This window comes from Erpetoichthys calabaricus, chromosome 8 (assembly GCF_900747795.2).
Source record: "Erpetoichthys calabaricus chromosome 8, fErpCal1.3, whole genome shotgun sequence".
Taxonomy (NCBI): Eukaryota; Metazoa; Chordata; class Cladistia; order Polypteriformes; family Polypteridae; genus Erpetoichthys; species Erpetoichthys calabaricus.
In genome coordinates this window covers 31874492-31946580 of record NC_041401.2, presented here as the reverse complement: position 1 = coordinate 31946580, position 72089 = coordinate 31874492, and the positions used below count along the sequence as shown (strand labels likewise).

At 38.6% G+C, this 72089-nt stretch overlaps 1 protein-coding gene across 1 annotated transcript; it reads left to right on the top strand.

Moving 5' to 3' along the window:
• The first annotated feature begins 28992 nt into the window (after window positions 1–28992).
• On the top strand, window positions 28993–71450 carry marchf7 (membrane-associated ring finger (C3HC4) 7). The gene is made up of 11 exons (XM_028806415.2): window positions 28993–29132; window positions 48603–48789; window positions 51314–51463; window positions 52951–53104; window positions 55430–55594; window positions 55712–56861; window positions 56958–57127; window positions 60823–60932; window positions 62327–62440; window positions 65264–65312; window positions 70385–71450. The coding sequence occupies exons 2-11, from the start codon at window positions 48613–48615 to the stop codon at window positions 70465–70467; spliced, it is 2322 nt and encodes a 773-aa protein (XP_028662248.1). The 5' UTR covers window positions 28993–29132; window positions 48603–48612; the 3' UTR covers window positions 70468–71450.
• Window positions 71451–72089: the final 639 nt, after the last annotated feature.

Sequence of the window (72089 nt, the reverse complement as noted above, 5' to 3'; positions counted from 1 at the left end):
TAGTGGAAGCTAGGTTAAGAAGTGAGGTGATGATTAGTGAGCAGCAGTATGGTTTCATGCCAAGAAAGAGCACCACAGATGCAATGCTTGCTCTGAGGGTGTTGATGGAGAAGTAAAGAGAAGGCCAGGTGAGTTGCATTGCATCTTTGTGGACCTGGAGAAAGCATATGATAGGGTGCCTCGAGAGGAGTTGTGGTATTGTATGAGGAAGTCGGGAGTGGCAGAGAAGTACGTAAGAGTTGTACAGGATATATACAAGGGAAGTGTAACAGTGGTGAGGTCTGCGGTAGGAGTGACGGATGCATTCAAGGTGGAGGTGGGATTACATCAGGGATCAGCTCTGAGCCCTTTTTTATTTGCAATGGTGATGTACAGGTTGACAGACGAGATTAGACAGGAGTCCCTGTGGACTATGATGTTTGCTGATGACATTGTGATCTGTAGCGATAGAAGGGAGTAGGTTGAGTAGACCCTGGAGAGATGGAGCTATGCTCTAGAGAGGAGAGGAATGAAGGTCAGTAGGAACAAGACAGAGTACATGTGTGTAAATGAGAGGGAGGTCAGTGGAATGGTGAGGATGCAGGGAGTAGAGTTGGTGAAGGTGAATGAGTTTAAATACTTAGGATCAACAGTACAGAGTAATGGGGATTGTGGAAGAGAGGTGGAAAAGAGAGTGCAGGCAGGGTGGAATGGGTGGAGAAGAGTGTCAGGAGTAATTTGTGACAGATGGGTATTAGCAAGAGTGAAAGGGAAGGTCTATAGGACGGTAGTGAGTGCAGCTATGTTATATGGGTTGGAGACGGTGGCACTGACCAGAAAGCAGGCGGTAGAGCTGGAGGTGACAGAGTTAAAGATGCTAAGATTTGCACTGGGTGTGATGATGATGGACAGGATTAGAAATGAGGACATTAGAGGGTCAGCTCAAGTTGGACGGTTGGGAGACAAAGTCAGAGAGGCTTGATTGCGTTGGTTTGGACAAGTGCAGAGGAGAGATGCTGGGTATATTGGGAGAAGGATGTTAAGGATAGAGCTGCTAGGGAAGAGGAAAAGAGGAAGGCCTAAGAGAAGGTTTATGGATGTGGTGAAAGAGGACATGCAGGTGATGGGTGTAACAGAGCAAGATGCAGAGGACAGAAAGATATGGAAGAAGATAATCCGCTGTGGCAACCCCTAACCGGAGCAGCCGAAAGAAGAAGACAGTTAATCTCTTTAGGATCTTCTCCTTTAAAAGTTGAAATGCAGCCCCAGTGCTGACAAGGCCAAAAGGCAAGACAAGGAGTTGGAAAAGACTACTGGGGTACCCATTGTCTTCTGCACATTGCCTTCTCCCATATACACCTATCAAAATCCCAAGCACAGGTCAAGCATTGAAAACTCTCAAATCATGAAGACACTTAAGAATGTTATAAACCAGATGCATGGAGAAGATGTCCAGCAGCATCTTGGCATTCTAAACTTAAAAGTCCACCCCTATGCAAACCAACAGGCTTGAAAATGAAGTTTACAGGAGAGGCTGAAGGAAAAGATGTAGGGTTGAATATGTCCAACTAGAGCAACTTGAACATCTTTTGCCTAAAGATGTTAATCTTCACTGATGACTCCCTATGAGAATGATGTTTTATAGTTAGTTCGTTGGTGGTATACATACAGTATTATGCATAACTACTTACAGGCTTATCAGTCCACACTAATGGCCACCAACACAACAAAAGCCACATCACTTCAAGCTGTCCACAGATTTTAGCTTCTGTGCAGTATGGTTGCTTTTGATTTCTTGTATAGCTAAAAAGGTCTGCTCCATTTCCAAGCACACATTTGCATTGATATCCTCATTGCATATCTGGAATTTAATTCATACATTAAGGGCCCGGCAAGGCAAACACCATTCAGAACGTAGCATCTTTCTTCCATTGAGTCCGGTAGAGCTGGCATGAGGGAAGAAAATGAATCCTTAAACATAAAACTATGTAATGTTTGTCATCTCCCAGGTCAAATTTGACAGAACTGGTTCAACCAATTCTTCATTTGAACAATTCCTGAACTGTTATCAAATTCTGGAAAGTTTTGAAGTTCTGTTTGTTACTTGTTGACCTCATGGTATGGAATTCTTGGCTACATGAGGTGAATGCTTGGAGCAGCATGCATGAGACAAATCCACCCAGGTGAAGAACAAGAGATAGATACAGGAGCCAAAGTGGAGCAGATGAGAAGACAGAAGTTGAGAGCACTGAGGATTCACATGCATGACAGAGGATTACAACAAGATGGCCTAAGATCAGCTGGGGCACTATAGAGTACAGCCTACAAGCATCACTAGAGTGCATGAAAAGGGGACAAGACGAGGTGAGGCGCAACTTGTCCTGGCGTTTATGTGCATATTTGTTGGTTTGGTGGTCCATAATAATAGGAAATTTGGTTAGGCATGCCAGTTTGCTTGGTGTGTATACTGTGGAGTACCGGGGCACTCCAGCTGCCCTAACCCAACATAGACAGGCAGATACACAAGTGCAGCACACAACATACTTTATTTCTGTGGTGAAACACTTTTCCTTGCTCCTCACAGTAGCACAATACAAATAAGCAAAACCAACAAAGCGCAGTCCTTTTCTTCTCTCTGTCTTCCTCTGCTTCCACTCCTCTCCCAGCAAGCTTCATCATCCTCATCCCAACTCTGGTGTTACCTGGAATCATTCCCAATTGTGATGGAACTTTAAGGTAAGGCTCTGCAGCCCCCCCTGGTGGCTCGCACGGAACCCAATAGGGTTGCACCAAACTTTATCTCCCAGCGTGCCCTGCGGGAATCTGTGGTGCCTCAGCTGCCCAGGAGGGCTGCCCTCTAGTGTCTCAGGGGAGGCAGTGCTTTGCAGATGCTCTTTCCACCGGTCATTCCATCCTGCTGGTGACTCGGCTGGGTAATGGCTGTGGCCACCTTTCACAATAGTAAAATAATAAATATGACTGACTAGCTGCGTGTGGTCTTTGGGACAAAAAACAACCCGAAGACACCCTAGCAATTTTACTATATTCAAGAACTTGGAGAGGCATCAGCTAACTCTTAAAAATTACCATGTGCAGAGCATGTGGACCCACTTGTGCTTGCTGCCCCACAGGCTTTCATAAGACACTGGCGATACCATATCGTAGGCGTATCACCAGCATATGAGTCCTATTAATCTTTGTCTCTAGAAAATACCTTCAGATAGACAGTGTTTTTTGTGAAAACTTTAAGCCTTGCCCTCCGTTGCTGAGGAGTTTCATTTGAACGTTGTTGAGCTGTGGCAATTGCTTTGCTTTGACGTTGTGCCTCTTCATCTGTGTCATTAGCATGACTTTCTTAGCAAGCGCTGAAAAACATTTAAAACTGCATGCATGTGCCATCTAGTGGCTGTGGTTGAGCATGAGCCGAGTGGATCGCTCCATACGCACACACAGACACACACACCCCCACACCCACACACAGACACACCTACTCACACACACACGCACACACAGGTCTTCTGTTTATATATGTCTAATTGTCATAGTCTGTCCTGTCTTGGTGAGTCTTGCAATCATGAGAAATGCATATTAAAAAGCTTTAACAAAAACATTTATTTCTATAGCACATTTTCATATAGTAGTGTAGCCCAAAGTGCTTTACAAGATGACACAAAGTTATAAGAAGAGAAAACAATTAAAAATAACAAATAATATTAAATAATAAAATAACAACAGAACAAGGTGAGGTCAAATGATCAGGAGGACATAAAAAGTAAAAAAAAAAAACGTTAGGCTGGAGAGAAAAAATAAAATCTGCAGGGGTTCCAAGGCCAATAGTCCACCCATTCCACACTTGGCATTCTACCTAACATAATTATTCCTAAATCAAACCTCGAAGATTTCATGATTCATATGATGGTATTTGATGGAGTTGGTCTCATGGGCAACTGAGACACCCACCTTCATTCCATCATCTCAGGGGGCTGCATGGTGCCTTGATCTGGAGGTGGTGTCACAGATCTTCACCACAGACGAACCAGAGAAAATAACAGAGAATAATGGTAATTAGTACAGACTGCAGATCCCTGAAGAATAAAATTCTATGGCCATATATTCTATTAGGAATACAACTAAAATGTAGATATGGAAAATCTGTATTAAAATAATGCATCTTTAGCAGTTTTCAAAAATGCTCCACAAAGTTAGCTTGTCGAATTTCTGTAAAGTATTCCAGATTTTAGGTGCATAACAGCAAAAGGCTGCCTCCCATCTCGTTTAAGCCTGACTCTAGGAATAATAAGCAGACCACCATTTAAGGATCTGAGGTTACGACTTAGAGTGTAGGGAGAGACAGGCATTCCAAAATATAGGACAAAGCAAAGTTATTTAAGGTTTTATAAACCTTATAAACCTTATAAATCATAGTATTCAAATTCAGTTCTGAATGATACAGGCAACCAATGCAACGATGCTAAAACTGGTGCGATGTGCTCAAATTTTAATTTTCTGATTAAGATTCTTGCTGCTGCATTCTGCACTAATTGCAACTAATTAATGCCTTTCTTAAGTAATCCTTTTAGGAGAGCATTACTGTACAGTAATCTAGTCGACTAAAAACAAAAGCATGAACTAATTTTTCAGCGTCTTGTGAAGTTATTAGAAGTCAAACTTTTGCTATAGTCTTTAAGAAGAAAACAGTCTATGTAATCTGGTAAATGTGTGATTTAAAGTTTAGGTCAGAGTCGATGATTAACCCTAAATTCTTTATTTCTGACTTAATTTTTAAGTTTAAGGGATCAAGTGTATTCCAATATCCTCACTGTATCCATGTTTGTCAATCACTAAGATTTTTTGTTTTATTATCTTTTTGAGAAATTTACTACTCATCCAATTGGAAATACTGCTAAGACATTGAATCAGAAAGCCAAGAGCATCAAGGTCACGAGGCGCTAGCGAAAAATAAAGCTGTGTGTCCGTATTATCTTTAGATGCAGAAAAGGCATTTTATATGGTTGAATGGGATTATGTATTCACCAAATTGCACAAATTTGGGTTCGCCCAAACATATGTGCATAGATCAAACTACTGCATACAAGTCCAGAAACCTTAGGTTGGTATTAACAACATTATTTCAGATAACTTCCAACTAGAACTACTCAACAAAGATGCCCCTTTCACTTTTGCTGTTTGCAATACCCATTGAACTGTTGGCTGTATACTTTCGAAACGCATCAGAGATAAAGGGGATTTTCAGAGAAGGACTTGAACAGAAAATATCACTATATGCAGATGATAAGGTACTGTATATATCAGACCCACAAAAGTCTCTGTCAGATTTTCAAAAGATATCTGGTCTTTTTCCAGTGAATTATCTAGCATGTAATATCAGACTGAACACCTTCCAATTTATCTTAGCAGATCAGTTTAAATATCTAGGGGTAAATATTACAAGTAAATATAAAGCTCTTTTTCAACAAAATTTTGCTGTCTGCATGGAAAAACATTAAACAAGACATGTCTAGATGGTCTGCCCTCCACCTTATGTTAGTTGGCAGGGCGAATCAACATTGTTAAGATGACCATCCTTCCCAAGCTGCGCTTCCTATTTCAAAGCATCTCCATTTACATTAACAAACATTTTTTAAGAAATTAGACTCAATCATAACTTAATTTATTTGGAATTTGAAACATCCACATATTCAAAGGGTGAGTCTACAACAACCTAAAGCAGAAGGGGGCATGGTACTACCCAGCTTTCAATTTTATTACTGGGAGGCAAATATACAAGCTATAAAGATCTGGACATCAATACAAATTGTTGAATATCCATAAGCCTGGTCTGCAATATAAATAAAATCTTGCAGTACTTCTTTATATTCTTTGCTCTACGCCCCAGTTAATACAAACTACCGTCATTACACTAAAAATCCAAGTACCCTTTATTCTCTCAGAATATGGAACCAATGTAGGAAGCACTTTAAAACAGAAAAGCTTTTATCTATTGCACCTTTACATAACAACCACCTTTTTCTGCCCTCTCAAACATATACACTATTCAATGTCTGGAAAATGTCTGGGATTAAAACACTTAAGAGACTTGTACATAGATAATGTCTTTGCATCCTACGAACAATTAAGCTTCAAATTCAACTTCTCATCAGCACAATTCCTCCACTACTTTGACGTTAGAAACTTTGTTAAACAGAACCTGCCCAATTTTCCTCACCTTCTACCTTGTTCTACTCCAGAATAATTATTGATCAGTCTTTAAGACTCAGATAGCATCTCTACAATTTATAAAAATATTTTAAAGTCTCTTCCTTTCAAAGACCCTACAATACACTGGGAAAAGGATCTGTCACTTAATATTTCAGAAAAGGAGTGGAAGGCAGCCATGCACAGAATACACTCAAGCTCTATACAGTATGTGCAAAGCATTCAGTCATTCAGCTTCTCTCTTCAATCTTTTATCGAGCACATTTATCTTGTTTAAAATTGTCCAAAATTTTTCCAGGGTAAGATTCAACCTGTGAACGTTGAAATCGAGCTCCAGCCTCACTGGGCCACATGTACTGGGTGTGCACCAAATTAACAACATTTTGGACAAAAATCTTTGCATGCCTATCAGACAGCCTTGGTGTCACAATCACTCATTAATAGCTGTGTTTGGTGGACTCTCAAATGGCTTTAAACTGGAGAAGGACAAACAAACTGTACTTTACTACACTACTAGCACATAGACTTATCTTATTCAACTTGAAGATCAACTTGAAGAATCCCACCCCACCACTCTTAAGTCAGTGGGTAACTGATGTTCTATACTACTTGAAATTGGAAAAAATCTAATTCTGACTTAGAGGATCTGAACAAAACTTTTTTAAAAATATGGCAGGATCTAATGAATAACATTTTGGAATAAGCTTCCATTTCGAGGAAAAGTATACCCTTCTTTTTTTGCTCCTTTTATAGAGTAGTTTTGGCTGTTGGCTCCTCTCTTGGGTGGGGGGTCAAATTTTGCTTTGGTTTGTTAAATTTGTTTTGACTGTATGGAATGTTATCTGTTTCTAATTAAAATCAATAAAAATATAAAAAATAAATAAATAAATCTGTGTGTCATTAGTATAGCTGTGGTAGCTCACCTTGTGCTTTGTGATGATCTGACCTATTGGAATCATATAGACAGAAAAAAGCAGCAGACCCAGTGTAGATCTTTGTGGTACACCATATACAATATCATGTATCTCGGAAGCATAATCATCACAACTAACAAGGAATGTTCTACATTTTAAGTAAGACTGAAACCAATTTAAGACACTTCCAGATAGGCCTACCTATTGTCTAAGACTGCTGTGGTCTATGGTGTCAAATACTGCACTCAACGGCCTCTGTCCACATTAATTCACAAATCATTCACTACTTTAACTAGTGCAGTTTCTGTACTATGATTTATTCTAAATCCTGACTGAAACTTATCAAGAATAGAACGTTTATTGAGGTAATCATTGAGCTGCTTAATAACTGCCTTTTATAGAATTTTACTTAAGAAAGGCAGGTTAGAAATTGATCTAAAATTGTCAAAGACAGAGTAGTTGGGATTACATTTCTTGAGTAGAGGTTTAACAACTGTGATCTTTAGAAAGTCAGGAAAGACCCCCAGATCTAATGATGAGTTCACTATGTCAAGTACACTATCAATAAGAAGTTCGAAATGCAATCCCAGTAATCACCAACACGCATGGAGACGAAATCATTGACCATAAAAATATAATGCACACATTTAGAGACTACTATAAATCTTTATATTCTACTGAGTTCAAAGAAGACAACTCACAATCTAATGCATTTCTACATTACAGAAATAGATACTTTTAGTGCGGAGGAAATGGATAAACCTCTGGCGTTATCAGAATTACTAGATGCTATAAAGTCACTTTAAGGCGGGAAAGCAGCAGGCCCTGATGGCTACCCTGCAGAATTTTATAAGAAATTCTCCACTCAGCTAGCTCCCCTCCTATTAGCAACATTTACAGAAGCTAGAGACAATCAAATTCTACCTCAAACTTTTCACCAAGCATTAATCACCATCTTCCCTAAACAAAATAAGGACTTATTACAATGTGCATCATACAGACCAATTTCACTTCTGAATAATGATGTTAAGATACTCTCAAAAATCATATCTAGAAGGATGGATAAAGTGCTGCCTTCGGTAATATCACAAGATCAAACTGGATAAATCAAGAGTTGACACTTATCCTCCAATCTTCGATGCCTGTTTAATGTAATATACTCAACAACAAAGTCAAACACCCCAGAAATATTATTATCATTGGATGCAGAAAAAGCATTTGACATGATTGAATGGAAATACCTTTTAACTACATTACAGAAATTTGGGTTTGGCCCGAACATTTGTGCATGGATCAAACTACCGTATACCAATCCAGAAGCTTCAGTTTGTATTACCAACATTTGTTCAGACTACTTTAAATTAGAACGTGGCACCAGACAAGGATGCCCCTTGTCACCACTGCTATTTGCAATTGCCATTGAACCACTGGCGGTTCACTGTCGAAATGCTGATCAGATAAATGGGCTTATCAGAGAAGGACTGGAACAGAAAATTTCTCTATATGCAGATGATATGGTACTGTATATATCAGACCCACAAAATTCTGTGCCTGCAGTCTTAACAGTACTTACAGAATTTCAAAAGCAATTCTCAAGAATACAATATTAGATTGGACACATTCCCTTTTATCATTGCAGATCAGTTTAAATACCTAGGGTAAACATCACAAATAAACACAAAGCTCTTTATCTACAAAATTTCGCCGTCTGTATGGAAAAAATTAAGCAAGACTTGCATAGATGGTCAACCCTTCATCTCACTCTAGCTGGAAGAATTAACATTGCTAAGATGAATATTCTTCCTAAGCTTCTTTTTTTATTTCAAAACATTCCAATATACATCAATAAATAATTTTTAAGCAATTAGATTCAACAATAACCTCATTTATTTGGAACTCAAAACATCCACGTATCGAAAGAGTGATCCTACAAAGACCTAAGGCAGAAGGTGGCATGGCTCTACCTAACTTTCAGTTTTACTACTGGACAGCAAACATACAAGCTATAAAACCTGGACACAAATAGATGAACATACACAGGCCTGGTCCGCAATAGAAGTAAAATCCTGCAGTACTTCTTTATATTCCCTGCTTTGTGCCCCAATAAATGCAAGGTATCGGCAATATACTAATATCCCAATTGTGATTCACTCACTCAGAATATGGAACCAATGTAGAAAGCATTTTAAGGTGGAGAAGCTTTTATCTGTGGCACCTCTGCAAGAGAAACACCTCTTTCAACCCTCGCAAACATATGCAGTTTTTAATATCTGGAAAAGATTTGGGATTAAATCGCTCAGAGATCTTTATATAGACAACATCTTTGCATCCTACGAACAATTACATTCCAAATTTAACTTTCCAGCTACACGTTTCTTTCACTATCTTCAAATTAGGAACTTTGTTAAACAGAACCTGTCCAATTTTCCTCATCTTGCACCCTCGTCCATGCTGGAAAAAATATTGCTCAATTTCAAGGACAATGGGAAAAAAATCTCTTAATCAATATATCAGAAAAGGAGTGGAAAACAGCAATGCAGAGACTTCACTCGAGCTCCATATGCGCAAAGCATACAATTATTCAACTCAAAATTATATATCGAGCACATCTGTCTCGCCTAAAACTGTCCAAAATGTTTCCAGGGCAAGATCCAACCTGCAAACGCTGCAATTAAGTCCCAGCCTCACTGGGTCACATGTTTTGGGCCTGCACCAAATTAACATCATTTTGGGCTAAAATCTTTAAATGCCTTTCAGACAGCCTTGGTGTCACAATCCCTCCTAACCCATTAACAGCTGTGTTTGGTGTTCTTCCAGATGGGTTTAAAGTGGAGAAGGACAAACAAACTGTGATTGCATTCACTACACTTTTGGCACGTAGACTTATTTTGCTAAACTGGAAGAATCCTAACGCTCATCTTTAAAGTCAGTGGGTAACCGATGTTTTATACTATTTGAAATTGGAAAAAATCAAATACAGTATACAGTTAGAGGTTCTGCACAGAATTTTTTAAAAACCTGGCAGGATATAGTCAATAAAATTTTAGAATAAGTTCTTAAAGCACAGAGGAAGCAATTATCTCCGCATCTCTTTTAAGTTTTTTTTTTAAGTTTTTAAGCCTTAAGTTTTACTCTGTTGGTGTGCTCTCACTCAGGGGTGGGGGTTGACTTGTTTTTTTTTTCAGTCCTATTATTTGTAAAAATTGATTGATTTGTATGAATGATTACAATAAAATTAATTAAAAATAAATAAATAAATAAATAAGTTAAGCCAGTGATTAAGTTGGGTGGGCTTATGCCAACCCAGATCTGATATAAGTGCTGCCTCTGTTTGGAAGTGGGTAATACGAGGCTCTCAGTGGTTTCCTGTCCTTGCTATTATTTCTTTCTGGATTTTGTCATTTTTCCCATTACCTTCCGTTTGGTTCTACTATTACTGCAGTTACATGAGAGATGCATGTACAGTAGGATTCACCCTGCCACCTGCACCATGCAAGCCTCATCTACTGTATGCTCGTTTTGCCTGTCCCTGTTTTATTAATTGTGCAATTGAGTCCATTCTTGTGCCTTTGAGAGTTGTTTCAATGTGGGAATTTTCACCTTTTGGATTTTTATCAGAGTTAGTTATAATTTCCCTTTTTCTTTCTTACTGAAGGTTTTGGTTGGCACCCTCCATTATTTTCCTACTTTTTTGTTTCTTCTAGTTTTAGAGTTATTATTCTTTAGTTAATAAATTGAACTACTTTGTTTCTGTTTTGGAAAGTTATTTATTTTATTTTGTGTATTTAACTGTTTTAAGACTGTTAAATGTCTTACATTAATCTTTTCTTAAATTTCATGAATTAATAAATTAATGATTATTTCATGACTTTTTTAGGTTTTACAATTTTGGCTTTCCTGTTTAGGAATATATTATAACACCAAATTAGGCCCTACCAACAAACCGGAACCACAGAGTTGAACTTCAGTCTAAACTGTAGAGGCACATCTATTATTGTATAGAAAAAGATTGAAAGTATACAGTACATAGTGTCAACCCATTCGGGTTCTGCAAGGCAACTGCCAGCTGAGAACAGTTACCAGACATGGCCATAGGATCAACAAAATAGATTTATTAACAAAATGACATGTCAAAGAGAGGAACACTCAAGGTCAATATGTGTACAAATAAACCAACAAATACAATGCCCTGTTGAGCCTTACTAGGCATAGGCTCCTCTAACTATAGGAGGTATAGTCACCCTACTCAAAAATTATCCTGGTGTCTCTTCCAGGGAAAACCTATGTTTTGATCGTCCTTTTGGCTCCAAGCTTCTTTTATTGTGGGAGTGAGGGTCTTTTTAAAAGGTAATCTGATGACCCTTCTTGGGAGGTCATCCAGCAAGTGGTTCCAGGTCATCGGTGATCCACTGAGAGGCATGTAGCTGTCTCCTTCAAGGACCAATGGTCTATGTTTGTGGACAAAGAACAGCAAAGCACAGACAATCTACAGGCCTGTCAATTAACTATCCAGTTTTCTGCCAATCAAGTAAGAAATATATGTACAGAAATTCTTCCTAAAGAACTTGCAACAATTCATTTTCCACCACCAATCCAATCTCCTTACAAAGAAACAAATGAGCGCACAAACTAGCTAATTAACTAACTAACTTGATTTGTCCCAAGGGGATATTTGGCTTTTCACATAAATAAGTACATACTTAATATAACAAACAAATAAACAGAAGAATTACTAAAAAACAAGAAAACTTGGCTGAAGATAAAAAGGAGCTGTCACAACCACAAAGAGACATTATAAAGGCATTTTACCATTTATTTTAAGTCGCGCCACTTCACTCCTTCTTCACACACTCCAGTTGAATAATTTGTTGGCTGAAAGTCCTCACTCTAATGTAGCAGAGGATGTGTAACATTGTTTATAATGGCCATCAGTTATGTCTTCATTCTCTCCTTCACTACTACCTCCAGTAGGTCGAGAGTGGATCCAATAACTGAGCCTGCCTTGTTAACCAGCTTGTTAGTTCGGTGGGCCTCTCTTGATGATACCAGCCCAGCAAACCACACTGTCCATCACAGAATATGTAGAATATATGAAGGATATCACCACCCACATTGAAGGAACAGAGTCTCCTCCTGCTCTGCTCTTTCTTATATAGTTCCTCTGTGTTATGACACCAGTCCAACATGTCATTAATGTGGAACCCCAAGTACTTTTAGGAGTGGACCACCTCAACATCTACTCCTTGAATAGTGACTGGGCATACTGTAGAGGCTCTTTGGTAATAATCAGTTTCTTGGCTTTGCTGATGTAAGGTTGTAGACAGTTCTCTACCTGACACCTTTACCTTGTCTCATCCCCCTTATCAATACACATTATGAGTGCAGCATCATGTGAGAATTCCTGCAAGTGACAGGAGTGAAGGAAAGGCATAGTGAAGAGAAAAGGTGGCAGGGATGTTCCCTATGGTGCTCCATTGTTGCTCACGTTCACATCAGAAACACAGTCCTTGAGTCTCACAAACTGCAGTCTGCCTGACAGATAGTCCAGTATCCAAGACACCACAGGGTCATCCACCTGCATATCTCTGAGGTTGACCCTTAACAGGGATGGCTGGATGGTACTGAGAAATTAACAAACATAATCCTCACAGTGCTGTCTTCTTTGTCCAAGTGAGAATAAGCCTTGTGGGGCAGAGAGATTATTGCAACTTCCACACCAGTCTTTATAAAATAGGCAAACTGCAGTGAGTCCTACAGGCCTTTCAGAAGAGGACTCATATAGTCCAGGACCAGTCTCTTGAAGGTCTTCATGATGCCAGACTTAAGGGCCACTGATCTGAACTTACAAAGTGAAGAGGTACCTTTCCTTCTTTGAAACTGGAATAATTCAGGATGCTGCTGTTTTGGCAGCATTAGTGACAGTCTTAACAGGTGACAGAAGACACCACAAAGTTGACGTCATCTGATCCCATGGGTTTGCCTACGTGTAGCATCCTCAGTCATCTACTCTCTTGGTCATCAGTTATGGACAGCCCGTACTAGTTGAAGTGGTAGGATTGTTGATGTAATAGGGGATGGTTTGGGGAGACTGGTCATTGGAAGAAGGTGGTGGGGGAAGAAGGTAAAATATATTAAAAACTACTTCAGGATGTTAGCGTTTTCCACATTTCTTCTAGCACCTTAGCCCTGGATTGCATGAGACCATCAATGATGCCCAGTCCATTCCAAACTTCCTTCATGTTATTCAAAATGAGACATCGTTCATTGTATATTGTATACAACACAAGCTAATCCTCAGAAACAGACATTAAAATTAACCACATTTATGCAGCCTATCTAATCTTATATAAGAACCTTTGTTAGACTTGCATAACTAGAATTACTAGAATTAAGAATTAATTACAAACTATATTTTTGGCTGAATTTATCATGTGTAAATAAAGTTTAAAAACTTCCTCTAAAACTTTAGATGGAATATATTGTTTCTTTCACATGAATGATTTTTACACCACACGTTTGTTTTGTAGAGGTAAATTAAAAAGCTGCTTACAATCATCTAATTTTTCACTGCAGTTAATATTCTCATTCTTTGTACTAATGCAGAAATTGAAGCCAAATATATTTTTCTTCTCAGATATTACTTTTATGATCACTGTATGGTTCGTAAAACATATCATAAAAAACTATGACTTATTTTAATTTGTGTTTCTTTTTATGAAGCTGTAAACAGGAATTATTAGCTTTACAGATAAGATATAAAACAGTCTGAATAGAACAAAAAGAACAGAAGGAACAAGTCCTCTGGTCAAAACTAATCTACCTAAAAGCTGTTAAAAAATTTTAATACTCTGAGTGTCTGCGCTTCTAACAAATGTGCAGGTATGCTGCACACGAAATTGCAGTTTTTCTGTGGTCTCTTTATTATATTTATCCTCCAGTTATTTTTTGCTGTTTCACTTATCATTTTTAATATATTTGTTTGGCTTTGTTTGCAAGAAATGACATGATCTGTGCCCGATTTTGGGTTTATACAATACCGTAGTCTTCTACAACACAATATTCAATTAAATATTGTATTTACATTACTGATATGGTACACTGTAAAGAAAATATTGGGGCTGGAATGTTATTGTCAGCCTGAATTTTAAAATAATATTACCATCTGAAGCTGATATGCCTTCAAATGTATGTATGGCCTGTCTACAACATACAATGTCCATACCGTGCTTAATCCAGTAAAGAGTTTCAGGAAGCTGGAGCCTGTCCTGGCTGCACATTTCACCCTCATGCACACATTCACACTCACAAAGGGCCACTTATTAATATAACTTGCATATCTTTGAAATGTGGGAGGAAAATGTGTGAGTACCAAGAGAACAATACAGAGAAGAAAATTAAATAAGAATCCAAACCATAAAATACAGTGTATTATTCTGGACATGCATTGGAGAATTAATTGGACCTATGCTATTGAAAATAAATAGGGGAAGAGACAAAATGAAACAAATGTCTAAACCAGTTGACTGAATGAATTTTAGTGCACAAACCACATATTGAAACTCTTAATCAAAAAATAAGCAATGGTCTGAGGCAAAAATTGCTTGAAATGAAAATAAATCTAAGCAAATAAATAGGTAAATGTTGGAGTGTATCTGAAAATCTTGGAAGTGTGTCAAATGCTAACCTTTTAACCCATCACACATTTAGCGTAAGGGTCGTGAACCTGAGAAATTGCAGTGGTGTCTCAGGGGCAGGAAAACAAAATGGTGACAATCATAACAGAAGCAAAATGGCAGCAAAAATGGCCTCAATTAAATTAAGAAAGGACTCCATGTTCCTTGACTCTGCAAAAAGTTAGGGGCTGCTGATTGCTGGATCCTGGTTCTAGCATCCTGAGCCACATTGGACTTGGTACTCCAATACTGTTGGTACAGTGAATGAGATTGATCACATCCTCGTGGGCACATGCTGGAGGGTCCTACAGAACTGCAGAGTCTACAGAAGTGCCAAGTTTTTGAATTATGATTACAGACTTGATGTTCTACTCTGAAGATCCTGCTTAAGTTTAGTAAGCTATCACCTACTAGGTGAATGAGGCTGGACCAAGGCTGGAATGAGGTTTGCACCAAGTTTGTGTGAGGAACATGCAGACTTGGGTGCGACTGCTGATCCTAATGTGATGTGAGAGACCTACTGTGACAAAAACCTGAAGGTTGCTGAAGGTTGTGTTGGTGTTGCCTGTGCTCCCAGAAGGATTTGTTTCATCTCGCAGGGCACCCTGGATAACATCAAGAGGAAGCGCACGGCTTGATGGCAACTCTGGTCTGTACCGGGAACTGACAAGGACATCTGCAAGGGCTCTGAGGGTGGATAAGGAGGCGATTGGCCTAGTGACCCATGTCCTGCTTACAGAGGAATCAAAGGATTACATACATCTTAATGTGTTCCTTGGAGAGTCGCAGTTAGGGCAGGTGATGGAATGGTCCTTATGGATGACACTGCAGTTGTGACCAGCTGGGCTGGCTACTTTGAGCAACTGTTTAAAGCTGATCCTCTTGTTAAAATGTAGGACATCCCTGGTTCCACGGTTCTTCTGGCTGATCCTCCAATTAGCTGTGAATCACCCAGTTTCACTGAAATTGCACAGGTGGTGAACCAGCTGAGGACAGGGAAGGGTGCAGTGATTTGTGGAATCCTGGGTGAACTTCTCTAGGCTGGTGGTAAGGCTGTCCAATTTGCATTGCAAGCAATCTTTGCTTCCATTTGGGAGATGAGTGTCATTCCAACTGACTGGAAAACAGGACTTGTCATTCCTATGTAGAAAAGAAAGGGTGATTGGCTGGATTGCGGCAACTACAGGAGGATAACACCGCTGTCAGTGCTGGGTAAGGCCCGTGCTAGGGTCATCCTCCATAGGATCTGTGATCACCTGCTCACCTACCAGTGACCACAGCAGTCTGGTTTTATGCTTAAGAAGTCTACCATCGACCGCATCCTGGCACTGAGGGTTCTCATGGAGCGCAAACGTGAATATCGGCAGAGTTTCTTTGCAGCCTTTGTCGATTTTCTTAATGTATTTGACTCAGTTGATTGAGCGGCCCTGTGGGACATCCTGAGACTTCACAGGATCCATTTGAATTTGCTGGATATCATGGCCAGCCTGTACACTGGTAGTGTAAGTGCTGTGCAGAGTGGAGGCAGAACCTCTACATATTTCCCAGTTGATTCTGGGGTTCGTCAGGGGTGTGTTTGTTCTGATATTCTGCTCAATGCTTGCATGGACTGGGTGTTGGGCATTGTTGTGGGGTCCAGCGGCTGTGGGGCACCTGTTGGTAAAGAAAGATTCACTGATCTTGAATTTGCCGATGATGCTGTGATTTTTGTGGAGTCAATTGAAGCTCTGATTGGGGCTCTCAGTGGACTGAGTGAGGAGCCTGAGTGGGCTTGTGAGTGTCCTGGATAAAAACCAAGATCCTGGTCTTTAATGACCTCTTAGGCACAGCCATCAGCAGTGCATCTGTCTACAGAGAGAGTGTCGACCTTGTCGAAAGGTTTACTTACTTCGGCAGTAACATTCATGTCTCTGGTGACTTCTCCTTTAAAGTCAGTAGACGGATTGGGAGGGCATATGGGGTCATGAGGTCACTGGAAAGGGGTGTGTGGCGCTCCTGATATCCCTGCAAAAGGATGAAGGTTCAAGTCTTTAGAGTCCTGGTGCTTCCTGTTTTGCTATATCGTTGTGAGACATGGACATAATCCAGTGACCAAAGGTGAACACTGGATTCCTTTGGTACTGTGTCTCTTTGGAGAATTCTTGGGTACTGCTGGTTTGACTTTGTGTTGAATGAGCAGTTCCTCACAGAGTCCCAAATGAGGCACATTATCTGTTTTGTGAGGGAGCGTCAGTTACGGCACTATGGTCATGCGGTGTGATTCCCCGAGGGTGATCCGGCTCACAGGATTCGCATTGCCCCCAGGCCAAGGGGACAGTTATGTAACACCTGGCTGTGGTAGATAGATGGTCATTTACGGAGGGTGGGATTGGACCGTGTGTCTGCCTGGGGGGTTGCCAACCAGGATCTGAGCTGTTTCATTTTGTGGTGGGTGCAGTAATGTGCTGTACCAGTGCATGCTCCCCAACCTGTTTCTTGTATTCTGTGTATTCCAAAGACATACAGTAGGTCCACTCTAATGTCACTACTAGGGACTATCCTAATGGTTTAAATTGAGGATGAAGAGAGTGACACAACAGAGCATCACTGCAAGTTATTTTTTTTTTTTTTGTAGAATTATGAGCAGATTGTAAGTACTGTTTGGATTTTCTGGTTCCATGAATTATTGCGTTTGTCTTTGAATTAAGTCTCTGGATTACAGTCATCCTTTGACCTTTTCCCTATTTTCTTTTTTCCCTTTCCATATTTTATGCTTCTTTTTGTTTATGTAAAAAAAAATCTTTATTTATAAACATTCTGTATTTCTTCTCAAGTCTTAAGTTTGTAGTCACCCTTCCCCTTAAAGGGTTTTTTTTTTTTGCTCATTTGGGATATTTAAAAGTATTTTGAAATTTTTTAGCCTGAACTCCATTTTGGACCTGTCCAGGCCTTGAAGCCTGACTTTTGAGCTTGGGGTAAGACTGTTTCTTAGGTTGGCCAGTGACTTGGTGAGGTTTTTCTTCATTTTAAGGCCTATTCATTCATTTTCTAACCACTTTGTGTTGCTGTTTCACTACGCCATAACAGTTTTCATTACATTCTAATTGCTACAATTTGCCAACTTATTAAACTCAAAAATGTTTACTATAAAAAGGTAAATGACTGTTTTAATGAAACATATGGTTCACTGACCCATAGATGGTTGCACCATATGCATGAGCCACTTTGACAGAACTGAGGGGCGGTCAGGACACACTGGAAGGATTACTTCTTGCATCTTCGAAAGAATAGCGAACAGTTGATGAGGAAAGGGTTGGCTGGTATGTCCAGCTCTGTAAGCTGCAAGTGCAAACTTCAACAAAAAAAGCAAACTGCAATTATGATGATATTATCATTTCATTAAATGTTTAATAACAAAGCAAATAGACAACATTCAGGTGTGCACATCAACCCAAAAAAGAAGCTTTTGTGTGGAAAAAATCCAACAAATAAAAGTTATAGCTTTCTGTTTTCATACAAACAAGCTTTATTAAATATGCTGAATAGTCAAGTAATAATTTTTCATTATATAGTTGACAGATTTTGTAAAATGACATATGAATAGACTTCATGAGACTAAAAATGCTGCTGGTTAATTTTCTGTTGCTGTACCATACCAGATCCACCTGAAGCTAAGCAAGTTTAGACCTGGCCAGTACTTGGATGGGAAAACAACCAGGAAAAGCTTGGGCTGCTGCTGGAAGATGTGTTGATGAGGTCAGCAGGGGGCACTTGGATTCCAATGCCCCAGTGCAGTGAAGGGGACACTGTGCTGTAAAAGTGGTGCCATCTTTTGGATGAGAAGTAAAATTGAGGCCCTGACTCTCTGTGGTCATAAAAGATCCCTGGGCATCCTTTGTAAAGAGCACAGTGTATCCCAGTGTTCTAGCTAAACTGGCCACCATGGTCTAGTCATTCTAGCCCCCAATCATTTGCTCACCACCTAACAGCAAATGTTTGGTGAGAATACTGGTGCAAAATGGCTGCTGTCACATCAGTCGGGTGGATGCTGCACATTACTGGTAGTTGAAGTGGCTTCCCACTCATTAGGTAAAATGCTTTGAGTAGTGAGAAAAGTGCTATATAAATGTGAAGAATGAATGAATGAATAAATAAATGAATGTACTTACAAAGGTGACACAACTTTTTTAAATTAACAACAACTGTATAATATTACATTATTAGTTACATAATTTTTGGCCACCATTTGGTATTTAATGATCATTGGCATTTTGGAAACTCATCATCAGCACAGCATCCCGCATTGTCAAGGGCATTTTCTCAGAGGTTGTGACTCTCTGGTAATCGATGCAATGGGTAAAAAGTCTGGCAGAAAGTTCACTTTCTCAAGCTGTTTTCTACTTAACATTTTATTTCATTACAACTTTGATTGTTGGAGTCTTTTGGTTCTGACCATTTTGCAAACATACTTTGATTTCAGTTTTTGTCTCATGTTTTGGTTTGTCGATTGAGTCTTTTGATCTCTTGGTTTTTACACCTTTTTGTCTGTAGTCTGTCTCATGGTTCTCATTAAAACGTCTTTGTCATGTCACTGACAGAACAGAGTTCACCCTTCTTGTGGGCCTGTTGTGCTTTCCTTTTTTCTACTTTACTTTTTCTGGTCTCTAAACTGGTCTTTTTCTTTTGCAGAACCCAAACAGTCCCTCTTAGATGAATTCAGCAAAAAATGTTTTCATAAAAAAGACACACTGATTCAGCATTTCTCAGGACTTAGAGGGCACAGATCTGCTGCTATAGTCAAACAAACATCATGTTTAATAATTAAACTACTTTCTGGAAGTATAACTGCAAAGAGCCAACAGCTATATAAAGATATGCTATTTTTACTATCATTATTACTATCTGTGCTGCCATAATGGACAAAATAAAGTCAAATTTTAAAGATGCTTCTATCGAAATAAAAAATATATTAAATACAGGTCTATGCTTTTTTGGTTGCCTTAACATTTTATTTCTACTTGACTGAAAAGCTATAAAGATTTTATAAAGATTTATTTCTACATACTGTATATTATGATAGGATGCAGGATGGACCAGCCTGTGGAAGGGTTAAAAGGAGCAGAAGGTAGGAAAAAAAATGGGTGACATATCTCTTATGGTGCACACTTTGTTAAGAGAATGAACAATGTCACTTCAGAAGACTCTGTGCCCTGGAAATAATTATTCTGTGGATGCTAGACTGCCTTTAATGCTGTGTGAGACAATCAGGAAGCCAGGGGAGTTCATCCAAACTATCAGCACTGGACCCCTTCCCCACCTGTATCGAATAAGCTGGCCTCACCATAGGTGATGGCCATCAGATAGATAGATAAAGACACTATATAACAGACAGATAGATAGATATTTTCCATCAGTCATTGTCAAACCCATTTAATTCTGAACAGGGTCGCAGGGGGTGCTGCAACCTACCTCAGCTTGCAAAGGGCACAAGGCAGGAGCAAACCCTGGACAGGGTGCACACGCACACAAACACACACATATCCACCCCAACCTTACACTAGTGCAAATTTAGTACTGTCAGCCCTCCTAACCTGCATGTCTATGGACTGTGGGAGGAAACTGGAGTGCCTGGAGGAAAAACCTTCAGACAAGGGGAGTACATACAGTACAAATTCCACACAGGGAGGACCTGGGACACAAACTCTGGTCCTCCTTACTGTAAAGCAGCAATGTTACCATGCTACCTGTTAGATAAATAGATTTTTTTATTTTTAATATACTGTATCATTATTATATCAAATAGTATAGTTTTATTAATCATAACAATTAGAATATAATAATCATGTGTTTACCAAAAATCACCTTAATAAAATGCAAAATACATTTTTCATAGGCAATTTAAATAAGTATCTAAAGAAAACAATTTTAAGCTCCTTTCCAACATGAAAAATCCCTCCTTGTCTGGACACCCCTTTAAACACTCAGCCCTCCATGCTTCACATTTCACACTCCAATTTAACAGGTTGATATAAATCCAATATTGTTAAAGCTTTCAACAGTACACTGGCCCTTCTAGTTTTATACAAAATAGTCAACCATTTTACTTAATTACAAATTAATTTTCAGCTGTCCTTTATCAATGTAGCACATAACCTCCTGCATCCCCCCCACCCCCTCACACTTTTTCAGACCCTTCTATATTACACATTGTTTTATAATATGTAAATTCTAAATTTATACTTGAGGTAACATACTTTGAGAATGAACATCACATTATCTGGTCGTGTATCAGTCTCTTTATTATTCTGTCTTTTTACAGTTGCTAACTTTGTTTCCAAAATAAATAATTTCAAAAACTGAAATTTCAATTTAGAATTTTTATTATATTTTTACCAAAAATAAAGCTTTGATAGTTGAAGTTAACATAGATTTTATGCATAATTCATTAAAATAAGAGATCAGATTATTTAATCTTTCACAATGTACAAATAAATGATAAACTATCTCTTTTTCCCTATAGAAGGCACGTTTGTCATTTTACTTAAAAACACATTTGCTGCAGTGACCCCGTGTACAATTCACCGTTGCAAATTGCTCACCTGTTGTTATTTGGTGGTTATTAAAATTCTCTCCATGCTGGCCTGACTTCCCCTGCCACCTGTAACTTTTCTGTCCAGGGTGTTAAAATTGCAATTTTTAGATTTGTAAAATGGGAAACTTTGATACCATATAAATATAAATCTTTGTTATTAATCTAAAAACTGTCCTTTCCTTCTTTCAAATCTTAAAATGGACTGTTTTATCACTCTGTTAATACCCTATTTATGTTCCATCTCTAGGATCAGAAAATGATTCCTCATTCTCTGTTTTTTATTGTGAAGGTATTAAATTTAAGTGAGTTCTGGTTAGCCTTACAAAGTCCTTCAACATAAAGGACAGAAAATTTACTGTTTTACTGATCTAATACCCAGCATTTAGGCTAATACAGCATCATCATTAAACCTCTGGTACTCTTCTTTCAATAATTGTGAACACAGTACAATAACACTCGGTTTTAATCAACAGTTTTACAAAACTCACCCTTAAAAGCAGTGGACATGTAAATATAGAATTATACATTACTGGTTCCTTCAGTAACAAAGGGGATATGAATGGCACTGTTTGAAGAAATGAGCTCCAAATCAGTAAAAATCTGTTATAAAATGTTTGTAGCGGACAGAGATCTCATTGGTTAGATCCATTACCAATAACTGTACATAAGATCCCAAATTTTCTATCAGATAAAAAGAGGCTATTTTTCTAAATTTGGCTCCCTGAAGAGGAAAATAGGTACTTTAAAGCTTGTAACCTAAAACTTGCCACTTTCTTGCAGACATTAATAAGCCCCTGTCCTCCTCTCCTCAACAGGCAAATAGACAGCCTCCTTCTTGAGACAGTGGAGGCCATTCCAAAAGAAATCAAGTAACATTTTCTATATGGAGTGTAACAGCCCTTGAGGTGGATTTACACACATCAGTTTGTGCCTCAGCATTGAGGCTACTTGATTATTAATAACCAATGCCTTGAAAAGAAAGTTTAGTCGCAATCTGCAGACATTTCTGTGGCCTCTACTCAGTTTATTTTAATGGGCCCTTTCCCAGTTGTCTTTTCCAGTGTCCTCACCATCCAGAAAAACCCCCAGGTACCAAAATGATTCTTTATTCCATCCCAGTCTTGATAGTAAGACTGGTGGTGGACAATGTGCCCAGTCTTAGAAAGCGTTCCCATTCTCCCAATTAATCTTAGTAGAAGAGGGTTTCTCAAACAATGTTAATCATTCACATACTTAACAATCATTCGCATCATCTTCACTGGAAATAACAAATACAATGACGTCACCCGCATAAGCCAGAAATGTAAAACTTTGATTTTTCCACAAAGGAATTGTGAATCTCTGTAGGCTTTTTCTCAAGCTGACGAAGAAAAGACTCAATAAATATGGTGTACAACATGCCAGACAGAGGACACCCTTGTCAAATTCCTCTGTTCACTGCAAAAGGCCTGCTTATCCCACCTTTGATTTTTAAAACCCCAAACATATTCAAATATAACATTCTGATTTAGTTTATAAATGTTGTGCTAAAGTCAAAATATCTTATAAAAGTAAGCAGATATTTATGGTTCACTCAATCAAATGTCTTTTCCTTATCCAAAGACAGAATCACAAATCTAGGTTCAATGATTTTGACACTGAAGTGATGTCTCACAACACAAAAATGTTATCATGAATCTGTCTGTCCGGCACACAGTGTGATCGGTATGGGTTGATGATGCTGCCCATAACATTCTCAGTCTTATTAAAATAATTTTATAGTCAGTGCAGAGTAGGCTTGTTGGTCACCAGTTTTTCAGGAGACATAGATACCCTCTTTGAGTAGTAATGTGATGACTGCTCTTGGACAGCTGACTGTCCTTCCCCAATAACAACCAGAACTGTTTAGAACCCTACTAGTAGGCCATCTGTTCCTGGAGTCTTTCTAGTACTGAATCATTCAAGTACTGTTCTTGAAAAGTGAGATTGTTGTCCAAATACTGTACTGAGTCATTGAAAATGTGAGACAGTTCATTGAGCAAAGTGGATGAAGTAGAAATGTTAAACCTGTGTATTTGCTATCAAAGTCTCATAATAAGACACAGTGAAGTGATGTCTTCAGGATCTCTCAGTTCCCCTCCAGTATCATCTTGTAGAACACAAATTAGTTTTCCTTGGCTTTCTTTTATGTCCAATGTGAAGAAACTTTTTCTTGGAGCATCCAGACGATTACATTACCGGAAACGTAAGTGTACTAATGCCCCATGAGCTCAAAGCTAAAATAAATCCTTCAATATTTGTTTCTTTGTGTTTAAATTGTGTAGTAGATCCTCAGATAAGCCATGAAGAAACATCTTGTGTATCTCAGTGATCTTCTCATTTTTAAAACACAGGCTTTGGTATCAGAAAAAGCAAAAAGAGAGAGATAGAAGTGTTAATTATGAAATTGAATTGATGTTTGGGACTACACAAGCAATCTAAGTGGGCCATAGAAAGGTGCCCTTTGCTCTCTTTTAACCAAATGAACTGTTCAGGAAAAAGGAAAATGAGTGTGTCATACATTGACCAAGTCATACATCTCTACGATTTCCTTGAGCACAATGACTAACCCCAGGTGCGGCTCTGCCCCATTCCTATCTAGGACGCTGTCCTTGGTGCAGTTCAAATCCCCACCCAGTACAATGATCTCATCATCAGTGAGCCTCCCAAAACCTATCTTAATAATTCGTAGAAATTCACTCTGTCAGTGCCATTACTGGGTGCATAAATATTGATTAAAAACAACAGTGTGGGTCATCTTCTGCTTGCACCACTAAACGTCTTCCAGTCATAACCTCAGTGACCTTTGTGACTCTTAACAAAGAGTTTTTTTATTATCAGCACCACCACCAATGCACTTACACTGGTGCCAAGGCTAAAAAAAGCCATCCCTCCCCAGTCCTGCACCCAGCCAGCCTGACTCTCCAAATCTGAGTTAGTTACTTGTAGGAAACTCATTTCTAAGTGTTTCTGTTGTGAGGAGTCAAAGATTAAATTTATTTTTATGTTACTCTGACACCCATTTACATTTGTTGTGCCAACATGTAAGCTTGCCATAATTAGATAATGAAAAAACCTGAAAACAACAGCAAAGACTTTTCACTCTTTCTAAACTCAAAAATAGTTCAAGATCAGGAAAATAATCTTGGACTTGAATGCCCCTTTTCTCCTCTCTATAGTCTAGAAACTTTCTGACACTGTTAATGCTGTAACCTCCTTTTGGCTGTGAAACTGATACAGATAGAGTCCTGTCTGAAATGTCTGAGTTGCTTCCCCTTCACCCTCCTTGATTACACCACTGTTAAAAATATCCTTCTTTCTATCTTGCTTATTTTGTTCGTTGAAGGAGCTGTCTGAGATTAAAATCTTCTTTACACCTATGTTGGACTTGGCTTCTTCTGTCCTTTTTCTAGTAGCCCTTTGTGAAGCTTCCTTACATCTACTTGATTTCAAAGTCGTATTCATCATATCCACCTCACTCACTGCTGCTCTCTTTGTTGCTTTCACTTCTATTCTGCTACTACTTATGTTTTGTTTAATTTCTGAAACCAAGCCAGAGGTTCCCTCATTTATATCTTCATTGGGCATATCAGAACATTTTGCTATATTAGAGGGCCATGTTGCACCACTTGGAGATGTACTATCTTCTGCTATACTGTATCATTATTGCTCCTTTCACTTTGAAACAGGTTAATAGTCTTATCAGCTTTATCACTACAGACATCTGAAGCCACAATAGGGTATGCCTCACCAGTCTTAGCTGTTTGCCCTTCTTTAAGGACAGAGGCTTTTTTACATGGGACACTGAGCACAGGTACAGAAGTATCATTAGTCTTAGCCAGCACAACTTCATTATTTCCTACTTGATCTTTTTAAAATTCTTTTGCAGCAGTTATTTCTTCAGCAGGCTTAAATCGCTCCTCAGTTTCCTTATTACCCAGCTCATCTTCAATCTCCTTATCCTCTTCATTCTTTGCCTCACTCTCGGAATAGTTAAATTACTGTAAAATTACTGTACATTTTTCAATGTACAGTAATAGCAATTGCACCATTTCAGCGAGTTAAAAATAAATCCAATTTTTGGCTGAAACAGCACAGCTCACCCACATTATGTGCCAAGTGGGAAACTTGACCAGAAACAGAAATTGAATCAATTTTGATCTCTAACCTGAAGATGTTCTTAATCTGTCTCTAGCTCACACCTACACTCATTCACAATAGCACTGACTCACTAATCGAACTATTAGCATAACTGTTAAGTGTGGGAAGTAAGCTGGGCACCTGGAACGATGCCATACACGTGCAAGGAAAACATGCAAATCCCACATAACACGAATCCAGGCCTCAGGTGGTATGAGGAAGCCATTATTGCTGTCAGCTATTTCTTAGCAGTACTATAGTATCTTAAAAACAACGTTTCTTGGAAAAACATTACTCATACCCATACCATACCATTTTCAAAGCCTGTTTAATCCTGGAGAATCTGTCACACTGCATCTGGTGTACTGTGTGCAGTTCTGGTCACAACGCTACAAAGAAAGACATAGCAACACATGAAGCTGTGCAAAGGAGAACAACCTAGTGCATCCCAGTACAGACAATTAAATCTGTTTAGTCTTCAGCAGAGGAGACTACATGGGGAACTAATCCAAGTTTATAAAATTCTTAAAGGCATTGATAGATGTACATGTACAGTAGATGCAGAAGAATTCTTTCATCTTAATAGTGAACCACATAATCAAGGACACAAGTGGAAATTAAGCAGAATAGCATTTGGGACTGAAGCCAGAAAGCACTTCTTTATGCAGAGTTGTGGGAATCTGGAACAAAACATCTCAGCCATGTAGTTTAAGCAGAAACCCTAACAAACTTGAGGAAGTATCAGGATAAAATATTGGGATATCTTAAATATTGACTTAACAAACAAGTATTATAGACTGAATGGTGTCCACTTGTTTGTCAGATTTCTTATGCATGTCCTTATGTAGTATTCTCCTGTATTTCAGCAAAACAATGGAGCAGATTGGGAACTTTTAGTAAAAACAGCAAAGGCACTACCACCTAACAGAATTATTAACACTCAGGTGGTGAGCGTGGGCACTTTCATATACTTTGCGTACTTGACCCGGTCCAAGCACATTGATACCTTTGTGAAGAAGGCACAACATTTTTAGCACCCAAGACGCCTCAGAGATTTTAGGCTGCTCTCCTATACACTAAAGAAAATTCTATATATCCACCGTTGAAAGTAGACTAACAGGAGGTGTTAATGCCTGGCCTTTTTGAATGGCAGGTAACTTTGATCATTTTTACTGCCTGGTTTGGAAACAGCACACAGCAGGACTGCACGGCTCTGCAGTGGGTTCAGCTGAACACATCTGTGGTGTACACTCTCTACCTTCCAGGGCATCTATATTAAGCAATGTCAGATCAAGGCAGTAAAAACATCAGAGATACCAGCCATTCCAACAATCGCCTCTACTCTGTGCTGGGGTCAGAGGACTAGAGCTACATGATGTCCTATTGTCCATCCATCCATCCATTTTCCAACCCGCTGAATCCGAACACAGGGTCACGGGGGTCTGCTGGAGCCAATCCCAGCTAACACAGGGCGCAAGGCAGGGAACCAATCCTGGGCAGGGTGCCAACCCACCGCAGATGTCCTATTGTTTATTTTAAAAATATTAATATAATGCAAATACTGCTGTCATTGTAAATATTGATTTTTATTGATATTTCTACAGTTGTATTTATTTTTATTGACTTTATTATTCTTCTAATGCACTCTTGGAGTTTAGCAACAATGTTCTCATTCAGGATGCAGATCGACTGAAAAGATGCTCCTCCTCAGTCTCTTTGATCTGGTCTTCCTGAAGTGATAGCGTTTTCCTGAAGGCAATTTTTTGGATGGCAGGTAACTTTTATCATTTTTTTTTTTGTCCTGGTCTGACATTGCTAGTGTAGATGTATTGAAATTGGAGACTGCACACCGAGTGTTGTGTTCAGCTGACTGCACCATTCTCTGCTGAGCCTTGTGGTCTTGCTACATGCTGTCTCCAAACCAGATGGTAATACTTCCTGTAATGATATTTTTCAAAGGTGGATATGTAGAACTTCTTTAGTGTCTGGGAGGGCAGCCTAAAACTACTAAGGCATCTTGATGTGGTAGAGACAATGTCATGCCTTTTTCACTGAGGTGTTGATGTGCTTAGCTCAAGTCACAGTTCTTTGTGATGTGGACACTGTATCTGAAACTGCCCACCCCTTCACCTGAGTGTTGTTAATTCTGAGGGGATGGTAATGCCTATGCTGTTTTCTCCCAAAGTCCACAATCAACTCCTTTGTCTTGCTGACATTCAGGAGTAGACTGCTGTCTGGACACCAGTGTGACAAACTGTCCACATCATTCAGGTAAGCCTGCTCATTGCTGTTAGAGATCAGGCCCACCACAGCAGTCATGTTTGTACAGGGACTACAGCAGAGGATTCGGAACACAGAACTGTGGAGCCCCTGTGTTGAGAGTGAGGTAGTGGTGAATTGTGACATCCAACTTGAACCACTTGGGATCTGACGGATATTAACTGATCTTATTTCTTATGAAATAATGTGCTGTTCAATAAATTAAAATATACTTCGATGTCTTTTTAGATTTGTTTGCACCGTAATTTTATCAACAACATTTATTTACATAGCACAGTTTCATACAAATAATGTAGCTCAAAGTGCTTCATATGATGAAGAAAGAGAAGAAAAAAAGACAAAATAAGAATTAAAATAAGAGAACACTAATTAAAATAGAATAAAAGTAAGGTCCGATGGCCAGGGAGAACAGAAAAAACAAAAAAACTCCAGACAAAAAAATAAAATCTGCAGGGGTTCTGGGGCCACGAGACTGCCCAGCCCCCTAGGCATTCTACCTAACATAAATGACCTCAATCAGTCCTCATTGTATTCAGGGTTCTCATGGAAGGACCTCATCAGTGGGTATTCATAACATTATGTTCAGCCCTATTTATCTTCAGTGAAATCCCATTAAGCACATTAATCACAACCATGAAAAAATGCTTAAACACATAAACTAAGACATTTCTAAAGGTAGCTCTTAATTTTTGGTTTGAATGATGTTGCTAGTTCCTGTTCTCCGTATGCACTCATTTTCTTGTTTCAGGATTTAACTTTATATTCACGTGTATTTGTTTTTACTGGCACGGTCACGTTTTCAAGAAGCTTACATAACCAGCAGATAAATTTATAGTTACCGGAGGATGTCACTATTGGGACGTTAAAGTGAAAAGAAGATGAAAGAGTTAAACCCGGGACTCGTCTGCAATAAATCACACGGTGAGCTAAATCTAGCACCGAGTCGAAATGAGAATGTTAGCAGATGGCATTCACTTTCAAGTAACGGGTCTCGGCAAGGACTTCCTTTCCAGAGTCAAGAAATACTGGCAAAAGTAAAAACACACCGTAATGTACTGATAGTTTCTTTTCAAATTACAAAAACAAAATAATCAACAATAAACGAATAACCCAGCCACCACCATTAGCAGGCAGATGAATGGCAAAAAGTGACCCTGCAACCTACCTACGCTGCTCAAGCTACCACTCTGTTGGCTGTAATGAATATCAGTCAGCGCAGGGGCGGACTCTGTGCGCGCCTTCGAGTGTCCGGTTACGCGTTGAGTTGTCACGTGACTCGTCCTATCAACACACCGTCGCCATTGTTGGCGTCGAAAAAGAGACTGGATTTGTACAGAAACGGTAAGTCTTCTTTACTTGATAGGATGTCCAAGAGAGAAGACGAATTAATACAGCCAAGCTCATGTGGGCAGTCTATATTCTGAAGATGTTATCGGGGGCGGATAATACTTTAATATTGATTAAATATGTGCTAACTGCGGAAGAGCTGGCGAATAGAATAAACGGCCAGTGAAGAAATGGCTGAAGTGTTAGTTTAATGATTTCTAAAAAGTAACAGTGTACGAATTGACTTCCCTCTCGCTAACTACTATGGGTGTGATCGGATTATATCCGTTTCGCCATTTGTCTTGCGGGTAGATAATGGATATTTAATTTAAAATACCTGCGCTTGCGACGAACAATCGTGTCTTGCGTAATCTTAATAGACGCGTTAGCAGGGAAATCAAACGGATATCCTGGAGAAATTAATTTGTTAAACCGACGGTTAAATTACGGAATAAACAACAAACTTTTGCAGCTGATGCTGTACAACGAAAGCTTTCAGAAAGCTTTTTTTTACTTTTAGATTTTTAGTAGAGTTTTTAAATTCAGCCACGCCTCATCTTTGCATGAGAAGTGTAATGGCTCTCTATTTGCTGGTGGTGGTTAAGAGGCATAGAGAAGTTTGTGAATGTAGTTTAGGTTAACTTAGTTTTTAGGTGTTTGCTGTTTCAGACTCTCAATGCACTGCTTAATAAAAACACGATGTAGAATACAAGTGACACGTAACATGCAAGACGTGAATAAACTGTCGGCATAGTTGAACAATTTCGTTTTTTTTTCCTATTAGTTGCCACATACGCATTAGAAACAGTACACTCAGAGTGTTGTGCACGATCTTATTTTTTCAGTGCAACTTTACCACAGAAATCTTTTTGTCGAATGTCCGCAGAAGGTGCCCTTTATGTAAAGTAGCTTGCTGTCAGATTCTAATGCGGCCTTATGTTGAAACCTTGTACTCCTGGGACGGCTCTCCCCACCCCGACAGGCGAAATATTTGGTAGACGGACCCAAACCAAACCTGTTTGTCGACTAAACCCTATGATGAAGGTGGAATCATTTAAAAATGTGATCATATTCTGGGAAAGTTCACTGATTCTTAATGACACAACATTCTCCCACACGCTTAATCCAATTCGGCGTCGTTGGTGTAGCCGTAGCCAATCGTTCCCAATACAATAAAGCTTGGTGTTCATTTATTGGCACCAATATAGATTTTCCAATAATAGGATGTTGAATCATCTCAAAGGCTTTATGCTTTAACAATTTGCGTTTTGGTATAATATCTCAAAACATTTAAGGGCTTTGTCAGTTTTAAATTTGAGTAGGCCTCTTAACCAAAACATAGTAGGTTCTTTAAACAAGAATGAGTAATTTTTCGTGGTAGTGAGTTTTATTTTGCTGAATTTTCATCCAAAATGTACAGTGTAATTCAGTTTTTACACAGTTTGAGATCTACTGGGAAATGCATCGTTTTCATTGTTTAAATGAGCAACCTTGAAGTTTTACAGTAGAATCACGTTAGTCTTTAAAGGAATACTTCACCAATTTTTTTTTCTTTTAGGCGTTACTTACCCCATGTAGTTTGCAGTGAAAAAATTTTGATCGCATGCTGTCGTTGAGAAAAGACATAAAATCACAGAATCTGTGACGTACAGTACGACTTAATAAAATACACGCCAATAAAAAGGGTCCAGAAACAGGCCAACAAACGGGACCGGAGATGCAAGTTTTCTTCGTGTAGTTATTTCTCATTGACTTTCATCCCAGAACTATACAGAAAATACAAAGATGAAATTGAATCAGACGTGGCAAAAGTAGAATACAATTAAACAACCACAAACCTGCAGTCCTTACATTAGCTTAACGTTACAGTACATACGTGACAAATCTGAACTGAAAAATCGCAGGTTGCAAACATCGTATTTTCCAAGAGATCTTACTGGTGAAGTAATTGCTCTAGTCTTCAAAGAAGCATTGGATGGGCGAGTAGTATCTAGTTGCTGTAACCAAATACAACGATCTAACGTAGTCTAAAGAGTGAAGTTTAATCGATGAACCAGATCATAGTTCTTTGCCAGAGGCTTTACGTTTCAATTGGAAAGTTCTAATGTAATATGAATTCCAATATTGTTTATTAAATAACATCTGTGAACATATGCACTCATCTATGCCTTAAATTACACTGCAGTGTGATATCTATATATAATTTGTCACTTTAGGATTAGCACAGGTGTAGATGTTTACAGTGCAGTGGCTACACATTCATTTTTATTATACAAACAAGATTTTACTTTATAATGTACTTATTAATTTGGAATGGTTTCTTTACTCGGTCTCCAATTTACTTAATTCTTTAAAAGATGCATTGAGAGAGTGGTAGGAATGTGTAAGATAATAATGGTTCACTTTTATTTATTAATTTTTTTACGTAAAATTTTTATTTTAGGTACTTTAGTTAGTACCTTTTCATATATTCATTATAAGATTAATATAGAAAATACATCGTAGAAAGTAATTGGTGCTTGTTTGGCCCAGTGTATTCAATAATTTAAGTTGTTTGTTATTTGAAAAAATTTTAGTTGATAGATCAATACTGGGAAATATTTTGGTGTGATAATTTATATTATTTGCATTTAGCCTTAAAGTTGCAATACATAATGGTAACTTTAATACTTGCATATCAGTTTAAATTGCAGTCACAATATGTGTCAAAATAGTCACAATATAATTTTTTGATCAAATTGTGCAGCACTGTTTTATGCTGGTGTCCCCTATTGGTCTGTTTCTTTCCTCTTGCAGAAGCAATAAGGCCATATTTTACTACATATTTTACTCAAGCATACTTGAGTGTAGAGAGGAAAAATGTGAGGAACAGGAGTTATTGCAGCTTTTTATTTACAGTGTGAGAAAAGAGACTGTCAAACAATAAACCCTAAAATGCTTCTTTTTGTCAAAAAGAACCTGACTCTAATGCAAGTTCAGTTGGCATCATTCAATTTCAGTCTGCTGTTTGATTTTTCTTCAAAGCATGCAAAGGATTGTTGCATGGTTTTGTTTATATTTGCTATTAAAAGATTCATTATCCATATATTGACATACTTAAGATATAGTAGTATTTAAATGACTGTGCTAACCATTTTTTTTTTTTTTTTTTTTCAACATTTAAGTAATCCCAAGCTGTAGCTGTTGTCATCTGGGGCTTTATGCCAAAAGTAGGAAAACTTCATTTTGTTGGGGATGAGGTTAGCTTACTGAAGACAACTATGTTTAATTGAGACTTGTTTAAGCACCTTAATTTCATTTGCACAGTATTACAAGAACTCAAGATTATAAAATAGATTACAGGATAGAATTATATTTGGTGATTGTTTAAGTAAATGAAGGATTTATTCTATAGCAACTCACCGTAAGTCTTTTGAAAATAACCTTGAATTTTATATTTCAACTGCTAATTAAGTGCTTTTAACTGTGAAAACATTTTGAACAGTTGCTCAGTAAACTGAATTATAATGTCTTTATTCTCATGGGCTAGGTTTGAACAAACCACGTGAAACAAAGAATGGGTGTCCACATAGCTGGAACTCTGACATGTTAACTGATGACACTTTAAGATTCATTAAAGTAGCAGGTAAAGCAAGTTGACATATAATTACACATCTTAAATACTCTAAATATAGGCTGTTAAAAATGGCAACCATGTTTTTAGTGGCAACCAAAAGTTGATGCCGGTTGATATTTTTAAAAGTTAGTGTTGAGCACTAGTTTAAATTTTAAATGAATGACTTGGAACCCCTGGTTCTATTTCTTTTTTCCTTAATCTACTGACAATAGATGTCCAGTTAAGTTGGGGATCTGGGTTCCTGGAGGGTTACCAGTTCCCTAATTAGAAGCCAGTTCTCCTTTCTTTAATTCTGTTGTCTCTGTGTACTCTCATTCTGCCTCACCACACATTTCTAGAACTACTGATTTTCTACAGTGTATTTGTTAGGCCATCACTTTTTTTTTCTCACATTTTATTGAAATTTGAATAATGGATGCATTCAATAGACACAAATGCAATCAGTTTGATTATATTTTGGGTTAGCCCAGAGGTGTCAGTTTTTGACTTGATGGATGGGAAGCGGGGATTGGTCTACTGTAGTTTATTCCAGTATAAGAGTTGACTACAATGCAATTTTAGTGTGACATTTGCCATGACCAGAAACCTTAATACCATATCTGTTTGAGATCTCCCATGACTGCAGATTTGAAAAAAATAGTTTTCCTTGACATTCACCTTGCCCTGACATTAACATTTTATTTATTTAAATTCATTTTTGTGTTTATGCATTAAAAAAAGTGGTTTTTGCTTTTTTCAGGAAGTCTTACTTAATATTCTAAGCAAGCTCAATGTAAAGGCTTTTCATGGTGAAAGAAATTGAAAATATTACTATGTAACATTGTGTTACCTGAAGGATCACAAGTTGTTTCCCAGTTTGACCCTAATCAGTGTTCCCTTAATAAAATTTTTTATAGTGATGTCACAATACAATAATTTGTATTTAGTACCAATACCAGTGAAATTTAACTATACCTGATACCTTTCGATACTACTGCAAAAACAGAAATCCCATTTGATGGTTTTTTATTAATGTTCCTCTATTATTGAAGTGTACAATATTGTACCTTTTTCTGTAATATAATGTAAAATATATAAATACTAACAGTAACAACAGCTTTAAAATATTGATATATCTATCAAATAGTCATTATTAAAGTAAACAAGTATTACCATTCATAAATATGAATACTCAGTGCAGTGCTTGAACTTGAATGTGTGGCAGAGAAAGAGATCCTCCTAGTGTAACAACAAATGGGGTATTTATAATCTTGGGGTGGGGGGATTTCAGCATAGGTTTTATACAGAATGGTAATGTGAAACTACCCAAGTTATCTTGGGATGTGCACATTATAAATTTATTCTGAAATTTTCTGTCCAATAACTGAAACATGCTGCTTAAAATCCATACTTCTTTAAAAATATTTTTAAATTATGTACTGTTGAATTAGATAATTCCAAGATAATTCAGAATATTTGATTTAAACAAGCTCTTTAAAGCTGTTTTTGTAACAACATTCTTTTAATGTCTGGTTTATCAGAGAACAACTCTGTTGAGTTAGCAACATTTGCTCATTAGCTGGTCAAAAAATATAGTGTAAGTCATAGTAATACAAATTTCATGGTGTATTCATTTTTCAAATGTGTTCCCCTCTCTATTTCTATTTTTCCAAACATTTAATGCTTCTTGTGTGAAAGAACAGCCTTTGTTTTGATGTTTTCAGTGTTTCTTATATGAGTGATCACATTTTGTTATTGCTTATGCCTGTGAACAAATCTAGAATTAGAATATTACTTGTCATTAACAGCACTCAACTTGACAACTTTGAGGTAACATTGTATTCTCCAATGTACCGTTCATATATATACCAGCAAGCCCGCGATTCTCGAAAGAATCGCAAATCCAAGAATGGCAATCACTTTCTGTTCCCTCCGATACTTGGGAGGGATGAAATATCATGGAGGGTGGGCGCGTCCTGGGAAAGTTCATTTAATTAAATAAACATATTTGTACTAAAGCGGTTTCTTTTTGGAGCTGTGACTCCTCTGGTTCTGGTGTTTCAGAAGCGCGTTGTACGCACCTTCGTTTATTGTTTTTATCCATGCAGTCTCTTTTTTGTTTTTCTATGGCTGTGTCGTCAGCGAGAAGTCGTTTGCTGACGGTGGTGGATTCGCGTGCTGAAGTGACCATGGTGGCGGATCCGGGCATGGAGGGCTTCATTACTAAACGAACGTGGTATATGCGGTGGTGTGGGCAGTCGTGTTCAGACGGCTGTACGACCTGGCGTGCACGCTATACCTCAGGTTTAGTTTACAGGTCATAGCCATGGTAAAGTTTTCATTTAATTAAATAAACATATTTGTACTAAAGTGGTTTCTTTGTGTGGGTGCCTTCGTTCACTGTCCATTTGGAGCAGTGACTCCTTTGCCTCTGCTGTGTCAGAAGCGCGTTGTGGGCGTGTTCGTTCATTGTGTTTATCCATACGGGCTCGTCTTCGTTGTTCTGTGGCTGTGTCGTTAGGTAGAAGTCGTTTACTGTTAGGAAGCATACTCCAACTTACACACACTGTCTGCTGGCACAGTGGATTGGATTAGAGCAGGTGTAGTTTACAGGTCGTGGTGTTTGGGCGCCACGCACTGACTCTGGGAACTACAGGCTTGGTTTTGTATTACAAATCGTTCAGCTCTTTCCATTTGGAGCCGTGACTCCTTTGCCCCTGCTGACACAGACTGCTGGCACAGTGGATTAGAGCAGGTTTAGTTCACATGTTGTGTTGTTTGGGCGCCACCTACTGACTCTGGGAAGCCGCTGGGTTTGACTCTGAGGCACAGTGCGCATGCGGTGCGTCCGCCGTCCGTGCATAAATTAAACCGTCGTTTAGTAATATAGATATGTCCTATGTTATGGGACTAATGAACGGTAGTTTGCTTTTAAAAGCCAAACAAATGACACATATTCAGTGTTTGCAGATTCATATTTAGCAATGAAGTATGTTTTATTTGTCCTGTTAGCTGCATGTACCAACGATTAAGCATCTTAACACTATACATGTTTAATTAATAGGGAGATGTCCCTTGTCATTTGAAGCATTAAAACACTAAATGTATTTTTGTATTAACAAATGGAGCAACTTTTGCATTGCTGGTGTAGATCAGACAAATTGGCGTTTCGATCGAGTCTTTCCTCAATGTTTCTTTCCTATACACATACTGTGGATGTGTGTGATGTCCTCCTTCTCGATCTGTGACATTTGAACTGCATGCTTATGTAGAAGTGCTCATTATAATCAGTTAATGAATGCAGAGCCTCCATTAATTTATTGGGACTGTAAAGGACACTAAACATGATGAATCTTTTTATCTTTTTCTCTTAACAATACAAGTTAAACAGTTCCCTAATGAGGTGGCAGTAGAAATCTGTTTTTATTTTTTGTTTTTTTTTTTATATATAAAGTACCATTCCTTCACTTGTGGGATGACATTCTCTTGTGCAAACTCAAAGCATTTTCTTGACATGACTTCTTTTCCATTTTGAGCCATTTTTATATGTAGTATTTACTCGGGTTATTCTCCATGTATTGATGTGTTGTGTGCTTTACGTCAACATAGCAAATATGCTACTATTCAAAAATTTGGGGTCATCCAGACGTTTTCATGTTTTTGATAGAAATTTATGTATTTATCTAGATACCATGTTTCTTGACATATTTCTTGAGAATACGGTTTAATTGTGGCCATTTTTAAACCAAGAAACAGAACTTTAGGAATGCCAATACCTTGTAACACAAGTGAACAAGTACCAGATTTCAGTGGAGCTAATGCAATTACAATGGTTTCTCTAATAACCAATTAACATTAACACATTACTGACTAAGGATAAGCTAAGGGAGTTTACCATTAGAACACTGAAGGAATTGCTGCTGAAAGTGGAGCTTTGCAGCCATATCTCCCTATTATAATAAAAAAAATCTTGGGTCGAGATGTGATCTTCTCGGAAAACACTTCGACGTCCCAACAGAGACAAAAGGACAGCTGCTGTACAGGCTTTTAAATTGACTGACGCAGACCGCGACAAGCAGAACATGCAGCTCGGCATTAGCTGCAGCAAGCCAGCAGCTAATCTGACTGCATCTTCTTGGCGTGTGTTCAGCCCCCCCCCCCCCCTTCACAACGAGAGCAGCAGAGACGTGATGGGACTGGCGCTTTGTGCGCCCCGGGGTGGTGGGCGAGCAAAGCCCCTTGGTATGAATAATAAATTAAGTGTTTTCAAGCGGTAATACCCATTATGCACACTAATAATGCCTTAGCTGTATTTTTTAATCAGTGTAATAGTATCTTGATAAAAAGGTATTAATTTCTATTAAACACATGAGAATTTGAGTGCCCCCAAATTTTTGACCAGTACTGTATGTTGGATAAAACTACGAATAGAGGAGTCGGTGACACCATTAACCGAGGAGTCAGGAGTTGGTTTTTCTGTACTGACTCCATAGCCCTGCAACTGAACACTGTTTACTTTCTGATTATTTGACATGTGTAACTGTTACAGTTGCACTAAAACTTAGCTTCGGCACTAGAATTGGAGATGTTAAAATCCAAGAAATTTGGTTAAAGTTTTGTATAAAGAGTCAAAAGTGTTCAAATGTTTACACAGAAATTTAAACTTAATGTCCAGTTACAGCAAGTCAAAATAATTTAATGCTCATCTTATTCTTGGCAAATTCTGCTAAGTACTGAAGTCACATGGGCTGTACTGTGCTTTTAGAATGTGTGCTATCATGACATTAAATCTCCATAATTTATTCCTTGTTTTATGGTAATGTAGGTGTTTGATGGTTAACCACTGGGAGCTAGGGCTTAAGATGTGCATCATCTGTTCTCCTTTCTGGTATTATAATCTTTTATTCTGATTTTGTCCACTGGCTATGTGTGCATTCTCTCTCTCTCTCAAGGCAGGGCAGGCACAAAGTGGCTTATGAAGTAATTGATTCTGCCGGCTTCTGTTTGTTTTTAGCCATTTCAATTCAGTGTAAACTAAAAAGAATTTGAATAGTGGACCAGGGTAAACATTCAGCTAGATATAACCCAGAATAAGAGAGTTCTTAGTTTACATGTGCAGTGCTTACCTCCAACAAATACTATTAAGTAATTGTCCATCTTACAAATATCAATAACTCCTTTACTGGGGGGATTCAACATTCTCTGAAATGGAGTTACTAAAATACCTGAAAGTCATGTCACTTCTCCAGTAGGAAAGTGCACAATTAGCACTTTTAAAACATGCTTTTAAAACTCTCATCAGTGCTTAAAATGGTTAAAGCAGCATGTGCTCACTGACATAAACTGTTCATTGTACTACTTATTGTACTTGCTATATTGTGAAAGTTCTGACACTTAGTATGAACAAACATACATTAGTCAATAACTCGATCTCACTAAGGAACGCTTTCTCTCTAATTTCTTTTTCTGCTACTTTCTTACCTGTGTTACAAAAGATACAATTGCCAGTGAGGAAGCACTTATTGAATAATTAAATTCTGATCATATGTGTCATTGGAGCATGCAAAATAGGGTGGATGAGCATGAAGGGGTTTCAAAACCTATTTTACCAGGATCTGTCAGAGATGGCTTTTTTTGTACATTTGATTCATTTGTGCAAATTGGATTTATAGAATTGAGTTGTGACAAGGAGGCAATGTTGATCCTTTGTTTTCTATGTAAAGCACACCATGATTGTAGGAGCAAATGGGGATTAGGTACAGACTTGGTGTGTGTGTGGGTTTTTTTTTTTTTTTTTAATTGCCGGTTTTCAGTCTCAAATTGGTTTCAGTGTTTTCATACACCCTAAACTAGATTTACATCTAATATACTTTTCTAAAAATGCTTCTATCTCTTCTGCTTTGCAGTGCTATCAATCACACAATGGAACACTTTGCAGTATACCTGGCTATTGTAAAAGTTGATCCAAATATGAACAATAATAACATGACCACCAACACATCATGCATTACTGTTAACCATGCTAATCTGCCAACCATTGAAATGTAGATTACACTGGCATAAAGTAGAAAAGTCTGCTGATAAAATATTTTTGGCAATTGTTTTTCATAAAACAAGGAAATGTATACTCCTTAATTTGTATTTTTGTTTCTGCAATTAATGAGTCTAAATAGTCAGGTTCACCAGTCTGTTAAGGTAAAAAAAATATTTTGTCAAGATAAAAATATTTTTTGTACATTTGCAAAGTGCCCCTAATTGGTTATAAAATATCCCTGGATTTTAGCCAATGGGGCTGAAATTGGCCCTTGAATTTAGTGTTTTTTAATGTCCTATCCTGTCTTCATCATGGTAATGTTATTCTGGAGGGCCAATCTCCTGGCATTAGTCCTTTACTTCCATGTGGATGGTGATGTGAGACAAAGTTTGGGAACCAAGAGTTGCTTTGATTTTTTTAAATTAATTACTGCTTATGATTTTTAGTGTTTCTTCTTCTCTTTGAAGTATTTTTGTCAGTGTGTGCTATTTACGTCACAACACGAGTGACTCAGTATGAGACTGCCTACAAATATAAACAGAAGAGATGTAAAGTGTGGCTGCACTTCATAAAAATGACAAATACAGCAAGTGAAGGTTATATTAAATCTAATGACGTACAAGGGCAGTAGCCATGTTGATAATTAAACACCAAATGACACACAGTGTTAATCTAGAACAATGCACCATCTTCAGTTTCCTTAGGCAGATGCAACAAAAAGTGGCAGCCTTTTATGTAGCTCTCTGTGAGTGAAAGGAAGTCAAAAAAGGTGTTTTGCTACTAATTAAATAATGGGCAGAGTGAATCGTATAGCATGTTGAATAGGTGTGAAAACGTTTTTTTTTATCTTTGACTAGTCTTTAATTGGAAAGTTGTGATAATACAAGGGCAGCTGTGTGATTTTTAGTTCTCTCCTGATTAGTCATGTTTGTGACTTTTTATTAACTACTAATTTTCTTTTTTGTAAAGATTAAGATCATTTACTTTAGACCACATAAAATTAATAACGGGTTAAGACAATTTCATGTGATTTGAAATGCTGGTGAACACTGTCATTTGCTGTATGAAAAGAATTTTTATTTACCCCTTAATTTCTAATCCCCTGCGAATTGGTTGTGAACATTATAGACAATATAGACATCCTTTGGCAATGATTATTTTGTAGATACTTGTGAACATTTGCTATCCAGACTGAACTTAAAGTAAACTAGTCTGAGGTCTGTAATGCGTAAGCACTTTTATAATTTTTGGATAGTGTCTGCAGCAAAAAATAGGGCAATGACTACCGTAGTATGTTGCATTGGTTGCACATTAGGCACTCAAATCTAAAAATTGCACTATCCAATGTGTGAAGCTAGGTTATAATTTTTTTTTTTTTTAATGGCCAATATCTTAAAAAAAAAACAACAACTTGCAGCTGCTGTGAGATGACTCTGTTCTCTTTGGCTGCAAACAGTCATCTATGGAGTAAGGAACACTGTAAGCTTGCAGGTCCGCCTTTAGTACATTAGACTGTTCACATCCATCCTAAGCTCTACATGCCATTTAAGATATCGTGACTACCACAAGGGAGTCAATTGAAAATGCCATTTTTTTATTTACCTTCTGGATTTGTGCATTTTTTTTAATCATTTGTTGAATGGAAAAAAATACTCTCTAAACAAGTTCAGACAAGTGTTTGGTTTTGTGTTGATCAACTTCCTTATTTAAGCCTAAGCTCCAAACCACGATGCCTGGAAAATCTTCAAAACAGAATCTATATGGTGGGGAATAACCATAATAATTGAAAATGTCCACATAAAACACGAATCATTACTTGAGTGACATGCCACAATAAACAAGAATGTGACGCAGTGGTAGTGCTGCTGCTTTGCAGTAAGGAGACTGTGGAAGATTGTGGGTTCAGTTCCAGGTTCCTCCCTGTGTGGATAGCGCTTTGAGTACTGAGAAAAGCGCTATATAAATGTAATGAATTATTATTATTGTTATTATTTAATTAGGTGGCAGTTGGAGGTTGCCATGTCAGTGGTAACAATGATAAAAGGGGACTGAAAGAAATTCTGTTTGCTGCCCCACCATTCTTTCTTTGGAGGACTTGCAATATTGGAGTTTATGAAAACTGTATGTGGAGTAGTATGCTGTAGGGGAGTGAGGATGCCAGTTAAGGGGACCACCATCACTTCGCCTCAGACATTGTCCATCACGGCTCCGGGATGGATATGGAGATCGTGTAGGATGCATTGGCTTGAAATAATCCATCAGTGATGTTTGCTTCAAGTACTGCTTTAGATACTTAAGGATCTCAGGCCTTGGCAAATGAGCACACATAGCAGAGACAAGGTTGATGTTTAACCTTGAGCCTGCGATCAATGATGGGATCGTCTTGATGTTTCTAGCCAGCTGGTCAGTTATGCCAAGCCACTCTTTAAGGGTGCTTGGCAATCTTGGGTGCTTGTTGTTCATCATTGTCTTTGTTGTCCTGAAGACATTTCCTGAGCCATTGCATCCATCTCCTCATTCGTCAGCTCCTGGTGTTGCTTCTGCAGAATGTCAGGGACATCTTCCTCTCCTATATCCTTGAATGGTTTGCCTCCAATGGTGTATACTAGATGCCCAATTGCTTCAGCATTCTGCCTCACTGCTTTGTCTTCAAAATCCCAGTTACAAGCGGGCCATACCTTTTTTTACAGTGGTTTTTCAAGGTAACCTGTGAAACATTTCCATAGTTTACATTAATACAGTCGATGACTTGAAGCATAGTGACAGATTTCCAGCATCCATCATGGTGATTTGTGGGTTCACTTCCAAGTAGTTGTTGGCATGGCAATAGATATCCATGGTATAATGTGTTTAAAGGCATGTATGATTCCCTGATCCACAAGCTGGATCAAAGGTGGCATAAAAACAAATTCTAAGTTGAATGCAAGGTTCCTGTCCCCAAGATAGTTTTACCGCTGCAATTCAGTTGTTGAACCAGACACAGAAGATCTCTACAATCATCTGAGCTTCTCAATTCCAGCGCCATTACACTAGCATTCAGGTCTTTTTTTCGTGTGAAAGCCCTGGGATTTTGAGCTCTGTAGATTATTAGTGGCTTGTACTTAAACTCGCTGTTGGTCTTGGTGCACAAGAGTTGGGTCAAACAATCCTTTAAAGCCTTGTACCCACTAGCATAAACAAATGACTTTTGTAATGTAGGTGCACTTTCCTACCAGTCTGTTTCAGTAACAGACTGGTCTCATCTGCATTAATTTCTTGCTCTGTTAGGTAATCTTTCTTTCAGCTTGTTCTCAAAGTCTGCCACAGCTGCTGCATCAGCTGAACCAGCTTCACCTGAAAGTCTTTACTTTTTACAAAAAAAAAAAAATCTTGCTTAAAGCCGCCCTTGGCTAGTTTTTAGGTCTCTTGTACCTTCATGGGGATGGTTGTTGTTGTGAATATACATTTTTGTTCTTCTACCCTCTTATTCAACCACAAATGTAACCACTTTTAAATTTTTTTCCAATTCCCTCATCATGCACTTTAGTGGTTACTTTAACACTTTCTGGACTGGATTCACAAATGCTTTTACGAATACTTTCTGGCACAAAGCTGATCACTCTTTATTTTCTCACTAACCTCCATCACTGACTTTGTACACTTGGGCTGAGAGCCTGAATGACTGGCAGTACACTTTGGTGGGCATTATTGCGTCACAAAACTTTGATTCTGGTATGCAAAACAATGAAAGTATTCAACAAAAACATATGGAGTTCTTTATTCTTCAATGGTAGGGTAAACAATACTGGTGAAGTGCCTAAAAAGGATACAGGCAGCTCCCCAAACTTGTGCACATTGTGCCATTCATTTTCTTTCTCTACCGTACATAGTCATTAAACCATCACAAAAATAAAAGTGGGGTTAGTAAATAAATTCTCATGAATGCTTGAAGTCACGAAAGTTAAATGCATTAATGTTGAGGATTGTCTCACATATAAAATTTAGTTAGCAGTGCTTTGGCATGTTCAGTTAATTGAAGACAATGTTGGTAATTCTTAAAGCAATTGTTCCAAACTCTTCAGATTTGTTTTCTTTTTAGGTGTAATTATAGGTCATCCAGTGTGTTACTGTAGATGATGTTGGGATTGGGACATTTGACAGATTATGTTCCCATTGTTTTTTAGATTGTCCATAGATACTTGTTCCTTTATCTTTTCAATTCCAAACCATGTGCATTATATATAATATTAAAAAAAAAAAAATATGGTCACTTACCCCATCCACCCCCTAAACATTCATTGCTGATCCATTTCTCTAGGAATGTTCATTTGTTCTTTCAGAGTGCCACTTCTCTCTTGCAGATGTGGTGTTTTCTATCGCATGAAATATAATTTATGTCTTCCAAATATTTTTACTGTTTTGATTATAAGCTGGTCTTTTTTTAGGATGTCAGCTGTGTTTGTACATGGTTCAATTAATTAAACAATCCAGAAATTCTGCGAGGGATAAAAAGGTGAATTTGAATTAATTAGAAATGATTCATGGATATTAGTAGCCATAATAAAAATGTATGTCTTTAAAATTCTTTAATTTCTCAATATAGATGTGATGCTTTTAAGTTTACATGTACAATAATACCAGTTTTAGGTATAAAGGTGTCGGCCCCCCACGTGTGTGTGTGTGTGCGCGCTCTGTTTTAAGAGTGGGAAATGACTACTACTTAAGAAATAAGTTAAAAACCACCACAGCATTTAATACTTAAATTACTCTTCCTAGTTTGTTCAGACGGCAAAATCTCTAACCTTGAATGTCAATGTAGTATACGTATGCAATATGATGATACTTTCATTGTATAATACTGGACCTAGGGCTGGGCGATTTGGGCTAAAATCAAAATCTCGATTAATTGAACATTGTAACTCGATTACGATTAATGAACGATTATTTTATTTATTTATTTATTTTTTGCCTTCATAGTTCACTGACAAGTTTTGTACAGTAAATATGCTCACATATTACAAGTGAGAGATTTTTGAATGAAGGGTGCATTACTTGATTTTAAAATAATTGAAGGAAACGTATTGTCTACTGTCTGTGATTTTTTATTGAACATCAATGTTGAACAACTGAAATTAAAGCACACATTGCCTAAAACGAACAGTCACTTTGTTCTTATAAAAAAAGTCAAAATAAATAACTTGCACTTTTGGAAACAAAATAAATTATTTTTAATGTTTTTCTTATTAAAAGTAGAAAATAAGCAGTATCTCTTCTAAATAAAATAACTCTTATATATCCTGTAAATAATATTTTAAACAGTGCATTTCTTGCATCTTCTGCAAACAAATATTTTAATGTTGTAATGAAAATAGAACTCTCTAAACACTGTTGCATGAGGTGATCTTAGCGATCTTGTCATGTCACTATATGAACATGAATTTACTGTAAGTTCTTACTAAGAAACACGAGCATGTTAACCTTTTCAGGTTTCAGGCAGGACCTGAGGCATGTAACAATGTTTCCGCCCGAACTGAAAACCTGCTCTGATGGGGAGCTAGTAGCTGGTATGCAGAGATACTTTTTTGCCACCTTACTTAGAGTGGGAAAGTGTACATGATGCTTCCTCCACCAGTCCAGTGGATTTGCCTCACTATCCAGCATGGGGGACACCAAATAGCTGCTCATCTCTGCTTCTAGCGATTGCTGAAGTGACAGAGTGGGTGTAGCTGAACTTGCTGAAGGTGTTGCCTCACTCCCTTTAAAAAAGCTTCCTAATGACCTCTTTTGTTTTTATGCTATTATATTTAATTAAGCTGACGTGTACTTACCAATTGCAAGGTGTAGGCGGTGTCCAAAACACTGCTGCCGTAACCATCCATTAAGCGCAGCAGCTTTGACAACATTAGCACCATTGTCTGTCGTAATGGCTGAAAGTTTTTCTTCCGCGAGGTCCCATTCAGAAAGCATATCTTTCAGACCTTGCGCAATCATATCTGCCGTGTGATCGGCTGGAAAATATGCCGTCTCAAGGCATCTCTGGCGCAGCTTCCAATCGTCGTCAATGTAGTGCAAAGTAAGGCTCAAGAATGGGTCCATCGTCCTACTTGACCAGAGATCAGATGTGGCTGCAAAGTGTTGAACATTTTTCAGTTCAGCAGCTACATTTTTACAACATGTCTGGCAGCGCAGTTTTAGAAAAATGTGATCGCGATGGCACAGTGTATCTTCTGTCAAGAGTTTTAACGAGGTGTTTAAACCCGCTTCGCTCCACTGTAGCCAAGGGAGTCATATCCTTTGCGATGTAATAACAAATAGCGTCAGTTATTTCTTTCCATCTTCTTGAACTCTTCTCATACTGTGTGGCATTTGTGAACGCTTGTGTTATCGACATCTGCTTTGTGGAGGCACTTGTTGCTGGGCGCTTGTCAGTCTCTTTTTGTTTTTTTTGAGCCATGCACTGTTCATATTCAGTAACGTGATTGTGCTTCAAGTGTTGGAACAAATTGGTGGTGTTACCTTTGGGCGTCGAAACTGTTTTTCTACAGTGTCTACATCTGACTTCATTTTGTTCGATGTCATCCTTACTGAAGCCAAAATGTGTCCAAATGACGGAGACTGCGTTTTTCTTTGGTACAAGCTGCTCTTGTTGCTCAGTTGTGTCAGTGTTTAAGCTCTCCATGCTCGACATGTCGGCAGAATAACTTAACGTAACGGAGCGGGTTCACGTGACTCCACACGCGGTAGTGTTTTTAAAGGGAAAGTAATCGAAATAATTGACCTGGAAAAATTTGATCGATTATAGGTTCTGAATGTCGATTGCGATTACTTTTCGATTAATCGCCCAGCCCTAACTGGACCATTTCCTTCTGAAAGTGTTAGATCATGACAGAGCATATTAGAAATCTGTTAGAGTGATTGATTGGGAGTTTGTAAACCTCTTAGGGCCCATTCACACCTGAGTATGTTTTCTAGTGTTTTAGCACTAGAACCAAAAACTCCTAGACCACTTGTAAAGTTATGTACCATTATTTTCAGTGACACTATTCACACCTACAGTGCATCACTTTTTCCACCTTTTGTTATGTTGTAGCCTTATTCCAAAATAGATTAAATTCATTTTTTTCCTCAGAATTCTGCACACAACACCCCATAATGACAATGTGAAAAAAGTTTACTTGAGATTTTTGCAAATTTATTAAAAATAAAAAAACTGAGAAATCACATGTACATAAGTATTTACAGCCTTTGCTCAATACTTTGTCGATGCACCTTTTGGCAGCAGTTACAGCCGCAAGTCTTGTTGAATATGATGCCACAAGCTTGGCCCCCCTATCCTTGGCCAGTTTCGCCCATTCCTCTTTGCAGCACCTCTCAAGCTCCATCAGGTTGGATGGGAAGCGTCGGTGCACAGCCATTTTAAGATCTCTCCAGAGATGTTCAATCGGATTCAAGTCTGGGCTCTGGCTGGGCCACTCAAGGACATTCACAGAGTTGTCCTGAAGCCACTCCTTTGATATCTTGGCTGTGTGCTTAGGGTCGTTGTCCTGCTGAAAGATGAACCGTCGCCCCAGTCTGAGGTCATGAGCGTTCTGGAGCAGGTTTTCATCCAGGATGTCTCTTTGCTGCAGTCATCTTTCCCTTTATCCTGACTAGTCTCCCAGTTCCTGCCGCTGAAAAAACATCCCCACAGCATGATGCTGCCACCACCATGCTTCACTATAGGGATGGCATTGGCCTGGTGATGAGCGGTGCCTGTTTTTTTTTTTTTTTTTTTTGTCTCATCAAACCAGAGAATTTTCTTTCTCATGGTCTGGGAGTCCTTCAGGTGCCTTTTGGCAAACTCCAGGCAGGCTGCTATGTGCCTTTTGCTAAGGAGTGGCTTCCGTCTGGCCACTCTACTGCTGACTTGACAGTTGTCCAAAAGACGACCATTGACACCTTGCACAAGGAGGGCAAGACACAAAAGGTCATTGCTAAAGAGGCTGGCTGTTCACAGAGCTCTGTGTCCAAGCACATTAATAGGGAGGCGAAGGGAAGGACAAGATGTGGTAGAAAAAAAGTGTACAAGCAATAGGGATAACCGCACCCTGGAGAGGATTGTGAAACAAAACCCATTCAAAAATGTGGGGGAGATTCACAAAGAGTGGACTGCAGCTGGAGTCAGTGCTTCAAGAACCACCACGCACAGACGTATGCAAGACATGGGTTTCAGCTGTACCATTACTTGTGTCAAGCCACTATTGAACAAGAGACGGCGTCAGAAGCGTCTCGCCTTTGGACTGCTGCTGAGTGGTCCAAAGTTATGTTCTTTGATGAAAGTAAATTTTGCATTTCCTTTGGAAATCAAGGTCCCAGAGTCTGGAGGAAGAGAAGAGAGGCACAGAATCCACGTTGTGTGAGGTCCAGTGTAAAGTTTTCAGTGATGGTTTGGGGTGCCATGTCATCTGCTGGTGTTGGTCCATTGTGTTTTCTGAGGTCCAGGGTCAACGCAGCCGTCTACCAGGATGTTTTAGAGCACTTCATGCTTCCTGCTGCTGACGAACTTTATGGAGATGCAGATTTCATTTTCCAACAGGACCTGGCACCTGCACACAGTGCCAAAGCTACCAGTACCTGGTTTAAGGACCATGGTATCCCTGTTCTTGATTGGCCAGCAAACTCGCCTGACCTTTCTATGGGGTATTATGAAGAGGAAGATGCAATACGCCAGACCCAACAATTCAGAAGAGCTGAAGGCCACTATCAGAGCAACATGGGCTCTCATAACACCTGAGCAGTGCCACAGACTGATCGACTCCATGCCACGCCGCATTGCTGCAGTAATCCAGGCCAAAGGAGCCCCAACTAAATATTGAGTGCTGTACATGCTCATACTTTTCATGTTCATACCTTTCAGCCGGCCAACATTTCTAAAAATCCTTTTTATGCATTGGTCTTAATTGATATTCTAATTTTCCGAGATACTGAATTTGGGACTTTCATTAGTTGTCAGTTATAATTATCAACATTGAAAGAAATAAACATTTGAAATACATCAGTCTCTGTGTAATGAATGAATCTAATATACAAGTTTCACTTTTTGAATGGAATTACTTAAATAAATCAACTTTGTCATGATATTCTATTTTTATGACCAGCACCTGTAAATGTTTTGCAGCAAGTTTTTAGAAAACTCCTGCATGCAGCAGTTTGAGTGTTTTCAGACAAATGTTTGATCTATTGAAATAAATGGTAATGACAGTAAAATGCAGGTTAAAAAAGAAAAAATACTTTTTTTTTTTTTTTTATACAGGAAGTCACTGCCTCTTCCTGGATAAGCCAGCAGTGAAGCAGTTCTTCGAAACAAAAAATATATGCAGGTGTCCTTGTGTATGCACATACTTTGGTCACCTACAGACAGCTATTGAAGGAGAGGTTGCATGTGCACATATCTTGCAATCATGTGACAAGTAATGAACAAAAAATATAGGTATAAATTTAGTTTCAAACAGATTAAAGTTAAGTAAGTATAGTACAGATGTTTTAACATTGACAGAGTGGTTGCGTAAAGTACCTGACAAACACTTGAAAAATGCTAAGTGAACACTGGAAATTTAAGTGTGAATGGGTCCTTTCTGAATGGACCCTTTCTGAGTGATGTTCATCTTTGCAACCATAGCATGTGACATTCTGATTTTACTGTGACTAAAACTTCATTTGAAAGTCTTCATTGCTAGATTGATTGGGGACAAAGGACATGTCTGCCAAATATTTATTAACATAATTGGCAGTTACGTCTGTTCAACTGAAATTCATTTTTTGGTTATTTATAAAGCAACAATTTTTTTTGGATGCCTGTTATTGAAGTGTGCATAATGTTTGTACTATCTTTCTGTAGGGAAATAAGCATGGATTCAAAATCGAGATCTCCATTTGGTCAGTCCAGGTCTTCATCTCCACCCTCCAGTTTATCTTCCAGTACGTCCCCACTGGTGGCCAGCCGATTATATTCTACCCGTGGGAGTGTCCTTAATAATGACTGCTATTCAAGGAGCACCTCTGTGAAACTAGATTCAGATTATCAGGTATTTAATACTTCTGTATACTTGGATATACTATAATTATTTTTCAGGTTTCAGAGTGTTTGGATGTGTTTGTGCGCATGATTATTCAATTTAATGATTAATCTGATGAGTTAGAGAATTTTTCAAGAATTGTTAACTGGTTGAGGAATATAGTTTGTTGAATATTTCTTGTTGTCTGCCATCACTGCCACCTGTTTGTTTGCTTTATTAAAAAAACTTTCAGAAAACATGGTTCGCATGGCAAATTGAAATCCCTCGTAATAAAGAGTTATGGGAAACTAGAATTAAATCATAATTTATTTTTGTGCATGTGTTGAATTCTGTTTTTTAACAAAAGTTCTTGAGGGTTCTGTAAACAATTTCAAAGCCATGCATAAGAAGTGACATGTTTCTGCAACTCCATGATAACCAATTGACTTTGAAGTTGCAGTAAAAAGAAAATTAACATGTTGATATTGTGGCTAAAGTTAACTCTTCTGTGCATGCATTTGAAATTTTAATTTTTTTAATTAATAAAATGCAACAAGAAGTTTTAACACAGAATTTCTAACACTCCAGTATTATTTGAGTGTATGTCTGATGTGTGTGTTTGTGTGTGGTTTTTTTTTTTTGTAATGTCTTGTGTTCGTTACTTTATATTTAGTTCTGTGTTTCTTATATCTTTCCTGGTTGTTTGTTGAGAAAAACAGACGAGCCACATGTACTTTTCCTTGTGATGCCCAGTGCTACTTGTCCCAGCGACTATAAAGGATAAGTTGGTGTCTGCTTCGGTCTGGAACAGGTATAACTTAGAAGATCAACTTACAGACATGCATAAACTGAATGGAGGATTGTCAAGTACCTTGCATGACAAATGTAAAAAGTTTAACAAAAAGTACAAGTTGCAGGATAAGTTCAGTATTTTTCAAGTGAATTTTATTTTTATAATCATGTTATATGATAATTTTCCATCAAGAATTATGTTCTTATGGGAATTGTTTTTTTATAAATTTAAAAAAATGTTCCTGTGGTTTAAAATGGGCTTTACTAGGTATCTGTGCAAACTTAAAAAATGCCTCAAACATACCAAATATGTTTTTATTGATATTATGGTTTTCTTTATTACAACAAAAGGAAATTGGAAGTAATTTTATCCTTTTTTTTTTTTCTTGAATTACCATTCCAATGATATATAGGTACGTGTTTTTTTTCCCCCATATTTCACCAAAGAATTTTTGGTAATTAAGGCACATGCAATAAATTGTGTGAAATTCGGCTGAAAAAAAACCATTTATGGATAGGATTGCTTGGTCCATGCTGTCCTCACATGGATCCAGCATTCACAAAAACATTTGAATTATTCTTGGCAGAAATGGCAATTGTTGAACTAATAAAATAAAGCAAGCTGCAGAAAACCACAACCCAGGAGTAATAGGTTGTCATAATGGGAGACAGGCAGTGTGGCAAAGTCTTTAAAGTGACACTCTTCCAAAAATAACATTGATATTCTCTCGTACACTGTGCATGCAATCTCAACAAGCAAATCAGTACAGCAGAACACTTTTTCTTTTTTTTTCTTTTATATAGAACTTTTAAGGCCTTTTTAGTGATGTAGACCAGGTTTTACACCACAAAAATAGGCAAGGTAACATTTTAAAATAAAGACATTTAACAAATTAATATACACCATGATTATGGAAAAAAGAACTTGAAAAATACCTAACTTTTAAAGTAGAAGTTAAGCCTTCAAATAAGTGGCGTTCTTTTTTAAATAGCAGAGAATACGGTCTTCTCTTATGCTGCTGCAAGTTGTGTGGGGAAAGTGATCGCTTTTTGTAGATACAGTGGTTTAAAAAAAAAAAAGAAAAAAAGTTGGATATGGTTTGTATTGCAGATCTTGTAGTGATCACTATTTGTTTGATGCACATTTGATATGTTTTGTGCTTTTAAGTTATGTTTACTTTTAATTTTGTTTTGTTTAGCTGAGGTAAAAACTGTTGTTTGACTATACAATATGCATGCATATCAAAGTTGTTTGTCTGCTGAGATCTGAAATGCTGGGATAGATTGTTGCTGGACTAGATTAAGTGTCATTTTACCACAGAGTAATCCTCTGCGAGCTAGTGAGGTGACCTCGGCGTAATTGGCTGTGTATGCTGTTAACATCGTGAAATTCAATATTGCTTACTTTTAACTTTTGTAATGTGTGACAGGTGAGACTGTATGTTTTACATTTAACAAAAGCATTATTGTTTACCGTGTTTAAAGGGCACACATTTAGTTTGCATTATCATAGAAGCCTATGCACCTGTACTTGCTTTTTACTGGTTTTAGTTTATATTATTCTTTGACTTTAGTTTTCACTTCAGTCCCAGAGTTGATGTGATCTTGAAGAGGTCCATTTTATTATCAGGAAATGTGTTTTTCTGTGCTTTTAACTGAAGATCTTTAATGCAAATATTACCTTAATATGATTCAGCCTGAAAGTAAATTACTTTTATATTTCTATTTTATAACTGGTGTGGGTATTTGTGTATCATTATAGGGCTCTAGGCTCCATAGATCTTCCAGAGATTGCACATTTCCAGAAACCTGTCATTCTAGTTGGAAACTGTCGTCCTCATCTTCAGCACTTTCCTCTGGATCACGCAATCACTCTTGGTCAGAGACTTCACCAGGGAGCAGAAGCAAACTGGTAATTTGATACTTGAATAGTATAATTGGCCACTAGGCATGAAAATCCAGAATGATAAAGAAATGAGAAATGTGTAAATTTAAATATGGGGATATTACTGTTCGTAAGGAGATTGTGGAAGATTGTGGGTTCACTTCCCGCTTCCTCCCTGTGTGGATAGCGCTTTGAGTACTGAGAAAAGCACTATATAAATGTAATGAATTATTATTATTATTATTATTGACTATAATGCTCTTGTTCAATAGAGGAGTTTAAAGTACAAGATTAAGTTTACAAATGCTAAAACTGTTATCCCCTGTTATTTTAATAAAGCAGAGGCAGAAAAATCTGTAAAAATTACAACTTTTTCATAGATTTTTGGTGTTTTTAGACTTACTAAAAATTGGTTTTCTTTTTGCACTTTTGTGCATTAATGTGCAGCATAAATATTGAATTTTGTTTATGGGTTCCATTACTTACATTTTTAAAGTCTTTAGGGACATTATATTTTACCTCAGTGTCCCTTTCTTATTCCGCCCACATAAACCACATTAAGAAACTTTTACTTTCACCTCCACAACATATCCTGTGTTCGCTCCTTCCTCTCCTTTTCTAGTGCTGAGAAACTTGTCCATGCTTTTATCACATCCTGCATCGATTATTGTAACTCGCTGCTGGCAGGTGCCCCTTCTAATCTTGTATCACAGCTCCAGCTTATTCAAAACTCGGCTGCAAGAGTCCTTACACGGACCAGCAGCAGCGAGCACATAACACCCATCCTGCTCCGCCTTCACTTGCTCCCTGTGTCTTACAGAATCAAATATAAAATCCTACTAATAACCTACAAAGCCTTAAACGACCTTGCGCCAAACTACATCAGTGACCTTCTCCATCACTATGTGCCTGTCTGCCCACTAAGGTCCTCTGATTCTGGCAATCTTGTTGTGCCCCACACTAATCTACACTCCATGGGTGACAGGGCCTTCAGCTGTATAGCGCCCAGACTCTGAAATGACCTACCAAAATTAATCAGGCCAGCTGACTCCATGAATTCTTTTAAAAAAAACAACTCTAAACTCATCTGTTCAGGAAGGCTTTTAGGTCTACTTGACTTTACTACCCTTCTCTCAGTTTACCTCTATGTCAAGATGCTCATGTAACCTGTGTGTGTGTCTGCTAGACCATCAGTTATGTTGTCTTAGGCTTTTTTTTTTCCTCTGAATTTACTGTCTTAATCTTCTTTATCTGGTTTGTACAGTGCTATATACTGTATACCCTGCCGTTCTATCTTAAACTCTGTGAAGTGCCTTGAACATGGGGAAAGGCGCTATATAAATAAAATGTATTATTATTATTAATTTTTTTCAAAATGAGAAAAGAACATGAGGTATGCAAGATATAAAGACATGCATTACAGACCATCTTTTTTTGTCTAATGGTATGTCCATAACATTGAAGTGATGAGAATTGCATCATAAATTAATACAATCTTTGTCTCCTCTTTTAAGGTTGATACTGAGAGGTATCCAGGGTCATACCATGGATTGCTTAGCCCATCACAGGATTGTGACTCTAAAAGACCAAAGCTGTCTTATGCAAGTACTTCATCCTACTTAAGGAGCCCATCTACCTCTGGTGTTAGCCCATGTGCTGGTATAAATGGTTAGCCTTATATTTTAATTTTAAGATATTGATTGGATCTGTAGCTGTTGAAGTTTTATGAATGTCAAGTTTTGGATCTAATGTCAGTGCTTTTTGCTGCCTGGCAATGTTCATGGTACAAAGCATTTTCCTTACAGTGCCTAAAAATGTTTAATTTGGTTTTGGGAGTTGCTTTAGACCTTTCCTCCTTGTGGAAATTTTGCAGATCCTGCATAAATTTAGGTTTTATATTGTATGCTTGCTGATCTAGTCAATTTAAAGGTTATGAACCAAGTAAATGTGCAGAGTCCTGTGACTTTGATGCAGAGGGTTGCTCTGCTTTTTTTAAAAATATTTTATCAGAAGCAGAATATATCACCACAAGGCAGTGATATGTCATACTAACTATATTGTGCATATCTATGATAACTTTGAACCTGAAACCTTTTAACTATTTAGTCACTTGACTATAAAGATCACCTTAAAAAGTCTTTGTATAATGAGGTTTTGTGTTATACCAGTACTGAAAAGTACAGAACAACCAATTTTTAAAAGGATATGGTACCAGTAGTTGGGTACTTTTGGTACCAGAAGTAAACTGTTACATTTAGAAAGACTTTGTTCTTAGTACTTCATTCTTCAATGCACTGGAACCTCTTTGTTAGAGCCCCCATCTCACTTTCCTGCTGTTCCCTTTAATACCTGGTAAAATTCAAAAAGGGAGCCACAATATACTGCAAGGCAGGGTGATGCATAATGCTGAAGCTTACAATTGATAGGTGATCCCTTGCAGTTTTCAGTCAGCACCATGCCTTGATCTGGTGCGCAGTGCTTTTGCTGTTGAAGCATTCTTCAAAAAGCAGAAGTCCATCATCACTACACAACGCGCCTTCTGAATGCACTTCAGCATTCCTCCTAACGGTGACGTCCCAAATTAGAAAACAGTTCTTCAGTGGGTAGCTAAATTTAGACAAATGGGTACAACATTGAACAGAAAATCTCCAGGTCGTCCTCAGACTCTACAAACGCCTAAAAACATCCAAGCAGTAAGGGCATCAATGTTGCAGTCTTCCAGTCGTTCAGAGCGCAAACATGCTTCTACCTTAGGCATTTCCAACACGTCTTTGAGGAGGATTTTGCATTAGAACCTTAATTTCCATCCATACAAAATGATGGTAGTGCAGGATCTCACTGAGATAGACTGGAAGTGCCGTAGACAAGAGTTGTGTGCGAACATTCTGCAAACCATTCATTGAGATGCCATCATCATGTGCAGAGACGAGGCACATTTCCATTTGAATAGTTGTGTAAATAAGTAAAATTTTCGCTATTGGGCTGAAACCAAGCCTTGTCAGCGTGTTATAGTTTGGTGTGCCATTGCAGAATTTGGCATTGTAGGTCTTTACTTTTTTTATGGAGGGGGTAGCAACGGTCATCTTCACTTCACAACATTACATTGAAATGCTAGAGAACTTTTTGCGGCCCCAACTGGAAGAGATGGATGTGGTGGATACCTGGTTTCAACAAAATGGGGCAATAGCTCATACGGAACAGAGATTCATACAAGTTTTGGCAGGAGATGTTTCTGGGGAAGCTGATCTCCCTGTGTGCCCGTATCGGGTGGCCTTCACGTTCGCCTGATCTCACTCTGTACGATTTCTTCTTGTGGGACTCTTCAAGTCAAAGGACCTCAAAATCTTGAAACTCTCAAGGATGCTTTTCACTATGAAATCGCTGCTATTCCCCTTAATGTCCGAACGAGTCATGTGAGCGTTCAGCAATCTTCTCGAAGAGTGTATCACTATTGTATTTTACAGGTTTGGGGTACTCTTCTTTTTGGAAGAAATTTGTGAGAAGCTTGATTTGTCAGAGAAGATGCTGCTGTTGTATCTTCATCTTCGTTGTTTAGTTTTTAAACAATCTCCATCTTCAGATGCACTCATTTTTGTTTTTCTTAACTGAGATTACTAGCTGGGTAACCTAACTGGTAATTTACACCTATAGATTGTTTAGGATAGTAGTGTTTGTGATGTGAATTTGTAATACATTTTAATTACCTTGGTGAGCCTGTTGACATTCTGCTGGCACAGACCTAAGGTGTCTGTATCCTGGATTCCACACATATTTACAGATTTGAATGCACAAGTAATCCCCATCAGGAGTGTGAGTGAGCTCAAAATTGCCATTATTTGCAGAACGCTTCCTCGGAATAAGTAAAAGTCTGTCTTGAAATGAAAAGGTTGTATTAATTTCTCCTCAAGTAATAAGCACTAATAGTGATTTACATAAACTCTGAACACTAGTGTAGTAGGAATTGCATTCTTAACATATATATTTGTTTTTCAGATTCATCATGGAGATACAACACAGTCCCAAAAATTGAATCTCAAAATGCTGATTTAGGCCGATCAAGGAGGGAGTTTGGTAAAAAGCCAGATCAGAGTTTCTCAGGCACTGGAGATTATACTCGCAGAAATGGTGTCTTATTGTCCTCTACATCCACTGCCTCTGGTTAGTATAATTTTGTTAGGAGTATGTTTTTGTCCTGATTAATTAACAATTATATTGACTTTTTGGAAGTTGAACGATGTTTGGAATAATAGTATTTTTCTTGTAAACACTTGTCAGGTTTTCAAGATAGAACAGTGACTTCTTATGCACAAGGAGCAAGGCCTAAAGAGTCATCGCTCACATCTGTTAGGGCAAATGCTTCCACTGGAAACTCCAGTTTATCATCGGACATTCAGTCTTCGTTATACTCCAGGGAAATGACCAGAAGTTCCACAAGAGCTGTTAATTCTGCCTCAGGAAGAAATACAGAATCATCACAAAGAACACCTGTTTCAGATAGTAGATATGGTAGAACTTGTTCTTGGTACACTCCAGGTGGTGAACGAAGTGCTTCCTCATCTTCCTCCTCCTCCTCCTCCACTTCCCCTTCCTCTCCATTACCCATGGGACATCAGAGGCAGTTTAGAGAGTCGGCTGATCCTGATGGAAGGCGCACAACAAGGCAATTACTTTCTCGCCTAGCTTCGAGCATGTCTTCTACTTTCTTCTCAAGAAGATCAAGTCAGGACTCTTCAGCATCCAGGAGCACTTCATCTGGATCTGAAGATGCATCCGTTTCAAGAGTCCATGTTTCTTCACCCAGCATTGAGCGCAGGAATAGTAGTCCTGACATATCTGAGAGAAGAACTTCAGATACCTCTCCCGGTCTCTCGTTTTTTAGACGAAACAGGCAAGGTTTATCCCCTGTTCACGAAACACTCAATTCAGTTTCAGATCCTGAAATTTTAACATCAGCTTCTTCAGAAAACAGAAATTCTAATTCCTGGATATCCTCTTCACTCAGAAATCGATACACACCTCTTTTTTCTAGAAGGAGGAGAGAAGGAAGAGATGAGACTGCACAAATGACTGGTGAATCCTCTGACAGTTATGAAAGTCCTTTATATCGAGTGGGTAGGAGAGATTGTTCTGAATACAAAGTTCCTGATGGAGAGGAAGACCCTGAATCAAATAGAGAAGTATCTTCTACTGCCCCAGCCTCTAGCACTACTGCCTCAAGTGAAGATGTTCCTAGAGTTGGAAGAAGTCTCAGGATTCCTGACTCATTCTTTCGACTAGCTATGCCATCAAATGTTGACAGTACTTTACCTGAAAATGTAATGATAACAGTGGACATTCTGGCTGGAAACAGACCTGAGGGTCAGTCACAAAATGAAAGTTCTGTGGCATCAAGAGATCCAGAAAAATTAAAGAAGATTCAGGAGAGGTAAGTTTCTCTTTCAACTAAAAACATGTTTTGCAGTAACATCTTTGTGAAAAAACATTTAATATTGCTTATTATTTTACTTTTGTATTTTTGAAGTCTTCTGTTAGAAGATTCAGATGAAGAAGAAGGAGATTTATGCCGAATCTGTCAGATGGGTGTTGCTTCCCCATCAAATCCTTTGATTGAGCCTTGCCGTTGCACTGGTAGTTTGCAGTATGTACATCAAGAATGCATGAAGAAATGGCTACAAGCCAAAATAAACTCAGGTAATCCTGATGTGTATGTAGTTGCTTTAGGAAGCAAGTTATTATTTGTTAATGTCTCCCTCCTTTCTTTATTCCTGTTCACACTATTTTTAAAATGAGTTTCACAAGAAAAGGTCTATGAAGGTCATTGGCTATTTATTAAAAATATTGGAACTTTGCTAGATCTTATGCAGTTAGTGTCTTGATGGCTTTTGTGTACAGTCCTTAAAAGAATACTGCACACACATGGGATGTCTGTCGCCTGCGCTGCTGCACAAAAGATTTGTAATTTGACAACATGCGGCTCCTGGAATCAAGATTTATTTTAGGTCCCTTTTATTATTTTTTGTTAATTCTGTTTTATGAAATTATGCAGAGAGTTTAGTATTAAAGACAATGTTCCCTAAGATAACTCTCCACGTCCTGTCTGTGCTATTAAAAAAAAAAAAAAAAAAAAAAAAAGACAAGCTCATTAGGCAATATGGCCATTTAGTGAAATAGGAGGGATTGGCAGCAGGATTGTTGCCTTTTAAGGACTGTTGCCATGAGCAAAAAAATTTCAGTTACATTATTCTAAGTACACCTTACTATTATGCAGTATCTTTATGTAATAATCAGAAATTTTTACCCATTAATAAATACATTTTCAAGTGTGTCCTATAAAGTGGCATACTTTATTTAAATTTTTCAGGTACATTTCATTCCTTCATGCATGTAGAGAAAAGCCAAGCAAAATGACACCTTTCATTGGCTAACTAAAAAGATTACAATATGCAAGCTTTCGAGGCAACCCGAAAGCTTGCATATTGTAATCTTTTTAGTTAGCCAATAAAAGGTGTCATTTTGCTTGGCTTTTCTCTACATTCATAATGGCTAACACGATACAACACCCTAGTACTACAGATATTCCTTCATGCAAAAAGTTACTCAGATACTGTGTAAATTGCTCATAACTGGATTTTTTTTTGATTGTGTAGGCAATTGTATGGTTGCATTATAGTCTAAAATCAGTCACATTTTGAACTTGTTAAAGTGACTACTGGCCAGAAAAATGTTTAATTTTTTAACAAATAATGCTTTCTTTCTTTCTCTCCTCAACTCTTTTAGGGCTATTTTTTTTGTTTCTTTTCTCCCAGGGCTGAATATTTTTCCAAAAACTAACTTTTTTTAGAAAAAGAACACAAAGCAATTGAAATCAACAAAAAATATTTACTTTTGACAAATGTTACTGTCTTGCATGTTGTATGAGCCTGCATACTCTATGATTTCACATACATATCACATAACATTTTACACAGCAAAGTCCTGCAAAGTCTGATCTCGCTCAAAGCAGCCAATTTCAGTCATTGCCACATTGCACTGCTTACAATATGCACAGATAAATCACAGCCAGGCTGATAAAATTGTTTCTATGTTGGTTCCACAATGTCAAGCAGGGGCTGAACTTTATGCATGGCGTTATAGCCTGGCTCACCCCATGGGATTTGCTTCTGTTTATTACAGAAGTGAATAAAACTTTGCAGCATCACGTACCTATCATCACGCTGCATAACCTGTCCAAAGCCACCAGGGGACAAAGCACGTTTGGACCAATGCTCCCTGTAGTTATATCACCAGCTCTGTCCCATCTCTATTTGTAATGCCACAGCGCGCTTCATCTCGTCTTTTGTTGTGGGTTTCCACTTTGAAAAACGAGAATGCGATGCAAGCGCCGCCCGCGATTCAAAAAATTTCTCTGCCTACCTGTTTGTCTCGTCTGACAGTAGCTGAAAAGCAGCATCAGGAGAGAGCACCTTGAAGTAGTTCAGCAGCTGGTGGTTTGTCGCGTCCAGCAGCAAGCCATGCCGTCTTGTGAAGGCCGGTAGCCCACGGATCAATGTCTGTGTATTCCTCCCACGCGAACCTTGCCGTAGATGCATCGGCTGCACGAATGCGCTAAGCTGGCAGCGGATCAGCTGGCGCGGCATCGGCTGGTGTCCGATGAGCTGATGCCGGCTTCTCACTCTCTTGTTTGATCTCCTGATCACTGTCAATAAAATCCGATTCTGAAAAATCAGTCCGACTCTGCGATAATGCACAAAACATTGTCTGCCGAGTGTTTTCTTTTCTGCACTCGCTTCGCTCCCTTGTGACATGTCGATGCTATCTTGCCATTGTTTACATTTCGCAACTCACGCACATGTAAGGATTAGTTGCCTAGTCAACGAGTCTAGCATTTCTCCAAGCACAGAGGGAATGCCTGCGACGTGACAGTGAGTTTTGTCGCCATTAACAGCTGATTGTCGCCCTCTATCCCTGGATGTCGACTTTTGTCGATATCCGCCCTAAAAGTTAAATTCATTGATGATTAAATGAGCCTCAGTCAGAGGCATCGGGTGCAAAGCAGAAATCAAAACCAGACATAGTTGTCAGAAAGATGAAAATAACAGAAGAAATTAAAGAGAAAAATTAAAATGCTACACCGTCATTTCAAGAGTATATTACAACATTCAAAAAGATAATGTCAGCAAGAAGAAGAAAATACTTAGGCTCCCCACATTATGAGTTAATGAGTTTGATTTGAATTGGATTGTGTGACTTGCAATTGATGCAGTACTGTAAAATGTTATGAATCCAAAACTTAAAGTTGTGTTCATGTGCAGTTTAGTTAGAACATTGGCCAACAGTGGGCTACCAGCAATGGGTTTGCTTAAAAAACAGAGCATTTTCATTTCCACGCCTTTCATCTTATTTCCGTTTGTTTTTGTTTCAGCGTAGTTTTCATTTGATTTTTATTTTAATTTAACAAAATACTTTTTCTCATTTCAGTTTTCATTAACAGTAACTTTTGTCAACTCGCACCATATATAAAGCTGAATTTTTATGTTTATTGGACTCTTTTCAGCTTACAAACTCCACTGTTAATATTCAGAGTAGAGTCTTCTTTATCACACATTATTCATAGCTGCTCGCTCCTTGTATCACAGATGCTAGCATTATTTCAAACTGTTTGACAGATCTTAAATGCATTGTATAAAATCTCTGCCTTCACTCTCCTTGCATGTACTACCATTCTGCGAAAATATGTTAAGCAAGCCCTTTGAATACTCTAAATTATTGCCCATATCTTCGTAATGCTTAAGCTAAATTGCTTGCGTGTGAACTGAACTGCAGATTGTTATTCATAAGTTGGTTCTTCCAGATGAGAGTTGTTTTATTTGAACTTTGCAGCAGATAATATTCGTTGTCTTTATTATTCTTCTTGGGCCACTTTAGTCTGGGGAACAACAACAACTTTTTGATCAAATGACCTGGACATTTTTATTGCACATTGTATACAGGATTGGATTTGGATATGAGTTTTCTATTTGGAGTATAATTCTTTATTCCTCTTTTTCTGTTCTCCCAATTCTGTTATCTTCTTCTGCTTTGGACTACACAAGGCTGCACACTGTCCCCTCTGTTATTTAGTCTTTCTCAAACCTTGAACTATATATATCTTAACCAATCTCTGCATAGCATAACTTAGTAGGCAAGAAAGTTGCTCCATTTTTAATTAACAGTTTTAAAGAACTAAGAATTTATAATGGATGGTGGTAATACACAAACTTTCATTGCTTTAAATTGCCCAGAATATAAAATGAATATAAGTGAGTTAACAGTGTTAGGACAGCTCATGTCACTGCATTGAAAACTATTAACAGCTGAAGTGTTTGCTTATACTTTTGTTTTTGAAGGGTCAAGCTTGGAAGCCATAACAACCTGTGAACTCTGTAAAGAGAAGCTCCATTTAAATATCGAAAACTTTGATATTGATGAACTGTACAGAACACGTGCAAATGAAAGGGTAGGTTTTTATTTATTTATTTATTTTTTTGCCTTCATATCTCTACTTTGTGTCATTTTCGAAGTAATTGGTTATTTTGTGATATTTGGTTTTGATGTTATTCTGGTTTTTTTAATGGATAAAGTATATTTTATAGATTTTTGTTTTGTTAGAGTTGCATTGGAAGCAAAAATGGAAGCTGTTAGCAAAACATTACAGTAATTGAAACTAAGGAAGGACGATATGACCTCAAACTGAGAACACGATATTTACTGCAATCCAGTATCATCGGGATTGTAGAATCAGATAAATAAGCCCTTCACAGTTAATAAAAATTACAGAAATAAACATGCTGAGACATTGCTTGCAGATTAAAAACTTTTATTGTGTAAATGCTTTTTGATGAACCTGGCTGAGATGGAATAGTATAAACATGATTCACAACTTCACCATATTTAAATTTAAACAAAGAGTTATTGGGTTGTTATAAAAATCTAAATAATTATAGCTATACTTCTTGATTAGAAGATGTACAAAAAAATCCCTCTTTGAAAATAGTTGCTAATTTTAATGATTGCATAATGTTTAATTATAAATTGCCTTAAAAACTTGAACATCTTAGTTTTTTTTTTTTTTTTACAGTGTACAGCTTCAACATGTTGTTCATATATTTTATATACAACTATTAGGTTATGAAAATATCCAGTTTTCTTTTTAAGTCTGGATTATTTATAAAATAACCTATTTTTAAATTATAAAATGTGGTTTCTGCCTATGTTCTATATTCATCATAAATAAAGCAATTCAAACCATGTCCTATTTGGAAGTTAGGTTAGAAAACAAATTTTGTATTCACTGATTGAAAAATCTGCTGTGTGGAATGTTGAGTTATGTTTCTAACAAGCGTTTTTTTGGCCATTTAAATTTACCAATAGCAATGTGTAGTCTGTGTCCAAAACAGCCCATTCTTCCCGATTTGTAAAGCCCCAGTTCGCTCTTATGTACACCTCCCATTTCTGCTTTTTCCATACCTTATGATCCTGATGGGCATAAAATCCATTACTGTTAACAGCAATATTAGGAAAATGTTTACTAGAATAATTTTGGGTTCACACCATAGGGCTGATTGATTCCATCAGAGGAAAGTTTCGGTGGAATTCTTAAGTTTTGCAAAGTCAATGCTAAAAAAAATTAAAAAAAAAAGAAAATGTTTTCAGCCCTCAGTGCAACATTTCCTCAGTGCTATAAACTATTTAAAATGTTTTATCCTGCTTAAGACATAACCATACAAAAAATATGCATCAGAAAGGAAGGAAAAGTGTGTTATTGGACCCTAATGCTGGTTGCCGCTGAATCAGGCTGTTAATGTATGTACTCTTTCTCTATCTTATGGAGGCTGCATACCTGTTTTTTAGGCCGAGTATGAATTCATCAGCTGTGGGCTCTACCTTGTTGTCCTGCTTCATTTATGTGAGCAGCGGTTTTCAGACATGTTGGGAGCAGCCAATGAGGCAAGTGCTCATGCTGGGGTAAGGATTTTGATTCTTTTCATTCTGTAATGTGATGCTGCTAGTTTAATGAATTTAAAGTTTGAAAAGAATTCCTCATTTAAAATGGACTTGTATCCCCATTTTTTCAGCATGCAGTATAAATAGTCCATTCAGAGAGAAAAAAAAAAGCTTTCTAGAACAATGTACAACAGACACTTGTGGGGGTGGGGGGCAAAAAGCAAAGCAAACTTTGCTGCAGGAGGTGGCTCTGTAGTCCTTAAAATCTTCAGACCAGCTTATCCAGAGTGAAATTGCTTTGTCAGGTCGATTTCTTTTGTGCATAACCTGCCTTGCAAGAAGGAGCTGTGTGCTGCGCTGCAAACCAGGTTGAGAGTTTGGCCTCGCAGCCACTTTCTGTGTTGTGTCTGTCGGAGTGTTTAATTTCATAGTTCTTATATAAACATTGGGTCCCCCATTTAGTTTGTTGGTATGAGGATGGACTGTGATAAGACTTGTGGAACAAAATGAGTGTTGAACAAAAGTACTGAACATAATGATGGTTTCAAATTAAGTAGAACATGCACAGATTCTAAGATCCATCCATCCATCCTCTTCCGCTTATCCAAGGTTTGGCCGCGGGGGCAGCAGCTTGAGCAGAGATACCCAGACTTCCCTCTCCCCGGCCACTTCTTCTAGCTCTTCCAGGAGAATCCCAGGCCAGCCGGGAGACATAGTCCCTCCAGCGTGTTCTGGGTCTTCCCTGGGGCCTCCTCCCGGTTAGACGTGCCCGGAACACCTCACCAGGGAGGCATCCAGGAGGCATCCTGATCAGATGCCTGAGCCACCTCATCTGACTCCTCTCGATGCGGAGGAGCAGGAGCTCTACTCTGAGCCCCTCCCGGATGACTGAGCTTCTCACCCTATCTTTAAGGGAGAGCCCAGACACCCTGCGGAGGAAACTCATTTCAGCCGCTTGTATTTGCGATCTCGTTCTTTCGGTCACTGCCCATAGCTCATGACCATAGGTGAGGGTAGGAACATAGATCGACTGGTAAATTGAGAGCTTTGCCTTGCGGCTCAGCTCCTTTTTCACCACGACAGACCGATGCAGAGCCCGCATCACTGCGGATGCCGCACCGATCCACCTGGTGATCTCACGAGCCATTCTTCCCTCACTTGTGAACAAGACCCCGAGATACTTGAACTCCTCCACTTGAGGCAGGATCTCGCTCCCAACCCTGAGAGGGCACTCCACCCTTTTCCGGCTGAGGACCATGGAAACGGGTTCGACTTACTGCTGGCAATGTGGACCAAGCTCTGACACCGGTTGTACAGGGACCAAACAGCCCTTTATCAGGGGGTCCGGTACCCCATACTCCCGGAGCACCCCCCACAGGATTCCCCGAGGGACACGGTTGAACGCCTTTTCCAAGTCCACAAAACACATGTAGACTGGTTGGGCCAACTCCCATGCACCCTCCAGGACTCTGCTAAGGGTGTAGCGCTGGTCCACTGTTCCGCGACCAGGTCGAAAACCACACTGTTCCTCCTGAATCCGAGGTCCGACTGTCTGACGGACCCTCCTCTCCAGAACCCCCGAATAGATTTTTCCACGGAGCCTGAGGAGTGTGATCCCTCTGTAGTTGGAACACACCCTCCGGTCCCCCTTCTTAAAGAGGGGGACCACCACCCCGGTCTGCCAATCCAGAGGCACTGTCCCTGATGTCCATGCGATGTTGCAGAGACGTGTTACCTGATGTCCATGCGATGTTGCAGAGACGTGTTAACCAAGACAGCCCTACAACATCCAGAGCCTTGAGGAACTCCGGGCGTATCTCATCCACCCCCGGGGCCCTGCCACCAAGGAGTTTTTTTTAACCACCTCGGTGACCTCAGTCCCAGAGATGGGGAAGCCCACCTCTGAGTCCCCAGGCTCTGCTTCCTCATTGGAAGCCATGTTAGTGGGATTGAGGAGGTGTTCGAAGTACTCCCCCCCAAAACTGACCCACAACATCCCGAGTCGAGGTCAGCAGCGCACCATCCCCATCATATACAGTGTTGATACTGCATTGCTTCTCCCTCCTGAGACGCCGGATGGTGGAACAGAATCTCCTCGAAGCCGTCCGAAAGTCGTTCTCCATGGCCTCCCCAAACTCCTCCCACGCCCGAGTTTCTGCCTCCGCAACCACTGAAGCCACATTCCGCTTGGCCTGCCGGTACCTATTAGCTGCCTCCAGAGTCCCACAGGACAAAAGGGACTGGTAGGACTCCTCCTTCAGCTTGACAGCATCCCTCACCGCCGGTGTTCACCAACTGGTTCAGGGATTGCCGCCACGACAGGCACCCGACCGCCTTACGGCCACAGCTCGGGTCAGCCGCCTCAACATTAGAGGCACGGAACATGGCCCATTCGGACTCGACGTCCCCCACCTCCCTCGGGATGTGATTGAAGTTCAGCCGGAGGTGGGAGTTGAAGCTACTTCTGACAGGGGGCTCTGCCAGACGTTCCCAGCAGACCCTCACAACACGTTTGGGCCTACCAGGCCTGACCGGCCTCCTCCCCCACCATCGAAGCCAACTCACCACCAGATGGTGATCAGTTGACAGCTCCGCCCCTCTCTTCACCCGAGTGTCCAAGACATGTGGCCGCAAGTCCGATTCTAAGATCAGTGCTAACAAATTATTTTTTCGTAAAAATGTGTTTTTGTCTAAATGTGAGAATTCTGTGAAATAGTGTTGTTAGAGAAATAATTTCACATAATTTGACATTGTATTGATTGAGAGATGTCCTTATTTCAGGTGAATGCTGTTTAGGCAAAGCATTTTGATATTTTGCTAAATTGTACATTTTTCTTTACTTAGTTTATCAACCTCGCAAGGACTCTTCACGAGCACATGGATGATCTTGAAAGTATGTGCTTTATGTTAAGTACTTTAATGAATGGGACTGCTGGGGTGGAGGAGTTGAGCAGAAATCTGCCTGGTAGTTGAGGATTAAAGCCAGAAATTGTGCAGAATGTTGTAAATGTCTACAGTAAATGCTGTTCTTTATTTTACTTTTATATCAGGTTGAGTTTTCTGCTTAGTTTTTTTATTTTTTTATTAATTGCTCTAAATTTTAGGTCTTTGATGTAGAAATGTGCTTTTGTGTGGGCATATGTTAACTGTATATGTAATAATTTGGAATTCATGCAATGTAGAAAAAAAAATATTAAGTGGGCACAGTTTGGGTTTTCAGTGAATCTGTAAGACTTTCAGCACAAGCTGCTATTCCTCCTTGATACAGTAATAAATTAAATATAGACCCTCTAGTCAGTGGAATATAAATCAATATGGTTCAAGCTGCACAGTGAGTGCAAGCCTAAAATCAAATCAAATACTTCTTTGTGTAATTGTTACAAAACATGAATGCACAGTGCTAACACTCTTTAAGCAAATTATTGGAATTGCCTAGTTATCCATGCAGTCGTGTAATCAGCCAAAGCTGTGGCAGCAGTGCAGTGCATAAAGTCATACAGACATGGATCAGGAGCTTCAGTTAATCTTCATATCAACCACCAAAATGGGAATTAAATGTGTTCTCAGTAAAAATCGACTGTGGCATGATTGTTGGTGCCAGACAAACAGGTTTGAGGGTTTCTGTAACTGTTGATCCTCTAAGATTTTTCACACACAAGAGTGTCTAGTGTTTACTCAGAATGATGCAGAAACACCCAAGTGAGTGTCAGTTCTGTGGACAGAAGAGGCTGGTTGATGGGAGAGGTCACATGAGAACTGCACACTGGTTCAAGCAGACCCACTCGCTAACTGTAACTCAGATAACCACCGTGGTGAGCAGAAAAGCATCTCCGAATGCACAACACATTGAACCTTGAGGTGGGTGGGCTGCAATAGCAGAAAACAATGTCGGGTTGCACTCCTGTCAACTATGAGCAGAAAGCTGAAATAACAGTGAAGACACAGGCTCACCATAAGGAACAGTGGAGCACTGGGGAAAAAGTGGCCTGGTCTGACGAATCTCCGTTTCTGCTGAGACACGCAGATAACACTGTAGGTCAGAGTTTGGCACCAACAGCATGAATCTGTGCACCCCACCTGCCTTCTGTCAACAGTTCTGCCTTGTGGTGGAGTGCTGTAATGGTGTAGGGAATGTGTTCTTAGCATTCTTGGGGTCCTTTACTACACCATGGCCCTTCAAAGCTGTAATGTATCTGTCTCCCAATGGCTACTTGTCACAAAGCCAAAGTGACTGCAGATGTGTTTCATGAACATGATAAACAAGGGGTTTTCAAAGTTGGTCCCGGGGGACAACTGTAGCTTCAGGTTTTTGTTTCAACCAGATTCATAATCAGTGACAACTAATAATGCTGATCTCATTTACTTAGCTGGTATTTTTTCATTTCTGTTCCAGATTCTGAAAAGCACAGCAGCATGATTTTTACATTTGAGACATTTACAAATACTTCTATTTTTGCTATAGATGTAAATGCTTAACTTTTTTTGATTTTAATTATATTTTGCCCTTTCTCTGTGCAGTTTGCTCCCTTCATTGTATCTTAATGACAAAAAGGAGCATTGGAAACACCCAGGAAACACTGAATAACGAAAGGCTGCAACTACTTTAGTGTCAGACCGACTAATTAGTAAATAATCGATTGATTAAACTTAGAACACCTACAAAAGCAGAATGAAAATTAAGATACATTGTTAAAAAGAAAAAATACATTATTCCCATATAACTGCTTAGTACATTTTAATATTTTTTTTTTGATTTTATTAAAATCACACAACATTCCATACAAATAAATCAATTTTTACAAAAATAGGATTGAAAACAAATCAACCCCCACCCCTGAGAAAGAGGGCATGGCCAGCAGAGTAAAACCTTAAAGCTAGTAAAAATAAGTATTTAGATGAATTAATAAGTGAATAAAGATAAATGGAGAAGAAAAAGAGGGAGAGAATCTGCTTCCTCAGTGCTTTAAGAGCTTATTCTAAAATATTATTGATTAGATCCTGCCAGGTTTTGAAAAAGTTCTGCACAGATCCTCTAAGTGAGAATTTGAATTTTTCCAGTTTCAAATACAGGTACTCGTCGACATACGACCTATGCAAGTTACGACTGTTCGACTTTACGACGCGTTTGACTGTTTCCACCGCCAGCTGTTGGCAGCGCCAGTTTCCCGCACTCTCAAGTCTCGCTACGCAGCAGTAAAAATATACGCAGCAGTGTTGCCCCACGTGTGTTTGTGTCTTGTTGTTTTGGCAATTTTCGATAATAATATAACCCTAACATATAACCCTATAATATTAACACTAATAGCAGCTTTCTACTCAAAACGGCAAACTTGAGAAGCTGCCAGCATCAAACCCAGAAGCTCTTGATTGGGCAGTTTTTAGGATTGCACTACACAAGCAGTCGCATCAACTGCTTACCGCAACTTGCTTTCTTTTTTCTTCTTGAATAAAAGCGCACTTGTTCTGTTATACTTGTACTTGTGAAAGTGTTTATTTGATATTTGGACTTCAGGCTTCACACCAGTCATTCTCAGTCACACACACCACTCACATCCACATCCACAGTTATCCCAGTCTCGTTCGTGCACAAGTTTTATATACAATCATCACATTCAAATGTTAACAGTTCCCACACACAACTGCTGACTCCCAATCAAGAGCTTCTGGGTTCGATGCTAGCAGCTTCTCGAGTTTACCGCTTTGAGTAGAGAGCTGCTGTTATTGTTAATATTATACAATAAAAGCATACATTTGATTTACGTCTGTAACAACCGCTGTAAATTTATAGTGCTTGTCAAAGTTAGCGTTCACACTCGCCCCGATATGACACTGCTCTTTTCAAATAAAGACGCGCTATAACAGAGGTGAACTCAGATCAGAGAAAACAGAAGCCCTCCCCGCGAGAAATGTCGTATGAATGGCGTATGGAAGAAGAAATGTGTTGAGCGTTATGTAAATACTTTTGCTGGATTTAACAGTGAACAAGAACTTGATGAGATTCGTGAAGAAATAGTGAAACTGTCAAAAGACCTTTCATTGGAATGTGAAATGGAAGATGTCGAGGAGTTGCTAGACCGGGAATCAGGTGAACTTATGAATGAAGTGCTGATAGAATTGGAAGAAGAAAGAGTGGCGGAAGAAGAAACAAGAGAATTGGAGTAAGACTAAGAGGAGGAGGTGCCACAAAGAATGTTCACCACAAAGGGATTGTCAGAAGATTTATCTCTACTGAATAAACTCCTCGCTCATTTTCAAAAAATGGACCCAAATATTGAACGATTTGCGAGGATTGAACGGATGGCACGCAACACATTTCGTCCTTATTGCGAAATTTATGAAGAGAAAAAAAAAACAATTCAGACGAAGCTCACTATGTTTATGAAAAGAGCAACTCCTCCCATCACCCCGTCCGCAGCCTCGCCTGATCTGATGAAGGCGATATCGACAACCCGCAGCCAAGCACCAGTGGTGCCAGGAATTAAATGTACAGTACAGTATTTCTTGTTTTGTACGTTTTCCACATATTAAACAAATTGTACTGTAGTATGCTGTGTTTGTCTTAGAAAGTAAGAAAATGTTGATAAAATATTACTTTAAGATGATTACAATATTATTACCCAGTCTAATATTCTTGCCTTAAATTAACATAGGCCGACTTACGTCCAGATCAACTTACAACCAGTTAGTCGGAACCAATCGCGGTCGTAAGTCGACAAGTACCTGTACTTTAAAACATCAGTTACCCACTGACTTAAAAGAGGAGAGTTAGGATTCTTCCTGTTGAGCAAGACAAGTCTACGTGCCAATAGTGTAGTAAAGGCAATCACAGTTTGTTTGTTCTTCTCCACTTTAAGCCCCTCTGTGAGCCCACCAAACACAGCTGTTAGTGGATTAGGAGGGATTGTGACACCAAGGCTGTCTGATAGGCATTTAAAGATTTTGATCCAGAATGATGTTAATTTGGTGCAGGCCCAAAACATGTGGCCCAGTGAGGCTCGGACTTGATTGCAGCCTTCACAGGTTGGATCTTGCCCAGGAAATGTTTTGGACAATTTTAAACGAGAGAGATGTGCTCAATTTATATAATTGTGGGTTGAATACTTGTATGCTTTGCGCATATGGAGCCCGAGTGAATTCTCCGAATTGCTACCTTCCACTCCTTTTCTGATATGTTGAGCGAGAGATCCTTTTCCCATTGTCCTCTGGGATCTTTGAAAGGGAGGGACTGAAAAATAATTTTATATATTGCAGAGATGCTGTCCGAGTCCTCAAGACTGATCAATATTTTTTCCGGCATAGAGGTTTTTAATCAAACTTAGTTTTCTAATTTCTATATTGTTCCCAAAACACAGAATCTGGGAAATAACAATTCACTTAATTAGCCCAGGATTCCAATTAAAAATAGAAGCTGATTGGAGCAAAAACCTGCAGCCACAGTGGGTCCTCAGGCCTGAGTCTGAGAGCCCCTGTGATAAACAGTTGATTGTTCTTCAGTGACCTTCTCACCCAGTGACTGTCCGAATCCAAATTTGCAGAAATTCTGTGATTCAATTATGTCGGCACATCTAGAATCTCAAAGGAATTTTCCAGCATCTAGTAGACCTTGTGCCATAACAACTTGAGGCTGTTTTGAGAGCTGAAGGAGGCCCAACACATAAGTGACTGTATGTCTGTACAAATGAAGGTTTGAGCATTGTCTACAATTGACGGTGTTTCCTTCTTATCATTTCTGGTTCACAGCGCACAGAAAGGGCCTCAGAGAATAATGAGAACAACTCCTTGAGGCAAAGACAGGGAGAAATGATTGAAATGGCATAATATAAACTTGCAACCCCAAATAACAAAAGTACACAATTGAAATGCCACCCCACACCAGGCCTTACTTACTGTTACCAGTGTCATGGTATATGGATACCCTTACAGGATGTTATTTTTCTTACCTGCTCCCTTTCCTCATTTTTAAAGGCTCTTATGAAGAATCAGAAGAGGAGGCTGACAGCCGACCATCTTTTGATTTTGACGAAGAGGAGGAAGAGGGAGAATACTGAGAGAAGTGATAAGATTTTCAACTCGCCATTTCCTGCCAGTTTTCAGCTAATTATGACAAAGCTATGTATCAAGTGTTAAATTGGCAAAAGTGCTTTTTGTTTATTCAGATATTTTGATTTAAAATATTAATTTAAGATATTCTAACTTTTCTTCTTTTGACTAACTGCAGGACTGGTTTTTAAGCTAACGCTCCATGGTATTAATCTTGAAAGCTGTTAGCGGATGATCACCAGCAGTACTCATTTGAAACTCGGTTGCTTGTTAACTTTTTCTTTCTTTTGCTTTGCGAGCTTCAACTTTGTTTCATGTCAATTATGACGACTGCATTTTTGATTCATTTGATTCTGTAATTTTGGGTTTTGCTTTGGAGCTGTTTCGTGCAATGAATGCTTCTGACGACTTGCACACTCTGGGGGGTGGGGGGCGAAGAGGCCGCTGAGTATTGCCCTTCTCTTGCTATGCCTGGAGGGCTCACACAACCATACTGGTGCAGAGCAATCAAGCCGAGGAACACATATATGTATCTTTTTCAATGATTTCTAAAGAAAATGCCTTATTATTTACGAAAGGTATTGTTAAAGATGTAATTTGGCACTAGTGTAGAACTTTTTTCCTAAGCTGCAAACTTTAAAAGCAGTTTTAAACAAATTTGTTTTTTTTTTTTTTTTTTTTTTTTTTTAATATTTTTAAAATTGTAACCTGCATGGCCACTGACTGTACAAAACACAATTTTTTTGTTTTTTGTGTAGCTGGTTTAGAAAGATGCATTGTTGATGTACGATTATACTCATGTTCTGAAAAATCAAAGGAGATAATGACCCCCCCCCTGACACTGCGGATGGGGTGCAATGGTGGGCTGAGAAGCGCTGCACCGATCTAAAATTAATGAGTCTGAGATATTAAGATGTTTGTATTTGGATTGATATTAAGATTTGATTTAAAATGTACCAAAATAATAAAATGTTGTTGAATAATTCTTGCATATTTTGAAGACTTGTGATTTTATTTTGATCATCAAGATAGTTTACTGTTTAATGACTGAGCCAATAGAAATGCAGTTTGCCTTAGACACTTCATATCATCCTCTAGAAAGCGAACAGTAACTGTGGATCAAAGCGCCTCACAAAATGAAAAAGATGGCCTGTTGGGTAAATGTAGGTAGGGTAATGTAGGGTAACAGCTGCCATATCCCTTTAAATGTACCATACCAGTACAAAGAATACTGTGCCAAGGTTCTATGCGATGCACAAAATCTTCTTTCAGCTGCTCCCATTAGGTTGTTGCCACAGTGGATCATCATCTTCTTCTATATCTTTCTGTCCTCTGCATCTTTTTCTGTTACACCCATCACCCGCATGTCCTCTCACACCACATCCGTACACCTTCTCTTAGGCCTTCCTTTTTTCCTCTTCCCTGGCAGCTCTATCCTTAGCATCCTTACATATCCAAACCAACACAATCTCGCGTGTCTGACTTTGTCTCCCAACCGTCCAACTTGAGCTGACCCTCTGATGTCCTCATTTCTAATCATGTCCATCCTCGTCACATCCAGTGCAAATCTTAGCATCTTTAACTCTGCTACCTCCAGCTCTGTCTCCTGCTTTCTGGTCAATGCCACCGT

Bases quoted from the DNA above. Each gene is read 5' to 3' on its own strand.
- marchf7 (XM_028806415.2), top strand. From the start codon at position 48,613: ATGGATTCAAAATCGAGATCTCCATTTGGTCAGTCCAGGTCTTCATCT. The intron at 48,790-51,313 runs GTATTTAATACT...GTATCATTATAG, and splicing joins AACTAGATTCAGATTATCAG to GGCTCTAGGCTCCATAGATC. The intron at 53,105-55,429 runs GTTAGCCTTATA...TTTGTTTTTCAG, and splicing joins CCCATGTGCTGGTATAAATG to ATTCATCATGGAGATACAAC.